Source organism: Brienomyrus brachyistius, chromosome 15 (genome assembly GCF_023856365.1).
Source record: "Brienomyrus brachyistius isolate T26 chromosome 15, BBRACH_0.4, whole genome shotgun sequence".
NCBI lineage: Eukaryota > Metazoa > Chordata > Actinopteri > Osteoglossiformes > Mormyridae > Brienomyrus > Brienomyrus brachyistius.
Genome location: NC_064547.1, coordinates 18,878,809 through 18,939,756, shown reverse-complemented (window position 1 = coordinate 18,939,756; position 60,948 = coordinate 18,878,809). Strand labels below are relative to the sequence as shown.

The window sequence follows — 60,948 nt, the reverse complement described above, 5'->3', positions numbered from 1 at the left end:
ATTGGGGGGGGGGGTCTCAGGACCTTGGCCTTCCCAAACTAAACTGCCCCCTTAGGATCCCACGGGTCGGTCCAGGGGCCTGGTCCGCAGCTGCAGGTTCTGTTGCATGTTATTTTTGGTTCTGCTTTCGGCCGGCCCCTCCCGGGACCCTCCTGATTCCAGTTACGGGCAGCATGTCTCCTTAACATTTTTGTATATTTATTAGGACGAAAGGAAAACAGTGATGGGAATAAGTGGGTCAGTGCCAGTGCGTCAGAAAGCAAATCTGAAGAAAAATGCTTCCATGTTCCCTTATATTTGTTTTTACCGTCAGTATCTGGTTTCTAAATATGACTATTCCAGTTAATCGTAAATCTCCCCATTGGTGTCAGATTTCACTTAAAGGTAGCTCTTCATCCTGCCCTCTGCTGATCGCCGGTTTAGAGCCCACGGATGTCATCGTCAACATGCTGTGATTTATATCTGCGGCCCATTTTCCTACATAAACAGGAATAAGACCAAGCATCTGACAGATGTTACACAGACAGCTCTTATGTGAGGCAGCGTGCAGCTGGGCGGGTGTCTGTGATAGGAAGGTCGCTGGTTCAAATCCCTTGCACAAGGTCGTAACAAAATACTCAACGGACGCTAAGTAAACGGCTGACCCTCCACTTAGACCCCCAGTTTCCGTCTGAGCTGCGTGTGTGTAGGTCTTACAGAAGAGACGTAATACACTCCAAGATGGGATGGGTGTAAACTAAAGCATTCCAAGGTACTTATACAAATATGACTTCATTATGAAATGAGTAAAGCTTATTGAGGAAGCTACGTGGCTTCACACGGGGAGTGAGTGTGTTTTACCCCCCGAGTAAAACCCCATCCCGTCCTACTTCTCCAGCATCCCCTGCCAAGGGGAACAAGTCCTCTGGACAGCCGGTGCCACGTGGAGGCAGGATCAGTGCAAACAGCCACACACGAGAGGACTTGGGGTCACGCCCCATCCCGTCAATTCACATCATCATCCTAAAATAACCATCAGTCTTCAAAATAATATAGTTATTTAAATGACCTTTTGGGGTCAAAATATGAGGGTAAGTCCCACAGCTAATAATCTTATATAATAAGTATAATAAGTCCTGCTGAATGAGGAACTGCCCCCTCCCCCCACCCATATCACAATGACCAACGACACTTGTTAGTGGTGCTAAACCCCACCAGTCGTGCCCCTCGCCACTGCACATGGCGCTGTCCCCTCACCCGGAGGCATACAAAGCTACAGCCCCCGACCCAGGCGGCGGTTACCGTGAACATGCCCCCTCTCCCACCCCAGGCCGGCTCTCTGAACCCCGCGTCGCCCGTTAGCGGAAATCAGAGCAGCCGCTAACGTGCTAATGTGCAACCCAGACAGGACGCCCCGGCGCCTGCCACCCGCCAACGCCCGCCACCCCAGTGTGACCCGAGAATGACACTCTCAGCGTCAGCGGCGGATCTCTTACCCCCCCACCATCTGAGCAATGCCCCCCACACTGAGACATACATTCCTATTATTGAGCATATACAATTACATTTGGTCTGAATTTTGTGCTATTTTTATATAGATCAAAGCACAGCAAACAATTACATTTTAGGGGAGCATTTGGTTTCTTCTCTGTGGTGGAAGGAGGATGTCGTTACTAAAACGGTCTGTGATGCTGCACCTGTAGTGGTGGCTACTGTAAGAAGAATGCAGTAAATGCAGCAAATGCAGTCAAGAGAATGCAGTGAATGCAGTGTACAAATACTTAGCGACCTGGACATCTATATGTCAGTTATATATACACACACACAAACACACACACACACACACGGGCGCGAACGCATTTGTATCAATACCTTTGTGGGGACTGTCCATTTATTTCTATGGAAAAAAATCCTAATCCCAGCAATGTCATCTTCAGTCCCTCCCCAGCCCTAACCTTAACCATAAGTAACCAAACAAAATATAAGTCTTTTGGCATTTTGACTGCATTCACAGACCTTTGTGGGGACCTGAAAAATATTCCCCACAATGTCAAAATGACATTTGGTCCCCACAATGTAATATAAACATAATCCACACATGGTGTGTATTACTACCATACGTTTGACTTATGTGGTTATGTCGCTATAAGGGGTCCTAAATAGTATGAGGGGTGAATATGACTTATATACATAAACTCTGACTTATGTCAGGCTTTGCCTGCGTATATATAGACTCTAGGAATAATCATTATGGGTGTGGGCCATGCTGCAGACGACCCGTCCTGAACTGAACCCAAACACACCCTTGGTATCTTGGTCTCCTCCCTGTTCTCTGACTAAAGGCTGGGGAAGGAGGGCAGGGGGGGGGGACGTCTTCACTTAAACATACTCATGTATCCGATCAGACGAGTCCCTCAGAGCCCCCCCCCCCCCCCCCCCCACCCCAGGAGCGGCTGTGGGAGTGTAATGCTTTCAATCAATAGGCTAAATGGAAAATATCTCTTTTATTAGATGCTGGGGCGATTACCGCAAAGGCCTGATGCTTCATTTTATTATTTTCTCCTTCCAAGACATATATCATTTGTACAGTATCCAGGCCCCTGGGGTCACATTCGCAGCAGTGTTGAGCAGCTATCATATTCCTGGAAGCTCATATATCGGAATCGCCTAAGTTCCTGGGAAACGACGATAGATAGAATACCGCATCTGCACCCAAGGTTGCTCGCAGGAATCCAGCCGTCTTTGGGGCAGAATTCTGCTGTTTAAATGTTCCTCAAAGGCGGCTCAGGTTCACACAGCCATCTCCAGCTTCTCCCATATTTCCCACAGAGAGCAGAACATGTTTTCCGGTCCTTAATATTGCATATTATGACCTGCAGCACCAAAGGTATCGAAAGAGTAGACAAGCCTAGCTGCCTGCAACGGAGAGTGATAGTGTTGCACCACATGACCTGGCCACTCGAAATAAAGACAGTAGAAATGGTTTTGAGGAGTTTGATCAGAGAGTAAAGGAAAAGCAGCCAATGAGAGCTCAGCATATATGTGGAACCTCCTGCAGGACAACTGGAAAAGCATCACTGCAGGCCATCTCATGGAACTGGTGTAGAGGAGACAGCAGGGTCAGTCAGTCCCTGGAGAAGCTGGGGTTAAGGGCCTCGCTCAAGGGCCTAATGGTGGCATCACTCCACCAACCCAGGGATTTGAAACAACAACCTTCTGAGTCCCAACCCACGCAGCAGTCCCCACCCCCAAGATTTTTATTTTTTTTTGTTTTATACGTTTTTGGCCAGTGCACCATTCCATGTGTTGTTTTATAGTTTTGATGTCTTTATAAATATTTTAAAATGTACAGATTATAGAACAAATAAACCTTTCTGTGGGTGGGTGTGTCCGAACATCTGACTGGTACTGCAAGTATTTTTTATTTTGTTATTAAAAGGAAAAACCCACAAACAGCAGGGATTTCAGGTCATATCATGGGAACTATCTGGATAAATATTTGACTGATCTTCGGGGGACACATAATGGGGCTTTACAGCTTTCAGTCAGAGCTGTGGTCGTCTCCTAACACTGAAATGGTGTTAATCATTCATACTCCAAGTAACCTTCATGTGCATCAGGTAACAACTCTTTCCGATAAAAACTGCACCACCAAACCAACCCTGCGGAAAGACCCAGGGTCCCAGAACCCAACGCAGAGGTTACCCTTCTCAGCTTATCTGGGAGATACCTTCACAGCCAACAGCAACAGCTGGAATCCTCCCCCAGGAGGAGAGCCTTGTCTTTCCTGACCACTCTCCCGAGAGACGATACAGTAAAGAGGGGGGTGAATTTTAGATGCATTGTGACATTTACTGTTTATCATTTTATTTATTTATACTGCAGGGAAATTTTTAACTTACATGATTAAAGGTACCCGGGTTCGAGTCTCCGCCTGGGTCACATGTGTGTGGAGTTTGCATGTTCTCCCCATGTTGTCGTGGGGTTTCCTCCGGGTACTCCGGTTTCCCCCCACAGTCCAAAAACATGCTGAGGCTAATTGGCGTCGCTGAATTGCCCATAGGTGTGCATGTGTGAGTGACTGGTGTGTGAGTGTGCCCTGCGATGGGCTGGCCCCCCATCCTGGGTTGTTCCCTGCCTCGTGCCCATTGCTTCCGGGATAGGCTCCGGACCCCCCGCGACCCAATAGGATAAGCGGTTTGGAGAATGGATGGATGGATGGGATGATTAAAGGTACAACAGAATCACCCATGAGGATTTCTGTCACACTCCATCTCTTCATTTCTCCATTCTGAGGCATATGCTAACTTTTAGGCAACGACATGTCTGACGCAGCTTGGGTCATTCTGTGTTTTGCAAATAAGTAAAAACCACAAATAGGTTAACAGCATTTACAGTGGATCAATAGTGTAGATTTGGGTATGGACTGTAGGGTCGTGTGCCGACCAATATTTTGGGGGTGCTGTGTGTGTTTGGGGAAGCAGGGGGATTTGGGACTGATTTTAGTGCTGAAACCAAAGGTACACCCTTACAAACTTACACCAGTTGATTCCTGTTTGATCAGGTCCTTGACTGTGCTTTATGGTAGACCAATGATATACAAAACGGTGGCTATTTTGATCCTGGCTGAGAATATTCAGCATGAGCTTCCAAGAAAACCAAAGTGCAATTGAGAAAGCAGGGGTCAATCAGTTGCTGGCCTAGCTCAAGAGTCCAACAGCAAGATCAGCCAGCTGACCCTGGGAACTGAAGCAGCAACCTTCCAACCACGACCTCGAGCCCCAAACCCTCGGAGACAGCCTGCTGAAGGCACCTTATAAATGCCCTTATTAACCCAGCTACCTGCCACTCATGCCATCCTGCTTCCAGAATTTGCAGTAGCTGCACGCTTACTTGATGAAGAACATGTCTTCAGAATAGGAGAGTCTGGTACCTCACCATCGCCTACTTACCCTCACCAGAAGTGTGTTGGTCTCATACTGCTTTTTGAGGGAGGCCTTCAGTTCATAATCACAGGTTTCTGTGTTTCTTCAGTGTTTATAGGTTCCCCTTTTGGACAGTTGTACTGCCAATGTGGTCACATGACCAGAGGAAGCTCTACCGGGATGCCAAGATCCATACTGTAAATAAATTAAAGATCAACCCCAATCAAAACACCACCATTTAAAACTGAAGGCTCTGGAAAACAGGCCCAAGCTGCATCCAAAAGAAATATTTGTCTGTATTGATAAGACAGCGTCTGCTGCCTGAAGCAAAGTTTTTTTCCATGACTGTATCACCTTGATCTCAGAATGAATGACACTGGGTGATGCTGTACAGAACCACTGGCAATATTAGCTGAGTAGATGCTGCAACATCGCTTGAACGCCAACATAGCTTAGGTGTTGAGCTACCAGACTTAGTATCTGCTTAACGGCTGTCTTTTCTCTCATTGGAGTGTAAAGTGGGCGGAGCCCACACAGGGTTATGGAGGTGGGATCGGGGTGAGGTCAAGACGAAGCAGCCGTGCAACATCGAAGCGAAACGACGACACCAAGAACATGAAAGCAAAACTTGAGAGGAAATCCCGGCATTGTGACTCTGCCACTGTGGCCAGGAGCCAAGGTGCACCATGATGGATTGGTGTTGTGGGAAAAGACCGAAACACCCGTGAGAATCTGAGAAGGTTTCAGTGCTGTATCTCAACTAAACTATTAGGGCCAGAGATCATTGTCAACGTGTTTTGTTTTAACATCATCTGTATTCACACCATTGCAGAAATTCTCTTAATAGCGGTTTTGGTGTAGTGAGCTGGCTAATTGAGGCGCATCACCTCACACCTCCAGGATTTGGGCTTTGAATACCCCCCACCAAGCCCCCCCCCCCCCCCGGAGAGACTCCAGCCCCCTACCCCCTTCTCTCAAGTAGGTCCCTGGAAGATAGACGTTTGGCCAAATACTGTAGAACCAAAAATAACAAGGTCTTACTAAAATAGAGTTCAATTAATTGTTCATCTTTGGCTAATACTCGCAACCATGCAGCTTGTTGCATGACTGATTAATCATTTCAAACAACTAACTACATCACCTGGGGCCGAGGTTAGACCCGTGGACACTTGGGGAAAACATCAGTACTTTGAAGGTTTTAAACTTAAAAAACTTACAGCTGTGTGACTGGGTTTTTGGAACTTTCTGCCAAATGTAACACACGCTGGGAAAGGTTTAAGCCTTACTAAGTTAGAACGAATAGACAAGTTATAGCACTGTCTTCACAATTTTAGCAATAAATAACACGCAAATTACACGATGTAACCTTTTACTGAGAAATGTACAATATATTCGTAACACATCTTTCTACTGAGCTATTATCAACAAAAATGTGGATCATCATCAAATATGTGTTCATATTTAAATAGTTGGGTAAACATCAATTAACAACATTTAATATTGTTGACCCGCTATTTGGAAGGCCAGAGAAAATCCATCCATCCATTCATTTTCCAAACCGCATATCCTACTGGGTCGCGGGGGGTCCGGAGCCTATCCCAGAAGCAATAAGCACGAGGCAGGGAACAACCCAGGAAGGGAGGCCAGCCCATCGCAGGGCACATTCATACACCATTCACTCACACATGCACACCTACGTGCAATTTAGCAACTCCAATTAGCCTCAGCATGTTTTTGGACTGTGGGGGGAAACCAGAGTACCCAGAGGAAACCCCACAACGACATGGGGAGAACATGCAAACTCTGCACACATGTGACCCAGGCGGAGACTCGAACCCCGGTCCCAGAGGTGTGAGGCAACAGTGCTAACCACTGCACCACCATGCCGGCCCTGACAGAACAAATCTTTTTATTCAAATCATTGTATTTCTTGTGAATATATTTTTATATATAATGGATACAGACAACATAGACAGCAGCTAAATGTAAATGAATTCATCACTATTCCGGGCAGCAGAATATCGTCTTCCTGCCGTTTCTTAGAAAAGGGGGCACTTCTTTTTCATGTCGAATTTTTTGAGTCTATCCGGTAGAAGTGAAAGCCACAGAAATACTTGCTTCCTGCAGGAATCCTGAATTGCTCTTGACGCAGCATAAGAGCATTTTCGCCTTAGGGCAGTGAGCGGCTCGGCCTGAAGATCGGGAGGCGGCGCTGGAGGGTGACGTCGCTGCCAGAGTCACCGCTCACCCAGGCAGCCACCAGATAAAGGCACTTTTCATCCCAGGGCTAAGGGCCTGGGGGTGTAGGAGAGCTTTGGGAAGTAGGCCACTCGTGGCAGCCTCCCGGGGGCAGGGCCGAGGAAGCTGGTACCACCCGCGAGTTTGCACACTTGTTGGTAAAGCTGGCTGAGCCACAGCCCTCCGATTCATAGCCACATCACAGCGTCCAGGGCTCTCGAAACAAGGAAGAACTGTTTTTTTCCCCACAATGCATTGGGAGCATCCTGCAGTGTGAGTGATACGGCCCCACGTCCAATTGAAGATTTTGATTTGCGGTCGGGGGCACTGATCTCAGACTTTACGGGGGGAGGAGTGGGGGGGCATTAACAGGTACGTGGGGCCTCTCCACCAAGACAAAAAAAAATACTAAGGTGGGCCAGGGGGGAGAAAAACAAAGAGGTAGATGAATGAGCACCAGATGTTCCCCAGAAAGCACACCAAAGTCATATGTGGAATCCACTATCAAGTCAGACTTTCAGGATTAGTACATCTCTGCTTCGGAATCAGATATATCCAACCGATCTTTGCTTCAAAACGAAGCTCTCAGCCTGGTGAAGACATGCAGAAATGTCGGTGCTGAAAGGCAGCGATGTTATACCCTCAGATGCGAGCCGCCAGAATCTTATCGACCCCACACAATAAGTTGGCAAGAACTTCAATTGTGAAACTTGATTAGGAACTTCCCAGAAAGACAGCCAGTTATGTGAAGGAGGACGTGAGTGTTTACACACAGAAACCATTTTCCTAAACAAAGAAACGAAAGCTTTGTCCCTGTTAGAGAAAATGATCCCTGCCCCCTCCTCAACCAAGCAGAAGGAGCAACCTAACAGACATTTGGGGGGAACTGGGGGGCCCTGGGTGTTCGGATCACTTGTGGTCTAAAATGCATCAGTGATTCATAAGGCGTGGTGTGGTTCAAGATTCGAGGACGCTGTGGTGGCGATCGGAAGTTCGCCGGTTCAGATCCAAGCGTCCGCGCAGTGATGCCGCCATTGGGCTCTTGAGCGAATTCGTTAACCGCAATTACTCCAGGGACCCTCCTTTCACAATTGCACGGATAAAAGTATCCGCTAATTAAGTATATTAAACCAATTTAAAGGCCTGGATGAAAAGGGGAAGTGAGGAGGAGATTAATTTCAAAGCAGGACATTTTGCAGAGGAAACAGCTGGATGTGGCAGCAACTGTAGAGGAAGTACAGGCGGCGAGGAGGAAGTGACTGGCAGGTGCCACGAGGAGGCAGGGGCAGAGTGACCTGCAAGGCTCAGCACCCACATTCAGACGCATCTCGCCACCTTCATCCCCGCTTTTATGGGATGGGTTTGGTCTCACAGTTTCAATTAATTTGGCTTCAGCGATCAGCAAGCAGCTGCTGGGTGAGAGCGAGCGGGGGCCACTGCTGGAGGTTTTGGGCCCTCAACCCAGACTCATCTAATAATGTCCCAAATTTTTTAGGGTCCCTGAGTGAATTGTCTTAACTTCACCCCCCTTTATGGCCCCTTGGAGTGCAGGAGGGTAGGGGGGTACAGTGAATCCAAATTATGGCCAAAGTGGAGGGATGTCAGAAGAACAGACATCACGCTGCCTATGATGGAGGAGGACGTGCACCATGCTCAGCACGCGCACATCCGACGTTTGGGAAATTTATGGAGGCCCTGGGGGGGCCCTTTCGCTCTCGGTCGTAATCGGTGCAGTAGAGTTTCGCCGAAAGACCAAAAACGGCACCTTTGGACGGACCACTGCAGGAAAGCGACGTGTGGCTGGGTTCCTGGCCCGCTTTGGGACACACATTACTTTCATACCGTCGTCTCCTTTGAGTTTTATAACTACGACGCCGGGGGTTTCGGGGGGCCGAGAGGGGCTCACCCCCCAGTACAGCTCCAGCTGGCGCAGATGCCACACGCGAGTGCGAGGTGCTACTCGGTTTTCACGCCTGAGAGAACGACGTGACTCAAGCGAAACTCGGAGGGGCGCCGGTCTCTGCACGAAGCCGCGGCGGTTTCACTTCTCCCCAGCAGCACCGACCGCAGCGCCGCCCCTGGACCGGGTGGGCGGGGCTTTCTGACATCAGCCGCGGAACCACTCCAAGCCGCCTGTGATGTCACAGACCGCTGGCTGGCCCCGAGGCCCAGCTGGGACACTGACTGGGACCCCCACGCCGCCCCCGGTGCCCACAGTGACGTCTGTCTGCAGCCCTGGCCCACATGACGTGAGAACCTGCCCTGTCCTGGCAGCGGTGAAGAGTTCCACTCACCACTACGCTGTGGAGCAAAGCCCCAATGTCACGGATCCGTCACAGACACTCCCCCGACACGCCAGCGTGCCTTTCCACGACGTGAAGAGCGTGTGATCTGCACACAAGACTTACATCGTCTTCAACTAACTTCTGGTTTTTGAACTGATCCTATATACCAGAATCTAAATCATCGATATGCAGCTTGATTCCTAACAATGTAATAACCTAATAAATAAATGAATACACATCATATATATTTCAACTATATCCCTGCCCTTCATAAGCACAGTCAAAATTCAATTCCTTGCTGATTTAATTGCATACAAATTTGACTATAAGAAGAATTCTTGTGTACTTATTCTCCTTATACATATTGTTTCCGTCACAGCAGCTTAGAGAGCCAATATTTACTGAATTTACCCTTCAAAACTAAATGCCAACTCATGCCCTTCATAAGGCACACATAAATCACTGTGCTTTTAGAAAAATAATCTTAATAATAATTTTTTTTAATAATCCCCTTATAAGACAGACATAACAGGAAACATTGAAGGTATGCTTTGGCACCGACTTTGTGCACGGAAATATATTATAGTCATTCATAAATTATTGTATTTGTATATATTTTATTTGCAGCTGGTTAGACTGAAAACTGCATTTCATTGTCTCAGTACCTGCACAGAAAATTATGACAATAAATTGTACTCAAACTGAATCTAATGTAAAATCAGCAACAATGCTTTAGCAAAACAGCTGTGGATATCAGAGACAGACATTAAGGGTCCCTCGTTCATTTTTGGGGGTTTTCCTCTGATGCGTTCACAGGCATGAGAGGCGGGCTGCCTGAGAACCAACACGTACCCGTGGGACCCAAATGTCAAAGCGAGATGGAGAGTGCGCTGGTGGGATCGCCGAGTACTCCACCCAAAACGCGGGGCGGCTCGCAGGCAGGGCACCTGTATCGGGACCCTCACCGCACGCTGCCCTTCTCACACGTGAAAATTGGGGTGTGGGGACGTGATATTTAAACAGCAGCGAAAGGCTGAAACCAACTTCTTTAGTTTCAGTTTCACTCTCTCAGGAAACGATACCCCCATTCTGCGCACTGCATGACGGTTTCATCCTTCTCAGTCTGCCCTTTCACTTAGCTGTTCTTCTTTATTTGAACATTTTTTAACAATTCACATCTACATTGTTTATCCATCCATTTCCCGTAATGGTTTACCCGCCCCTTTTCATCTTTAGGCCACACGGGGGGCAGTGGGCAAATCCTGCTTTCCATGAGGCACACAGCAAGTTTGGGGTGCATGGGGTCACAGCACAGAGCCAACATGCAATGGCCCCTAGATCAATTGTGACCCAAGGGCCTTGCTCAAGGGCACAATATTACCGTCAGTCAGCTTGCCCAAGGATATGAACCAGTAATTTTCTGATTGCGTGACTAGTGACCTAACCCGCTGACCCACACATAACCCCCATACATTTATGGAGCAGGGACTGGGAAGTGTAAGAGACAATGTGAATTGAACTCACAACCTCATGTGGCCACAGCGCTGTCCACTAAGCCACTGCATATCTGTGTATAAAACACATATTACACGCAAGTGATACGAACAACAATTCCTCCCCTGGGAGTTCGCAGTCATGTTACCACTCTGTCCTCGAAACAACCTTGCTCTAAAACGCAGACGTCGCAGAGGACAAAGCGCTCTGTCGTGACGCGTGATAAATATTTCAGCCGTTTGTCACACAGACATATAAGTGTCATGGTGGAATAATAGACGACTGCGAGAGCATTCAAATACTGGGGGCGGTCTTGGGTCCTTTTCTCTCATTAAGGCTGTCCAAAGGATTGCCTGTCATATTTATATTAGCATCTTTGCATTTCCAGAAGTGCTGTATAAATCGAATCTATTATTATTATTATTATTATTATGTAGAGCTCCTTCAGAGACAGGAGGTGCGTAACAATATAAACTTTTTCTTAATGCCTGTTTTACGGGCGCTGTGCCCTCTAATATCGGTGTTAAGATCATAATAGCTGGCAAACACAAGGAGCAGGACCTACACTGTGAACCTGGCACCGGTTCCGGTTGGCTTGTGAAGCCAAGGTTTCGCAGAGGGCATCACGAGGGGCAGCGCCGTGCCAGCGATCCGTCTTTCAGGTTCCTGGTGGCATGGACGCCTCCGGGCATGCGCCCCCGTGACCGCCCGCCCACCTCCGCCCCGCTGCGTGCAGGAGCCATATGGCGCACAAGCACGCCTCAGAGCACGTTCAGGCCCGCCACCGGGTGGCGTGTGATAAAGGCAGCGGGTCCACCCCGGTCAGGTCCGGTCTGGCCCGGCACGCTTCAGAGACACCAGGATGTCCTGGAGAAGCAGGAGCACGAGCCGGACAGGAGCGTGGATGGATACTCCCACGCCGTTCCGTAGCTTTTCGTAAAAAAGGACCCACTCTGTTTAGCCTCAGAAAGCCACAGAGGTAAAACAGGCACTTTTAATTTAGTAGCTTCCTGCTTATAGCACTAAGAGCAGAAACATGGCTGAGTATGAAGCTGCTTTTGGAACTTCCAAAAAAGAGAAATAGTTCAGCAATAATGGCCCTTTCGCCCCCATGCACATTCAGCAGAATGATTCCTCTGTCTCAGACCTCTGTGCTCTCTTTGTCATGCCTGCCATTTTGGTAGCTTAGCCGTCATAATACACTCCTCACTGTGCTGCGTGAGCCTGCACCCGGGGGGGCATTTCACTCCAAATGGGCTGTCAGCTTTTGAGATGGCCGTATCCGCATTTGAGCTAAAACCAAAATGCGTTGAGAGCTTAAGACCTGCTCCAGGCAGGACGGCAAAGGCAGTGCCGGTCGAAGCCCTTGTAGCCCCCTAGGCAAGCTTCACCACCGGCACCCCCTGTCTAAGACAAAGTAAAACTAGCTTGCTAGACTGGTGCCTCCATCCACCCACGGACTTCCAAACAAGAAGATCCTGCTTAGTCAATTACACTGCTCCAACCTATTTTTAAACTACAGCTTTTCTGAATTACTGTGACATTTCCCGCATTTTCAGGACATACTGTGGCGAAGCATAAACATAAATATGAATATATGAGCACTTCAGTCATCTTCTTCTACAATGTCCTGCCAGAATCACGGTAGGGCTCCAGAGATTGCCAAGCACACTCAGAGAAAAACTCCAGCTAATTCAAATTGGGATTTTGAACTGGTCAGCATTTCTCAGCAACAAATGGACTGGTTTACCAGTAGCCATACTGGTAGACGTAACAGTGAGTAATACAACACAACCGCCCCAGCTCTTCTATAATCCCATCTGAAACCAGCTGATAAGCTTACTGGTATTGGCTGGAATTTCCATGATAAAGTTTAGCAGGTAGTCATAGCCCCAACTAGCATGATGAATCTCCATTGAAGTCACTACGTTCAGTCGTATTTAACATCTGTATTCTTGAGAATCACTCCGTTTAGACAGCAAATATAATCCAGCTGTTCAGCACTTAACTACTAAAACTATTATATCTGACAGCACTGCCTCTGACGTCTACATGAAATATAGCTATTTCTTATTTACCCCATGGTTGCTAACTGTTAGCCGTAATCTACTGTGACATGCTGACGGCCAAACCCACATTAATTTTCCAACTAGTATAGGTAGTGGCTGCCATGGTCAAATTGCTTTTTCAAATGAACAGAATATTCATTTAAGCCTCAAATTATGCTTCGTTAAGCCAGAGTGCCTCAATACAGCATTTTCGATTATTCCACCATAATGTTTTTATTACGTTTAACTTGAAAGTGGTTCAGTTTACCAGTAAAAAATCACAAAGTTATAAGAAGTCGTGTTTTAAACATTTAATAAAACACCATAATTACAGCCAGATGAACAAACAGTCCACAAAGAAACAGCGTTCTCATACTTCACCTGTGCTTCTCTCAGACCAGCCGGCTCTTTATACCTGGGCTTGAAAAGCTAGTCACCATTAGACATGCGTATTAAAAAAGCCTAACACAGTGTAGCGAAGCATTGAAATCAAACTGAAACAAAGCATCAAGGAGCAAAAGTAAATCATAGCAAGTAGAGGCCAACAAGATGAAATACGGTTTTTAGCGGGGAAGAGGGACACACCGGTCACGAGGCGAGCGTCTGGTGATCAGGTCAGATAAAGATCAAAATGGCCGGGAGTGAAAGCCATTACCTGTTCCGCTGGGTCCTTGGGAAACCTGCCGCTTATTCATTAATGAATTCACCCCCGTACGGTAATTCCTTCCCTCCGAGATGATTCGAAACCACCCGCTTTAGCATGAAGGGAATGTTGAACAGTGTTTTTAAACAGGACTCAGGTTTGGCGTGGGCTTGTTCTGCGTTTCGGACAGTTTGCTGGAGCTGGGAGCTCAGGCCTCGTTTGCGGCGCACATGTGCGTACCCAAAGACACGTGTGCCGTGGACACAAAACAAAAACAAACACCTCGCTGAGCGAAAGGAATTCCATGCACATTTTTCATGCCGTCAATAAAAAACAGAGCATACAGAAAGGCAGCATTTGTGTGTGGGTGTGTATGTGCAGATGGCCGCATGCCGATCTTTCACAGGTGCTAATCAAGCACAGGGATACAGCCAACATGGCACAAACACACAGTACTTTTCTCTAATTCAAAATAGAATTTTACTAGTGCATGTTAAATAAAAACACACCTTATCTTCAGTATTTTATGCATCTTATAGCAGAAGTAAAGAATATCGCTTTAATCTCAGTGGCAAACTTTACCTGATATGTGCACATTACACCGAGATAAATCATCATCGCCCAAGAGGCCAGTATATAGGAAGTGGGTCAGCTCCGTATGGTCCAGGGCAGGTCAGCAATTCAGGGAACCGCTGCTGACCATGCTGCCCCCTATGTGTGTGAAAGGACAGAACCGCTGTTGGGGTTAGCCCTGCACTGAGGTCCATTTCCAGGGGATAAAGAAACCAGTGAACCAGCAGGAGAGGGATCTGGGAGGGCACGGAGCAGCTTCTGAAACATTTCAGCCTGGAATTTCGGGGGAAGGTGTTACATAGCTCTAAATATTTGTTGTCCTGTAACCATGGTAACCACGCCGAACCGGTTCAATAGCGAAACTGGCCGTCGATACTGCGGCAGACTTTGCAAACTGGTCCGATGGCCTGACTGACAGTCTTCCTCCCTCGCGGCTGATGACCGCCGGAGGTGTTTTCCTGGCAGACATGGACACGGTAGAGTCGATCAGGCGAGCGAAAACCGTGTAATGATTAACCCCCGCTGACGTCCGGTCACCCTTGACCTAAATACGTGGATGCGTACTCGCGGGCGCATATCCCGCCTTGTGCCCAGGAGAGGCCAGGCCGATGCACGCGGTGTCACTGACCTGCATGCGGGCGAACTGGGGGGCTCACGCTGCCCTTACTGCTTGGTATTCCGATGTCCTGGCATGTGGTCCCGGCCTTCCCCGATACCACAGAAACATGTGGGGGGGGGGGGGGAGATACACTGACAGTGAACTGAAATTTATTACATGCAGAATGGTTAATATACTTGCCATTGCTTATCATTATTAGAAAAACAATTATTATTATTGTTATTATTATTATTCTATTATTTATTATATTGAGTTCACTTGACACTAACACAGTTTCAGTGCCATCCTGCCAGTCTCAGCAGTTTCAAAACAAAGACTCAAGGTTACAAAAATATTGTTTGAAATGCGTCCAATGTGCCGAAATATGGAGCGAATGTGACGCACCCGGATCGAGCCGCTTCTCAGATGTCAGCCAGAGAGTCCGATTAGCCCAAGAGGCTGCTGAAGAAACACAATCCCAGATCGATGCCTGAATGTCGTAGAGCGAATCCCGGCCTTTGAGGGGCGGTGATCCCTACCATCCCCCACGTCAGCATCGCTGATCCTGCCTGGGCCACCCTTTCTCCGCGATGCCAGTTAGAGACCGCACACTCATGGGGGCCCCAGAAGGGCTGTAGGGAACTGCAGACCCTGACTGAATTCCCAACTGTAAAGCGATGGTGTGTGACTTAGTGAGTTAGAATGCTGTAGCTGTGATCGGTAGGTTGTTGGTTCCAGAGCCCGGATGTCGAAGTCACTTTTGGGCCCATGAACCCTTAACCATCACTTTAAAGACTGTCTGACGATAATTTCTCAGAAATGTATGTTGCTTTGGACAAATGTGCGATAAATGAACGCCTGCCAGTTCTTTCCACACGTTATATACTTTTTACGATAAATTTGCGTTTAGCTTGCAAATGTGTAGCTTGTCTGCTTTGATAAAATCCTTACATAAAAATGTTCTGAGGGCTAACCAATCAGATTGGAGATGAGGTGGGTCCAAGCAATAGAGGAGGCGGGAACCAAGATATTTGATTGGCTGGTCCGACCTCCCCTAGTTGCCTGGACCAGCCTCCTCTATAATCTATAATGTATAATTTGAACCAATCATTTTTCCTTCTGTCCTCAGAACACTTTTGTGTAAGTAAATCTCCCATGAGCAAAAAGCACCTTCACCCACCTGTATAACCACTGATATTTGTTGTTGGTCAGAAGGTGCCGGGGGGGGGGGGCAGACACCCACAGCCCACAGGTGTCACTATGGAGACAAGCGAGGCCCAAACCCATGATGCTGACGGAGACCCCTGAACGCCATCTTTCCTATTCCGGCGGGGAGGGGGGCTGCCTCGTCTGCGCATTCCTGTAAACCCACTTCTGTACCCATGGCCTCCTACACAAAAGGGGGCTGGGGGGGGCAGGGAACGGAACATAAAGTAGAGCGAGGTGGGAGGTGTCGCCCCAGTCATGAGAGAGGGTGGGTCCAGCACAAGCAGCGACAGGACAGGAAGGCCTTGGTGAAGGCAAACAGAGGGATCTCACGGCAGACCGATGGAAATCACGTCACGGGCAAAAGTGCTAAAAACAGCCGGGTCCCCTGTGTACTGAGAAGAAAAGCAGAATTTCCTACTCATCAACTATTCCAGGAGAAGCAAAATCACACTTCCATCCATTCATGTTACAGCTGCCAACCTTGAACAGGTGAGCCTTCACAGGGCTCAAGGCTGTGGTACAGGGCAGCTTAACAATATAAAATGGAATAAAAGTGCAAGTCCTCCCCCCTTAAAAACTTCAATATAACATCCCACCCCCAGCATCTGCATGTAATGACATTCCAATTCAATCATGATATAACTGTCTTGTTTATGTTCTGCAACTTTTGTTTAACAGGGGATATATAACCTGAGAGTACAAGTGCAGTAAATGCCACAAGAGCTGTCCAGCCCCCCCACCCCCCACCCCGCACCCCGCAGCTGGCACATGTGTGTGCGTGTATGTGGAGGGGTTGGGGGTTTCCTGCTCTAGCTGAGGCTCCGTCCAGTGGTGCATTGTACACAAGGTCACAGCCCAGAGGCCCCTGGGGGGGGGGGGGGGGGGGGGAGCAATCCCACGTGCGGCCGTCTGCAAGAGAAACAGCCAAACAATGGAAAGCAGCAGATGTGACGCGGAAAGTTCCAGAGTTCCTGTTGCAGCAGGGATGCAAAAATGTTGAAGGATCCATTGCAGCAGCAAGGCATGGCAAGTTGATAAGAAAAACAGCTGAAGCCAAAGAGCTTCTATATATATCATGCCCGGCAATAACACGGTATTCTTTCAGAGCTTCTGTATAAACATGTTTACACTATAATGAATTTCTGTTTTTCATTAAGCCACTTCGGCATCAGGGGATGGTGACCCTGTAACCTCGCACCTGTGGGTGGTGGGTTCGAACCCCCCCCCCCTCCTGTTCTGGGTGTGCACAGGCTGAATGTCCCCTTTGTGTCACAGGGGCTTCCTTCTGCAGTTAGACTGACTGGCATCTAATTGCTGGCCATTTCTCTGTCCATCTTCGATTTAAAATGTAATGCTTTAAAAAAACATTACAGCGTGAAAATACATAAGAAATGTCTTATTTAGGTTTGCTAAACAAATAGGCAGAAAGTTTTTGGAACAAATTCCCACAATCCTGCTATTCAAGAACTAAATGAGAACAATGTATCAAAAAAACATATGCCGGCCATCGAAGTCATTCTCTACCTTTACTGTGTGCCTTTAAATTCATATGATCCTCGAGGGAACAGTGCGCGGGGCCCCCACCCCACCCGACACTGCAGTGAAGGGGAGGGGCAGGCTAGGTGGGACACACAGCTGGCCCAGCAGTGAGAGCCGTGAAATGTGCCATTGAGCCGAGTTGGTATTTTCTTAGCCTCTGATTTGTTGAAGTTCAACATAAAACCTCACAGACATTATAATCGGGGGGGTTTACACACTTCTGGCTGCTATACACCTGAGCTAAAAGAAACATGTGTGACTGTTCACTTCTTACCCATCAAACCAGCGACACTCTATGAAGAGCAAGTGATGAGATCCCTGTGATGTGACCCTGAATTTTATCTAATGTGACACGTATGTGATGAGAATCCCGTAGCATGATTCTGTCGTTTAGCTATCGCGACATGTGTCATGACATTCCCATGACGTGGCCCTGACACATAGCTAATGTGACATATGTGACGAAAATCCTGTAACATGATTCCGATGTTTAGCTAACATGACATATCATGCGTGATGAAGTTCCCGCAACGTGGCCCTAACGGTTAGCAAACACGACATACGTGGTGAGATTCCTGTGACACAGCCTGATGTTTAGCTAACGTGACATTTGTGCACCTGTGTTGGGACCAAATACGTGGATGCGTCACCAACAGTGGTCACTTTCACAGTCTGCCTGTTTTCGCAATCGTGATCAGCAGACTATAAGAGGTCTGCGTTTACTGTTGAGCCAGCAGACCTTCGGATGCTGTATCAAACACAGGAGCCATGACTAGACTCATCACGCAAAATGCTTCAGAACAGTACCTTGTGCCATTAGATGGAAAACCTTCAGCTTGGCCTGTGGAAGCTGCCACCCTACAGTCCAACATATAAAACCGAAACGGGATCCCATGAAACCAAACGGGATCCCAAACTGATGCCCCTGTTTTCACTGGGATGCAGAGGCTGGAATCTCAGGGCTGGAAACAGCAGTACACGTGCAGAGAATTATCTTTAATTGAGCAAAACCGCCAATTTTGGTCGTTAAATGACCAAGTTGGATAGACAACCTTGAGCTTTCATTCGTTTTTTTATTTTCTGATGAATTGGGGGTTGTCACGTGTTGTGCCATTTCAGTGGCAGAAACCTTGACAGGGTAAATTTTGCCATCAAGCTAAAACGCAGCCAAGGCTTGAGATCCTGGGACCTCTGACATGTTAACACGAGAGAGTGTTTTGTTTACCAGATGGCCGAGGTGCGCTCACCTCACAGAGGCACAAACGGCAGACGTACGGAGCCTAACAAAAAGGCCCCGAGTGAATTTCACTGCCCTCCAAATATCTCCCACATCTACGTGGTTCCACAGACGGGAGAGGAAAATAGGAGCCGAAAAAGGGAACTGAGAACTCGCAAGACGAGTCACATTCAAGAAAACCGGCAAAAACATCTGCAGGATTGAAGATCACAGCCAGTTAAAATACCGGCGACTCCAGACCCACAAGTGAACCCCAGCATGGAAACCTGAGAACCAGGAGACGAAATTATTATCATTAATAGATCACTCGTTGTGATTGTTCAGACATTTTCCCTGCTTTCGCAATTAACAGTGTTATTTTTACATTTCACTTATGATTACAAGCTGTCAAAAACACAGGAACAACAAATAAAACGCTAATGAGGAAACTATGACAATAAGATCTCTGCTCGCTGTGCCTGCCAATATTTTTTTATTTTAATACTTCTAAAATGGAAATATTTATATTCCGCTTTCTTTGAGAAAAAAAATGTCCCGGTTCGCTGTTAGGTTCTCGTAGGTAAACAACACAAACTGAAATCTGTAGTACAGAGCAGCACAGAGTCATGTGTGCTAATCTAGCTTCACAGCCGATCCGGACGAGGATTGATTTAATTTATTTAGCAGATGCTTTCATCCAAAGTGACAAGAAAGCAGAGTCACACAGTCCCTGGAACAATTGGGGGCTAAGAGCCTCGCTCAAGGGCCCACTGGTGAAATACTCTGCCAACCCAGGGACTGGAACTGGTGACTTTCTGATCACAAGTACAGAACCTTAACCTGCTGAGCCACACAGCACCCCCAGGTTGCGGGACCCAAGGAAAACCTTACATAAATTTAGACACACCGAAGAAGAGCACCATGGAGGTGCAGTGCTTCAAGCCAGGCTAAACGACAAAATGCTCAACAAACAGTATACACCCGCAGAAAGAAATTAGGAGACCACTCCATATTTTTAAACAAATGTGCATTTAAATCTTGGTTTAATCGCAGTTCTGCTGGCAGAAGGCCACACTGAGAGGCCACACCTGAGCTTCCAGTTTAAGGACAGACGGACAGATGACCGCTACCTTAGCGGAGAGTTTTGCATGAATCGCAGGATGACATGAAGTGACCTTCAAAAGGAATGGGAAGCATTAAGTGCAGGTGTGAGGTGCACTGCCAGGACAGTTCATAGAAGCAGGACTGAAGTCCCACAAAGCAAGAAAGAAGCTCTTCATTAATGAGAAACAGAGAAGATCCAGGCTGCAGTTTGCAATATATATCTTAACATCCACACATTGAGAAATGAATGAAACAATAAATTGTACTTAAAATTTTCAACGGGTTTATGTGGCACTTATACTTTAAAATAATGATTTTCTTAAGTGTGAATGAGAGTAAGGGGCAGGGGGGTCGTGGGAGGAGTTTGCTCCTGGGTGCCAGAGAAGAGAAGCTTGTAGGTCTGGTACCCTGATATTTCCCAAACCTACGCAACTCAGGTCGGCACTTTTCCCGTAAACCCAGCACATCATCAGAGGTGAAGAGGTGAACCAGGCAGCCTTCCATCACCACTGTCACATCCTGTCACCGTCTGATGGGGGCGCTGTGTGTCTCAGCATGTCAACTCACTCCCTCCATCCCTGTGCTGATAGATTGATTTCGCAGTTGCTCTAGGGATCATCTGACATTGCTTTCTCTCAAAAAAATGCATGCCTCTTTAGACAAAATGTTTGCTAAATAAATTTTAAAATGAAAATAATGGAGGGAGGGTCAAGAAGCGCTTTTTGGTGTTCCCATCTGTAATTATCAGCATTGTTTTTCATTCTCCAGAGACACCGATCCACTTAGTCACAAATTTTGGGCCTACAAGAGGAGAACAGATTACCCAGAAGGAGTAGGGTCAACATGCACCACAAGGAGCACAGCAAGAGGGTATGAATCACACCACCAATGCTGGAGGCTTTGGTGCAGGGTGCTACCCACTGAGCCTCAGACTATTCCAAGAACTATTCTCTGTAAGCGAGCAAAGGACTGAAACACAAAGGACGGGGGACTTGTTTATAACTTACAATAGGATCCATGGCTAGAGACTTGGTTACAGGAAATCTGAACTAGTAACATGCTTGTAATTACTGTGACTCTGTTCCACAGCCCCTGACATAGGGATCTTGTACAGGGTGGTTAATTAGATTCCCGTTATCAGGTCATCTAAGATGCAACATGCAGACTCATTTCTCAGTTATCTATGTTACAAAACTGATACTAATGTAAGAGCTCTGCAGCCCGGGGGCCTTGGATCCTGTGACATTAAGAATCGGTCGACTGACACCTACTGATTTGCCAACAGCCGACAGCAAAGAGCCAGGCACTGTTTAGCTGTTTAGTCCTCCGTGAAAAATAACTGCTGGAATTTTTATTTCTCTTACCACAGTGCGTGCCGACAGCAGCGTGCTACGCCCGTTTCCCTTACGATTGATTGATGGGTTTTGTTTTCGCCTGAACCCGACGGCCGTGTGTTCAGGAACGGTGTGTTTACTTCAGGTTACGTTTCGTTTTACAACGTGCCTCAGAACGACAATAAATTCCATATTGCGACAGGATCGTCTGAGACCGAAGAACGCAAGAGGCATGTCTGAAGGGAAGGCACAAATTACACAAGAGAACGCGTTATTTACGGTTTAAAAGCTATTTAATGCATAAGTACAAACAGACTTAATTAAGCAGTAAATACCTAAACTCTCTTTGCTATTCTACTGGATTTTAATAAATGTCACTGCAGAGAATTTAATTAAAGAAAAAAGGAAATGCAGGACAAAGACAGATTCAAGTTATTTCAGTGGATACACTTCACTTACAGAACAAGCAGCGCAATAATTAAGCAGCACTTTTCTACTGGTACCAGCAACCGATTAACTACGGTGGTTTAGAACTTATTTGCACTTAGCCCCCCACACACAAGCTTGGACTAAAAGTCTAAGAAAATGGAGATCCTAGAGGATTTCAAGAGTAATGACAGTCCTCCAGACCTCCATTAAACAGATAACAGCATCTGAATTAATATCTATTATAATGTGTTGCTGTACGCCAGAAGTGCACAAACCTGCTTATGTTTTATTCATGCAAGAGCTTTCTTAGTCTGGTTCTTAATGTGACAAATACTCCACGTGAACGACTAACAGCAGACATGATTAAGTGTATTGTAGATAGGAAGAGCAGACTAAAAGCAGTACTTGTTATATATTCATGAAAAAAGTGAAATGACTGCATCGGTCTACTAGTAAACATCATCGAAACTGATGATGTGGGAATTTTGAAAACCACAATAAATAAATAACACGATCAATAAAATGTTATTTGAAATAACTGTTCGGATACAACTTCGTAAACATAACCGTGTTAACCCTCTATGGCATGAATTTTTATTTTAGGAGGAAAAAAATATTTGACTCTAGTTTTAGGGAGCTTGGGGGTCCTTGATAAAATATTAATCATAAAATGTGTCCCCCCCAGCCCCCCCCACCAGATTTTGGTCTGTTGTCTCAGGGCAACAAGATGCTTCAAGGGTACTAAAACGCCAAGGTTTTGTATATTATATAATAAGTTGAATGAGAAGCAAACAAGCAATAAATTAATTTAAAAAGTTTTATTTCAACGACAACAACAATTTCAACAAGTTTTATTTCAACAATCATCAGTGGATGGTTTATCAATCTGTGTGTTGGAGATTAGCTACAGTGTATGTTTGTGTTTCTGAATGTATGTTCCTGTGGGGTAAAGACTGAATCAGTGTTTCTCCAACCCTACAAAGCACAGTCTATATTATTCTGTATGGAACCTCAGGAAGCAGTTGCTGGTGGATGTGAAACACAGATGCACGCCACATTTTTGGCACTTGGCTTTAGGTCTACCTTTGCATCCGGGTACCTTGCATCTCCCTTTCTTTTCATCCATGACCATCCAGTGGGCTGTGGCATCCAGACTCACATCAGGGACTGGAATAGGTGTAGCGGGTCCTCTTCTCCTCTTTTCTTCATACTCCCCAGCAATTGTGGAACTGGGACGACCTCTCTTACGTTCCAGATTCTTGCCACTTTTGCACAAGCTTTCTGCAATATATGACTTAAACGTGTAAAGCTTCATCTGTTCGTCTTTTCTCATCCCAGCACTGCTGCAGTCTCTCTTGTAGAGCAGCCAGGCAGTCACGATGGTCATGTCGATAAGGTGGAACATCAGCCGGTGGTACCACTTCTTCGACCTGATTTTGTTGCGGTACAGTGCAATGAGAGAGTCCAGCAGATCCACCCCACCCATATTCTTATTGTACTCTCTCACCACAGCAGGACAGGGGACTTGAATGATTTTTTTTTTGCTTGCCATCCCACCTATCAACCTTGGTGACTGGGTGTGCTCCAATGTAATTACTGAGAAGACTGACTGAACGGTTATCATACCACTTCACAACATGCAAGGTGGTTTCTCCAACCTTAGCCGTCTTCTGTTTAAAAGATCCACGTCCTACATCCCACCCACGTACTACTTGCTCCTACATCTGGCAGCTCAGGGGGTTGCACAGCTCTCCCTGTATAAATCTCAAAATTGTGTGGGACACCATCAGAGCCAGCTAAGATGAGTATCTTGTAGCCCCATTTCTTTGGTTTTGATGGCAGGTATTGCTTGAGTCTATTTCTTCCCTTGAAGGGGACCATCTGCTCATCTACAGCCAGCTTCTCAGACATTGGGATTCGATCATGTTCCTTACACCCATAAAATGTCCTTGCATCCATTTCCTGTGAATAATAGTAGATAGTACATCAAAAAAATTGATTATGGTGATAACTATGCATCCCTACACATCTCCATCCATGAGCATGTTATTGTTAAAACGAAAGTGGTCTAACTGCGCAATGTTGCCCTGTGGCAACAAATGAAAGACTACCGTTTTAGTATATAAATAAAGACAAAAAGTGCCTTTAATCAATTAAATAGGCTTCTTCACATATTCATGCACATCACAGATATTATTTATACAAAATTATTTACATTTTAACATGTTAAAAAGTGAAATGTATCTTACCTTTTGCTAGCAGTGTGTCCAAGCCGGCTATGGTTGCAAAAAGGACTGTTCCACCCCCAGACGAAAGGTCAAACCCACGCCCACCTCAAATTTTATTGGTTACAGACTTGTCATCAGACTTTTACTGTGATGTTTTTTTGGAAAAAATTTAAAGGGGCAGTGTGTGGGCCAAAAAAGTGGTTTGTTGCCTGAGGGTTACACCATGCCATAGAGGGTTAAATCCTAATGTATCCAACTTCTATTGCAGCTTAAGTCTGGAAATGCGTTTTACAATTTCAGTAAAGTAAACTGAATAAATAAGCAACAAAGACCCAACGATACTATGTTTTAATGATGTTTTAAGTTGACACTTAAACCCAATTTCGCCGTTTTACTCTGACATGTCTAAGGAACCGCTGCTTTCAGCCTTTAAGAGACATTTTGCAGCGTATCAATCGGACGCGTGGTCTGGGAGAGACTCCTACGAACCTCCTGTACGGGACCTTATTCGCAGCGCCCCCCCCCACCTCCCCCCGAAAGCGGCGGTCGAGGCTCAAGCTGTTGCAACGGGCTGAAATTCCTCGGGGAATGGAGCAAAGATGCGTGACGGCAGGAAAAACGAAAAGCGCTCCACGTTCGTCTAAGCGATGTGGCTGAAAGTATAAGATCAAAGTCAAGGAATAAAATACCGCTGTTATTCCAAGTGTTTCCTAATTTACATAATTATACCAGTTAAAATGTTTCCTCTAAATACTAGTGTGGATTAATGTCATGATACAGGAACACTTTAAATGCAGTAAATTGTATTTGGTCGTTAAAGATTTCTCAGACAACACGAAGTCCTGTAAAAAAAAAAAGTATACATATAAAAAATGACAATTTATGTTCTTTTCGACTAGTTACTTTCCTGACTGTGGGTTAATGCTGGGTAAGGAGCGACATCTTTGTTCAAAAGTCTTTGCACTTTTGAGAGGATCTCTCAAAGCAAACGGCCGAAGCGCAGAATAGCATGTAACTTTAACTAGTATGTTTATGAACCAAAACATTAGGCAAACTTCATTTTACCACGGCAACAGCGCATTTACACATTTGCATTTTGAGTAGTTGCTTCGCCCAAAATTATGAATAATTAAGTCCTAATTATAGGGCTTAAAAGAGTTCCAAGAGATCAAAAATCAATTACGGGACAAAAAGAAATTAAATCAGTTGCATCAACTTATCCAAAACCACAACTAAGTCACATTAAAAGTTCCGTGACAAGAATATAAAAAGAATATTTCAATAGTTTTGTCCATTTAATAATACAACTGAAACAGAACAATTACAAAACTACTTCTACGATTTAAAAAATTGCTCGTGCAATGTAACCAGTAAACACGTTCCTGCTTATTCTTTAATACCTTGGTGAAACCCTAGACACACTCGACTGAAATCAGTGCAGCCTCTTTATTATCGCGACTTAATTCTTTTCATGCACAATATCCCGCCACTGTCCGAAGCTAAGCGGGTAACCAGATATTCAAAAACAATACGTAATCCCACAATGCACCGCTCCGGGATTTGCTGCATTACCTCATCCCATAAGGCACCACGACAAGAATCTTCTGGGTGGTTGTCTAGGAAACGCACCTTTGCGGAACGCCCAGTACGTCGCCTCCAGCCAATAAGAAGCAAGAGGCATGACATCATTGCTATTTTTAGAGTGGCAGCAGTAGCAGATAAGGTTAGCTTCCACGCTGGAGTTCAGAGTATATAGATCATTGCAGAGGAAGTGCTGGTGTCTGAGAAAGTGTGTAAACGCAGCACCAACTTCATTACTATCTTATTTTGATTCCGAGACATAGGCTTGAGGAGGTTAGAGATCGGTACACGGGAACTTTACATAAGTTTTTGTCGTGTTCCACATCTGACTCGCCTTCCTGGCCGGTTGTCCGAAACCGACATTTAAAACTGGATTAAGTGGGAGTAGCGACAGTTTTCCCGATCCGCAAGATCCCAGCAAAGGCGGCTGTTAAACTCTGAACCCTCAACGGGAGGCGCAGACTGTCCTGCAGCGGCTTGAGGAATCACTGAGCGCTACTTGTAAACTTTTGGAGAAGTTCCGAATCCCGAAGACGGCTGTCCCGCAGCATCGAGTCGTGCTGGTCACTCCTCTGTGTTTACCAAGATGGAAACTACTTTCTACGACGACTCTCTGAACAGCGCCTTCTCTCAGCACGGCAGTCCCGGCTACGGATACAACCACAGGGTGTCCAAGCAAAACATGACGCTCAACCTGACCGACCCCACGGGGAGCCTTAAACCTCACCTTCGGGCGAAAGCTAGCGACATACTGACCTCCCCAGACGTGGGGCTGCTGAAGCTGGCCTCCCCGGAGCTGGAGCGGCTCATCATCCAGTCCAGTAACGGTCTGATCACCACCACCCCGACCCCGACTCAATTCATCTGTCCGAAGAACGTGACGGACGAGCAGGAGGGCTTCGCCGAGGGCTTTGTCAGGGCACTGGCGGAGTTGCACCACCAACACATGCCCAATGTCACGTCTGCCCCACAGACCAGCGTCAACAGCGCTCTGGCACCAGTCTCCTCCGTGGCGGGCAGCACGGCTTACAGCTCCACCATGCGCTCCGACCCACCTGTGTACGCCGACCTGAACACTTTCAACCCGGCCATCAGCGCCGCGCAGGCGTCCGGCTACAGCGGCGCAAACTCGGCTCTCAGCTACTCCACAGCTGCAGCGCCCCAGCACCCCATCAGCACGCTGCCCGTCCAGCACCCGAGGCTGCCGACCCTGAAGGAGGAGCCACAGACGGTGCCCGAGATGCCGGGCGAGACCCCTCCGCTGTCCCCCATCGACATGGAGAGCCAGGAGCGCATCAAGGCGGAGAGAAAGCGCATGAGGAACAGGATCGCCGCCTCCAAGTGCCGCAAGAGGAAGCTGGAGAGGATCTCAAGGCTGGAGGACAAAGTAAAGAACCTCAAGTCGCAAAACTCGGAGCTGGCGTCCACGGCGAACATGCTGCGGGAGCAGGTCGCGCAGCTCAAGCAGAAGGTCATGAATCACGTCAACAGTGGATGCCAGCTCATGTTGACACAGCAGCTGCAGACTTTCTGAAGAAAGACGCTCAGAGGGGGAGAGAGAAAGGACTAACCCAACCAAAAAGGGGGGATCTGCAAGCTGAAGTGGCGGTATGGCATCCTGCGCCTTACTGGCCAGACCAGGATCGCCTCTCGTCCCAGCGCCCAGGAGTTTCGGCGCGACAGGATGGGTGGGGGGAGGGTTTCCGAAAGATGTCAAAAAGCTACAAACGGCACGCATTCTCACTGTTTTGTTTCATGCTGTTATGTGGTAAGATGAGACTTAACCTTCTCTTCGACCAAGTCTTGCATGGACCCAGCCTTGGACATCATTCAGTATTAAAGTGCGATAGATTAGCTGCCCGTTTCGCTGCGCCAGTTCAAAGGCGTGTCCCGTAAAAGGCTTTTGATTTTAAAAGCTGCCCAACTCGAGTTATAAATGGACAATTCTTTTCTTAATTGTAATGAATTGTTAGCTTCGAGTTTTCTTTTCTTCAAGTTGTTTAATGGGGTTTAACTCATTGTTACCTGTACATAATGCGAATCTGGGGTATTTCAGTTTACCATTTTAATACAGTAATTTTACGTTCTGAGAACCTCAAACTAATCAATATTTAAGAATTGTAATAAAGTGTAAAATTTTAACTCTTGTCTAATGGTCTTATCCCTTACTGTCTTTTCATAATGTTTTGAGGTGTGATTCCCAGAACTCTTCTGTATAGGAGCAATATAAATAGAAAAGATGGTTTCTTAGCCTAGTACATAGTTTACAAATATTGCAACAGGTCAAGTAGCATTCATATAATTCTGTTTTTCATTTAAAAAAGTATGGTCACATTTTAAAACAAGGGTTTTAAAGGCGGCCGGGGGGGTGAGACAGGATGTAGAACTAATTTTGAATTGAACAATACAAATACGGTTCAGATCCAGCAGTTTGGAAGAATAATAGTGGGTAAAAACAGTGAAAAATTACTTTGGAAATGATCCCTGTGTTACATGTTGGTTATTGCCAGTAGAGGTATTCCAGCAGATAATTATAGACAAAGTAAATCTTTGAAAAACCCCGAATCACGTGGTAAAAAATAACACCGTGACTTAAAATTAATCACCACTAGAGGGAGACGTTCCCCTACAGAAACTTTAATAATCCCGACTTTAACGTCTAAATCCATACTCAGTTAAACATTAATGTACACTTGAACGACTTCTATCCTAAGATATTCAGAGGGACGCACGTCTTGTTTTTAAATTTTTTTTTTTTTTTTTTTTTTTATCTGGTTTCCCAAACATGAGAAACAACCTCCTGGAATGTACATTCCTAACCACAAAAGGCAATGAAGCTGTGAGAGTAGTTGAGTATGTGTTGTCCTGATAGCTGATATTCATTATCAGTCCCGGAAATGCACTTTTAATCGGCACTCGACCGCTAAACCACAAGTATGCGTGTTTCACTTGTTCTTACCTCACTGTGTGTTACAGTGTTTAAATTAATGGATCTTCAATGTAGAAGACTGGTTTGGAAATCACCTACCCGCTAGAAACTGAATTGCGTAAAACTTCTAACATATTGCATCAAATGTCAATGACAACACAGAATTAAAGTTAAATAAGCAGGGTCAATTCATGCACAGGTTTCAAAGTCATCGCTCTGTTCTAATGAATATCTGGCCATTTTTCATAACTCTTTATCCCGTACGGTGATCCGTGACTCTGGAGTCTGCCCAAGTTCATTTCAGGGGACGCGTTCGTGTATTATGGACAATATGGAGACACAAATTCACCTAAGTGCATGTTTTTGGAATGTACACACACATGGGCCACACATACAGAACCGGGGGCAGCGAAACGGACCCCCGATCAGGTGTGAGCCTACCGTGCCACCAACTGCCCCCCTGCTCTGCCTCATTATCAGGGGATGGACTAGCATTAAAAATTGCCCCTGTACTTTCGGATCCTCCATAAAAAAAGATTTTGTTGGGTGAATGGGGTGTGTGTAGGACCCCATGCAATAAAATTCTTACTGGTCCAGAACACAAACCCATCAGCCCACCAGGAGAATGCCTGGCACTCCAGGTGGCCTGTCCAAACCCAAATGAATACTGAAATCGGAAAAAAAATAACCACGCGATTTTTCATTTGTAAATTCAGGTGACAGGTATAATGAATATATAAAAAATGTGTCCTTCATTTGGAAAAGCAGCTATGCATCCATTTTCTAATTTCGCGGGGGGGGGCCTGGAGCCGGTCCCAGGCAGTGCGGGGCCCCTGGCTGGGATACACACTGAACAGGATGCCAGTCCATCACAGGACACACACAGGCATAGGCTTAACTGCCTGACTTTGGACCACAGAAGTAAATTCACACAACATGGGCAAAGCTGGGATTCAAACCCTTCACCCTGGAGGTGTGAGACAACAGCGCCCCCCTTTGAAACACCATGTAAAAGTACTTAGATATTTCATATTAAGGCTAAACCCACTTTAATTTCTCATCTTCTTCTTATTTGGGTTTAACTTCTATACTGGGTTACATTGCAGACATGTGGCTGACCCTTCTCCAGTCTTCCTTGCTGAGAAGGAGAATAAAAACTAACTGTTTCTCACGCAAAATATGCAAAGTTGTGTGCTGGAATAATTGCAAACGTTACAAGATTGAAAAAAGAACAACACAAGTTAGATCCATCTATTTTCAAAACATTTATCCTCTACTGGGTTGCAGGGGACATTGAAAAACAAACATTTTCATTTGGAGGTAACAAACACAAGGAAAGGGCGTGAATGAGTTGGCATAAGTATTTACACGGTTGCTGGGGGACATTAGGTGCTTGAGGGTGTGTTTTTGCCTCAGGTGGTTTTTAAGGAAGCAGGTTCTATTCATTAGCACAGCTATAGAGACGGTAACCTGTGTTACAGACAAGTGTGCGCATATTTGTATGCAGATTAGGAAAGGTATACGATACTAATCATTTTGCCACTGAAAGACGTGAAACATTTTCTTCGAAGCTACCAGCATGCATGCAGGTAACATTTTTCCTAATCCCTATGCTATCGAAGTTGTTCAGATGATGAAGAAGGACCTGATCGAGGGGATTTCCAACACAGAAGTGCTGATTAACCTACTGATTGACCGCGGCGTGATTCCGTCAGAGAAAAAAATCATGGTGCTTCGCTATGGGACGAGAGAAGAGAGAAACTCACAGGTGCTGGACATGCTGGTGTCCCAAGGTGAGCGAGCATGTAGGTGCTTCTTCTACCCTTGTCTGAAGCAGGCTGAGCCCGACCTGTACCTCAACATCAGGACTTACGTGGGCCAAATTAATGAGAACATCAGGGATGGCCGCAGGCAGCTGATTGGATACCTGCTTGAGCGGGACAAGGAAAATCCCACGGCGAAGACGAGGGAGGCGAGCCTTCAGAAACGCGCACAGGCAGCACCGTCAATTCAAAAAGCAACGTTACAAGTGGAGAGGCAGAAAGCTGCTGACATGGAGCCGGAAGAAGCTGCCATGAGACAGGATAAAAATGTCAACTTATTTGATGCAGCCGCAACAGGAACGCTGTCCCTGTTGGAGGAAAACTTAAGGTACAGGGATGTCAACAATGCCAGGTCATCGGAGGAGACATTACTGCACGTAGCTGCCCGGCACGGCCAAGTCGCCATCGTGAAGTTCCTCCTCAGCAAAGGGGCCAAACTCAATATGAAGGACGGCCAGGGCAGGACGGCTCTGCACAGGGCAGCTGAGGTGGGTCACACGCCAACAACACGGGCACTTTTGATGGCAGGAGCTGATATCTATGCGCTAGATGAGCACTCAGAGACGCCTCTCAAGTTGGCGGTGAGGAACGGTCATCTCAGCACAGCAAGAGCTATTGTGGAAGAGGAGGCAAAGAGCTTTAAATACCGGAGGACTTTCCTGCATGTGGCGGCCATGCAGGATGACTGCAGCTTGGTCCAGACTCTTCTGAAGAGCGGATCTGTTGTGGATGCCAAGGACAACGAGAGGAAGACTGCGCTTCTGCACGCCGTTAACCGTGGCTTCGAGAAAACTGCCAGAGTTCTTCTCGAAGCAGGTGCCAAGGTGAACTGGAACATCGTAGAGGCCGCATTTAGTCTCGGTGGCCAGTCCATGGTTAATGTTCTTCTGAAGCACACCAAGCAAGTGTCTCCGGGCACTCTCAAGGCGGCTCTTTTCAAAGCTGTGCAAAGGAACCTCGATGGTGTCGTAGATGTTCTGGTAGACAGAGGGGCCGATGTCAACGCTCTCAACAAGCTTCGGTACACACCTCTGCTTCTGGCTGCCGAGCTGGGCAACGAGGAAGCCTCCAGAGCTCTGATACGCAAGAAGGCCAGTGTTGAGGAGAAGCTACCCAATCGTAACTCTGCTCTGCACCTGGCTGTTCAGAGTGGCAGTCTGAACATAACGAAGCTCCTTCTAGAGAGGGGGCTGGATGTCAACGCAGTGGGGGCCCAGGAACACACACCCTTGCACCTGGCAGCCCGACACAACAGACATTCGCTAGTAGGGGTGCTGCTGCACGCAGGGGCCCGTGTCAACGCTGTTGGCCCAAAGGGACTCACGGCCCTACACATGGCATGCCGAGACAGCCACCCCGAGACTGTGTCCGAGCTGTTAAAGGGGAAGGTGGACATTCATGCCCAAGATGGTCAAGCGAGGACGGCACTGCACTGGGCTGCGGCCCGGGCACATCCATCGGTGATACACATGCTCCTGTCCGCAGGTGCCAACGTCAACACTGCAGATAAGGAGAAGAGGATGCCCTTACACCTAGCTACCATGGAGGGCAGAGCTGAAGTGGTTTTGGCTCTGCTGGCCACCAAGGCTCACTTCAAGGCCAAGGACATGAACGGGTGCACTCCTTTACACCACGCAGCGGCCGGAGGTTGGGTAGCTGTGGTGACCATCCTCCTGTCCTCGGGGAAAAACAAGAACGTGAACGACAGGAATGTGTGGCGGAAGACGCCTCTCCACCTGGCCTCAGAGCACGGGCAGGCTGCCACCATCGACCTGCTCCTGTCCAGCGGGGCCAACATTAACGCGCTGGATGGCAACAAGGACACACCACTGCACTGCGCCAGCCGCCGCGGGCACCTTACAGCTGCGGAAAAACTGGCCGGTTGGACACAGGGCGGCAGAGCGGATCTGCGGGCAAAGAACAGGGTGCATAAAACACCACTGCAAGTGGCCCAGTCGGAGAGCACGAGAAACCATCAGCACGTAGCTGCCCTACTGCAAAAGAAGATGTTCCTAATCTAGGACTAGTCTACCTTCAGGACCAACCTGCATGATCCAACTTAATATATTATGGTTTAATAGTTTATGATAACAAGATTTAGTTGGGAGTCACTGATATTAGATCATCTATCTATATGACTTTATATAAAAGTGTGTCTCTCTGTAGGTGAGGATTCTGTACCTGTGATTGGAAGGTCATTGGTTGAAATCCTGTAGATGTCACCAGTGGACCCTTGAGCAAAACTTCAAATGCTCCAGGGACTCAGTGATCCTGATTTCCTAATTGATTAAAGTGATGAAAATAAATACATAATTCTTGTTTGCCTGTGTGTTGGTATAAACAATGTACCCTGCTTTGGACTTTTGCTTTTCCTAAAAAAAATGAATACCAGTTATTTTAAACACTCTTATTTCAATGCCATTTGCCCAGTATTTGTGAGAAGAACATTTTAATGTTTTACAAAGTGGGAGCAAAACAGTTGCTTGAGACGCTAGATGGTTGCTAAGGAAAAAGGCGCCTTTCTACCAAATATGGGCAAAGGAATGTCACATGACAAGGGATTTCTGCTTCAGCTGGTTCCCTTCAGTGTTTGTCACATGACCGGATGTTGTGCTCTGCGCGTTTTTAGCAATTTTATCATGGCCCGGAACGAAGAGAAACAGTTCGGCAAACTTAACAGGCTTTGGCTCCAGAAGGAAAAAGAAGGTAAGTAGGTGTCGTTGTCGTGTTTGGGGGGTTTTCTGCATTATCTGTCAGGGAGAAACACATAATGACAACATGTACAGACGAACAACGTATAGAATGATGCGATGATAGTGACCATACGTCCTCTTTTTGGGTACAGAAATCGTACAGAAATCTTAACATGCTTGGAATTTCGCCTCTTCATGTTGCCATTTGCTTTTTACGGTTAGCATACTTTCGGTGTGCATACTTGAGTTTCTTTGGGTCCTGACCCCGGTGCCATCTTTTGCAAAGGACAGTTAAATTAATGGTGACATATCCACATATGTATTGGTTTCAATACTTATTTAGCTCGGTTAAAATATTTTTCAAAATTAGTGTAGGCAAGCAGATGTTATAACTAAACACACTAACGGGTTGACCGGCAAGGAGGGTCCTATCGCTGAATTGCATTTGTTCTGTTTATTACACAGAAGGCCGAATTAAGGTTCCAGATAGACCTAAGCTGGTGAGTGTAGTTAATTTGTATCGTTAACTTTCATATCCTTCGGGAAGGATTATATGGGTCGTGTTACATTGTTTTTCTGCATGCCCCTTATTACAGTTCTCCCTAAAGACAGCTGCATCTGTGAGGAAGTGGATCCCAAGTATAAAGAATGAGATGGAGTACTACTTACAGGTATGACTATTGCTCCACAGCGGGTCGGTAATTTTGTGGCGGCAGGCTGCATAACAACCGTCGCGCAAACCTCACTCTCGGCCACCGGCCTCTCATTTCTTAAGGTGTGTGGCCATCTAGCGAATGTTATGCGACTTACACCCAAATAACCCGAAATAGAAACGCACTCAAAAGCCAAGTCTGGGTCCTCATGCTCCACATTCCCCGGGTCACGTTGCGCTCCGTCTCGGAGCCGAGACTGTCCCGCATCCGCTTTTCCAGGATTAGTTGCTCTCCGGGTGGTCTTAACGTTCCCTGGTGTCCTTATTGCTCTACTCTCTTTTGCCCTTATCTGGAAATCCCGACTGGATCTAGAACTGCCTTAATTTGCCTTTTGTGTTTTCACACACAAAAATATATCAGAGATTCTTTTTAATAGCTTTATATGTAAATAAATGTGAGAATTGCACCTTTAAGATTTCGTTGGGGTTTTTTTTTCCTGACACGAATTATTTGCATTGTTTTTGTCGTCGCAGTAGTTTTTGCAGTAGCTTGACAGCTGCAGACTGCTTTTCCTGCTGCTAATGAGTCTGTATTTTTGAGTTGAAGCATATCCCATGAAGCAGAATAGAATAGAAGAACAGAATAAATCTCTGTTGTCATTGTTGATACAACGGAATTTGAATGCCCAACTTCCAGTGCAAGAAAAAAAAAATTATATTGCACGAAGTTCACGTTTTTGCTATGTTAAGTGCTATTATGGCTTTGGGGTAGAAACTGTTCTTTAGTCTATTTTTCCTTGTTTTCATCACTCTGAACTGTCTGCCTGAGGGCAGCAGTTCAAAAATAGAGGGCATGAGGAGGCTGACACACGTTCACGCTGCAAGCCACCGTGATCTAAAATAGGAGCATCCAGAATGTTCGCTGGGCCTGGCTGCAGATTTCCGATATCGGTCCTGTAATCCTGCGGTTTCAGATCTGGAAATGATTGACAGTCAATGAGCGAGCCCCAATGACCTGAGGTTTGTCCTTCAGCAATCCCAGCTGTCCCACTACCCTGAAAGGAAGATCGCGGAGTTCCACAAGCGTATCCAGGACCTTGAACGGGAGTACAAGCTTCATGTGCGCAAACTCCGCACCCTTGACCCCACCTACAGACACCATCCCTGGACGCCCCGCGCCTACACCAAGAAACGGAGCGGTGAGTCTGTCCTCCGTAAGCCTGACCAACGCCTGGTAGGTCTGCTGCCCCGAGGTCACAGATGGACATGAGCACCACCTGCAGGCTGTCTGAGGTTTACAGTGACCCCCCCACCCCCCCCTTTTTTTTTATCTCCATGCCCTCGGTGTCTTGCACTCCTAACCCCCAACCCCCTGAGCTTAGGGCTGAGTCACTTGTTAACACATTTGCACAGAATTTATCCAAAGCGGCAATCTTCAGTATAAAGTGAGATATTTTCAGTTACTTAATGTGCCTTCAGCAGTCATCCACTGTAGGAGATTCACCCACCAGTTTCTCCGTCATTAGGTCCCTCTCATTGTGTCTGTGATATGTGGGGAGGCTGTTTTTCATCACCTCTTCACTGATGTATGCATGCATACATCCACACGTATACGCAGTAGTGGAAAAAGTGTTCAGTGTTTATACTTAAGTAATAGTACGAATACCACACCAACATTCTCAAGTCAGAGTCATCCAGTAAAATACTGCTTTAGTAAAAAGTGGGGAAGAAACTGGTTACAAAAGTGTTTAATTGTTTATTTCTGTAATCTTTATTTTTTTTCCCATGTGAGTGAACCCTGTGTTATGGGGAGGGGGGGGGATTGTTAGTTGTTCACAGTGTTAAAGGGAAAAATGGGGAAATGTCTTCCAAAGGTTCATTGTACTCAATCTTTCTTTTGACATCTCCAATAAAAAAATATATAAAAAAGTGTTTAATATTCAGAAGTATTACACGTTCAAATCTATTGTTCTTACAAAACGCAACTTATCCTTTTGAGGTTAAGTGCATCACAGTAAGGAAAACCTGTTTTCTTCTTCTTATTCGGAAAAAGAGGTGAAACCTGCAGTTTACTTCTGCAGATTAGCAGAAGGACCTTTACATCTTCTTCATTCTGTGGAAAATGAAAAAATCGATTTACCAAACGGGTTTAAAAATTAATTGTAAACATGTGGCAGACTGACTGATTGAGTGAGTAACAATGGTCTCATGCGGAATGTGTTAAAGCAAAAAGTCATTAAGTGGCTCAGAATTGTAGCGAAAGTAAAAGTTGCATCAACTTAAAGTACTCAAATATATCCAGAATATTCTTAATTCCTAAGTACACGATGGAAGTATTTGAACTTCATTACTTTACCCCTCTGTATATATATTTGGGACCTGGCGAACTAGAACTTCGCCATCTTGCTCATTTGACTTCCTCTGCTGCCCCCTGGAGGATGGGCTCCCCCTTTGTGTCTGGTTAGGGTTAGGGCTTCCTCTGCTGCCCCCTGGAGGACGGGCCCCCCCTTTGAGTCTGGTCCCTCCCGAGGTTTCTTCCTTCTATGGAGTTTTTCCTTGCCACTGTCGCCTCTGGCTTGCTCACTGGGGGCTTTGGGGAGGGACAATGTAAAGCGCTTTGAGACAATGTCATGTTGTGAAAATGTGCTATATAAATAAAATTGAAAATAAGTCAAAAACTGTTACTGTGTTCTGTGCAAAGGAGTATATATGTTTATATTTTATCTTGGGTATGAATGCATGTATTTTATTTTCCATAAAACATAATATGATTGTGCAGAGCGTGTAAAGTTAGTTGAATATTGTTGTGTGGATGAATTTTACATAACGACGTCCTTTTCGTTTCTAGTGAAAATGCCATGTAATTCGGAGATCCCTGACCCCCCAAGCTTGGAGAGTATAGACACTGATGGAGTCTGGAGTACCGGTGGTGAAGACAAGCAGTCCTCAGGGACAGAGGAACCTTTACCTGCAGGCCCCCATGACCTGCCAGGCCAGGATCAGCCCTTGTCCTTCAACACAGACCGGCTGCCCCTCATTCTCGGCAGGTCACAAGCCGGGTGTGGAAGCCATGGAGCGGACGGTCTGACCCAGGCGCTGCTATCTGGCCTGCCCAACCTCCAGAGCTCTCCGTTAGCCCAAGCCCTGTCAGCACAGAGGGGGGGCGTGGCGGCGGCTACCAGTTCCAGCTGCGCTCCTCAGAACACACCACATGTCCTGGGGCTGGCCTCTTATTGGTCCTCCGATGAAGACACCTGACTTACTAGCTAGGTACTAGCTAAAGGTTCTGAACCATGAATGTGTAGGGAGTGTCATTTTTGTTATTACAGCTGGTATAGCTGGCCTCAGTGTGGTGCTATCTAACTTTGTGTTATGGTTATTGTAGCTTTTCAGCACAAAATCGAGATTAAACAGCAAAGACGCCTCCCTCGACCCCAAAGGATCTGGCTGGTTTCGTATTCATTGTTTGACTACTGATACCCATTTTATCATTATCACTCAAGCTAACGGTAGGAAACCTGCTGACTCAAAAGTCCCACATCTACCAGGTTTTATTTTTTTTGAACATGCCGATATGTGCTTTGGCACTACCCACAGCGGACCCCAGACGCGCCCTCCTGATCTGCATGCTGTTGCAGGCTTATGTTTCCGAGAACTGAGCGATATTCTGCAGGTTGGATGCAATATTCTAGTCATTCGGGGAGCTCCCCACTCACCTGGAGCCAGGAGTTCACATTCTGGAAGTTCTGGAGAACAACCCAAGCCTGTACTTTTAAGTCAGGAGTCCGTGGACAATCTGCTTTTAATCCCTTTCTCGTTTGTGGTGACCTGGATCCCTGGAGTAGTTCTCCTATGGTGTAGTGTACGTGCATGCTTTTGTTCTTAATATGCCCAGTTTGTTTCATTCTTTTGACCTTCTGTGTAGAGACTTTTTGTTTCTTGTTAAATATCTGCATCAGACATTACTGTGTTTAGAGAAGAACTTGCCATTGTTTCCAGATAGATTGGTTATTAAAGTTAAGTGGAAATATTCATTCGGATGCAGCAGGACCATAATGCAAGGAAATTGTTCAATAGCATAAACTCATAAACAAATATAAAAGCTAATCTTTTTTTTCAGAAGAAGCCACCGTGACTGATGTGGTCCATGGAAACTATTCTTTGAGTACAAAGAGTGCGCATCAAGAAAGTGCCCGATTCCGGTAAATCTCACATGACATCGTCGGGCCCTTGCAGTCCCCTTTTGCAGAGCAAGCAAAGTGACGTCAGGATAGCGAGAAGGGTTGGGGTCTGGTTAGACCACAAAGCAAATGTTCCCCCGGCTAAAACTCTCATGAATTTAATCCTGAAACTCACCAGCGAGCTATTTCGTGTGGCAGCTCGCTGAGACGTCTGTTAGATCACATGTCACAGAAGTTAATCTCACAGTTTCTCCTATGTGCTTATGGGAGGAACTCAGTCTAAGATCAAAGGCCCAGATGTTTGAGATGTCCAGGTACCTTTACACTTCGCACACCTTTGAGGCAGAGTGCACATACTTCGGTGGCATTTTTCTCTCTACACTTTTAGCGGCCACCGAATCATTTTGGTTTTTCGCCCTGCACATGAAAAGCGGGCAGCCGTTCTGAGCACCAGCTCACCTGTCTCAAGGTTTCTGTTTCTTGGAAAAGTCTTACTGTGACATGGTACCTTTCTGAGAAGCTCTGTCCAAGGTGACCTTCAAAGGCATCATCTCCCCCCTCTGCCACTTCCCTGCTGATATCATCCTGTCTGCAGCACCAACGGAGCGTACCTGCATTACCTGAAGAAGGCATATTAATCAGTAGATTATGAAATGATACGAGACTGTCTTGTGTGTAACGTGGTTAGTGTCCCTGACAGATAATCCTAATGTTGGTTGTTTATGGTAATTTTGGTCTTGCTAATGTCTCTCTGCGTTGAGTGGTTACTGAATAGTTGTGTTAGACGTTGATTTGCTGCCTTCATTAGCCAATAGTTGCTCTTTAGTGCTTGTCAGGGTTTGGCGAGTGTGTCAGAGGCGTGACAGGGGCGTGTGGGTGGCCTGTGTGGGTTTAACTTCAGAGCCGTGTTATAAAGTTGAAGTGACAGGACGCGATGCCTTCCCCTGAAGATCACAGAGTCAGCTCTCCACGCATGGCAAACCTGGACTACGACCGCCGGTGCATGTACCCTCCGGTCTTCCTGGTGGACCGAGGAGGCCTGGCACCGGCGCCAGCGATGCCCAGAGATCCCGGCCTGGTGCCGTGCTGGACGTTCCCTCCAGCCCGAGCAAAGAGCAAGAGGGGCCATGGGCAGTCGTGCTTGGTACTGATCGGGCTGCTGTCGCTGCTGCTGCTGTTTGCTGCGATCGCGCTGGGCGCCTACCAGATTCTGAGGCTGCAGTCTGAGCTGGCTCAGCTGAAACAGGTCAGCACCGTTATCTGAAAGACCACATCTGATGCCTGCTCAGTTTGGTCAGGCTATCGCTCTGATTTCTATGCTGACATAAGATCATTTTAAACCAATTCCTGTTTTCATGCTTTTCCAGTCCAATAAGATTTTCAGATATCAAGCAAAAGAAAATGACCTTATTGCACATTCTTTTATTCATAATTAGAATGCACAACACTCAAATTCTCTTTTTTTCTGTCAATACTGAACCCTGGAAAGTGTGTGGGAAGAGCTGAAGGGGTGTTATTCCAAAATCAAATATGTTTTTTTTCGCCTCCTCATTCGGGCATTTTGTGTTGTGTAGTAAGTTTCATGTGACATTTAAAGTCTCGAGACCAGAACCGCGTCCTCAGCTGTGGTCACGGCCAGACCGGTGTGACAGGAAGTGTCTGTCACAGTCCCTCATTTTGAACAAGCAAGCCAGCACTCCGCCTTTGCACATTCTAACTCTCGTTTTCTCATAATTGCAGGACTTCAATACAGAAAACAAGGGAGCAGTGTCTGAGAAATTGACCGGTGAGATGGCGTTTCCTGCGTGTGCACCTAGGGCTCTGGGTCCTTTGTAGACGACCTAAGAAGCTTTTTTTTTTTGCACTTATTGCTCTAAGAGGAATTTGCATAAATTCCGTTTGTGGTGGTTGGTTTGTGGGGGGTTCTGTGTTGCTCTCGTGTATTGCATGATGATGCCTCCTGACTCTGTTCACGCTATTGCAGGCCTTCCAGAGATTGATTCCCACGATGAGGGGCTAAAACAGGCAGCTCATCTCACATGTAAGTAGAAAACAACAGGGACGAAAGGCCAACATTCACATTATGGAAAAGGCGTCAGCAGGCAGGGCTGCGTTTGCCAAGTATGAGTACAGACATGGTGGAATTCCTCAGTTTTCCCATGTCCCATCTCCTCTTTTGAGCCATACATACACGTATATACACACGTTCGATTTGAACTGATCAAAAGTGTATTTGTTCGTGAAGCAGCCTGCATGCAAGACGGAACATTCGGTTGATTTTGCGGTACGTGTGCTTCTTCAGTTCAGCTTCCCAAGAACAACCAGGCGACACTGGAATGGGAGCCCCAGCATGGACGAGCCTTCACGCAGGGCGTGGTCTACCGGGACGGGGGCCTGCAGGTGAAGGAGGCGGCGCTGTATTTCGTCTACTCGCGGGTGGAGTACATAGCCAGGCAGTGTCCCGACAAAGATGCCCTCGTCCACGTCGTCTTCAAGAGGAGCCAGAAGGACCCGAAGCCACTGGTGCTCTTAGAGGGCCATCGCGAGGGTTACTGCCAGCTACAGCGGGCCGACTACTGGTCCACCAGCAGCTACGTGGGCGCCGTGCTCCACCTGGACCAGCATGACCAGATCTTTGTCAACGTGTCCAAGCCTGGTCTGCTCAGCCACAACTTCGATGCAAATTTCTTCGGACTCTTCAAGATCTAAGACTGCTAGTGCACCATCACCTTTCATCATTTTGCTCTGACCAAATGACAGCTGTAAGCCATCTTGATAACACAGGTTATAAATCCTTTAGCAAATATGAACAATTTGGTTTTTTTTTAGGGGACTATGATGGCTTGGTTGGTGGTTTACAAGGAAATGAAAGCTCACTGTGAGTTCACTGTGGTATTCGGTATAGATATTAATAGCAGGGTATATATGTGTAAAGATTTCAAACACTAACATGGTGCTAGATCATTATTACAAGCACCTAGATATTTATATGAGATCTGATTCTGGTGAAACCGGGTTTAGATTTGAATGTATGTTCTTTTGAACAAAGAAATTAATTTAATGCTTTTTCAACCAACAAATGCTTTCGCAACCAATATATTTTTTGCTATTTGGAATAAAATGCATACTTTGTAATATTTATGAATGGCGAGGACTGAATACTGTGAATGAATAACTAATATTTGTTCACGATTATGCTGTACAAATAAGTAATTTACTTTCAGGGCCTTGTTCTAATTAAAATGCCTCCAACATGCTATTTTTGGATTCTGCAGGTTTTTTTAAGTAGATATAGTCGACCAGTCAGCTGTGCAAAAGAATGAGTCCAAGTCAGATCGAGTAAATTAGTGATGTCAGTCAAATTTCAGACTCTTCTGTTTCCCCCTGTGGCTTCTCTCCTGTGCTATAATTACTGCGTGTGTGTGTGTGTGTGTGTGTGTGTGTGTGTGTGTGTGTGTGTGTGTGTGTGTGTGTGTGTGTGTGTGTGTGTGTGTGTGTGTGTGTGTGTGTGTGTGTGTGTGGGGGGTGGGGGGGGGGGGGTGCTACCAGTTTCCTGCAGGCTGTTTCAGTTGAAGCTGCATCATCTCTATACTCGCTAGTTTTTATTTAAAGATGGCCTTTCTAGACACCCTGCCCAGAGGAAAGACTGCACACAGACTGACCACCAACCTCCATCAATTTCACTATTTAAACAGAATTTCTTTTTCATCTTCTTACCGCTATTATGACTGGTGTGCAGTCCTCCACAGTCTAAATCCACCTTTAACAACACAGTTACCTCACGGCTCTAGACCAGGGGGGCACTTTCCCTACGTCGCTTAACTCATCCGAGATCAGATGCCTCATCTTGGATGAGTTAATGCCGGTGAAACTCATCCGGGGTAAGTCGGTTTTTCAAACATAGCTGCGTAGTGGATTAGTCTAGCTGGATCCATCCTTCCGAGATGATCGCGCGTGCCCGCGTCACGTGAAAATCCCCATATATATCGAGTCTAGAAAACCTGATCGGCAAGTCTTGAGACATGAAAGGAAATCCCACGCCGCTGGCTGTTCTCAAAGCGAGCCTTGGGGACAGAGCATTTCCAAGAATGCCATTGAGTGTCACCTACATGGGAAGGCGGTCGACAGCTGGAGCTAGCCAGAAGCCTTCTCTGGATCCATGTGCTGTATCATGCTGTTTAAGTCATGCCACTGGGTCATGTTTGTAGACCTTCTGACGTCCACAGACCCGCTTATGATTTCAACAAAAAGTCTATAAATAGAAACTCTCAAAACAGGACGCAGAGATGTTTGAGCATAACATGTAAATCTTGGCTATTTTCCCCTCGTGATACTGACAGGATCATGGGGTGTCTCCATGGAGTTCACACCTCCCAGGTTGGTGGTTCTGCCCCAGCGTGTGTGTTTGCCTGTGTTTGTGTGGGTATCCTGTTGCTACTCTGCCTTCTTCCTACACTTCAAAGGTATGTGGTTTATGTAGGTGCTGTGGTGCCTCTGAATTGCCTTTCAAATGTCATCGCAGATGGATCCCCCATCCTCTAGATCAGTGTTCCCCCAACCTACAGGCTGTCAACAGCTGCAGTACGGCCTGTTCACCTGACCATCGTTTTGCAGTATGACCTAATCACCTGACCATCATTGTAGGGAGCTGGGAATTTAGACCGTCTGATAGGGAGCTCAGAGGGAGCAAAAACACGGACCGGCTGTGGGTCCCAAAGGACCGGACTGGGAAACACTGTTCTAGATCTTTCGATTTGGCTAGTCCCATTATTAACCGATGGACAAAGTCCAGGCTGGTGCTGTAGGTCTTGGACACTTCTTGCAGGTACCAATTATTTCTGCTTCGGTTTCTGGATGAGTCTTTGACAGCTGCTGTGTCAGGGTTGAGGGCCTTTCTGTCCTTGTTCTGGCTTTTCGCTAGTTACCTTGTGTGTTGTGATGTTATCAGGCCTCGTTGTGACATTTCTACATCCTGTCATCTACCATATCTGATGGCCCTATTCCTCCATCTTAACTCCCCAGCCGGCTTCATGTCGGTCACTATAGTCCTAGAGGGACGTTGTGCTTAGCCTGTGCTTGGGAGGGATCCTTATGGGTGGTGCGTGGCTTAGCTGGTTAGTGCTTGTGATTGGAAGGTCACCCGTTCAACTCCCGTGGTCGACAGAGTGATTTCACAATTGTTTTCACCTTGAGCAAGACCCTTAAGCCCTGATTACTCCTGGGACTGCCTGACCCCGCTTTCTCAAAAAAAGGTCATGATAAAAGAATCTATTAAATAGTGAAAAAATTGTAAAAAAAAGGGAAAAAATGGGCTGTGCTGTACCTGGTCATGTTCTCACTTTGCACCCTGGACCACCTCTCTCCTTCAGATTTCCCAGAGCTTAGTCCAGGGCAGTACCTAACCACTGTTATGCAGTATGGCCTGATCACCTGACCATCGTTTTGCAGTATGGCCTGATCACCTGACCATCATTTTGCAGTATGGCCTGATCACCTGACCATCGTTTTGCAGTATGGCCTGATCACCTGACCATCGTTTTGCAGTATGGCCTGATCACCTGACTACTGTTATGCAGCAGGGCCTATATCACCCTACTCAACCAACAATTATTTCCATGTTTTCATATTGACCATCAGTGGGAGGATTCCACTGCGCCTTCATCTTTCTACTCACTGTGTGGTTTCCCCAGTCTTGTCTGTAGGCAGCAGTGTATGGGTGTGGACAAATTGAGAAGTGAGGGGTCAGGTGATAATTACATGCGTTCACTTCACATGTGCCTTATTTCCCGCCTTATAAGAACACCCCCAGCCACTGACATAATTCTCCTTGGACCTAACACCCACTGAGTTGTGTTTGTCTCTCTTCTCCCCCGTCCATATGTCAAAGAGGCTGTGTTTTGTCTTTATTCCCTCCCACCCATTTTCATGACCCTGCCTCTGCTCCTGTTCTCCAGTAAAACTCTCTTCCTACAATTCTCCCCCCTTGTCCCCATGTCCCCTGGGGGTCAGTTTGCCACCTGTCCCCAAGCCAGCCACACACTAACCTTCCCCAGAATGTTCCAGGCAACTATGTCATATCGTTCCAAAGTTGTTTGGCATCTCTTGGGTTTAAGTTTTGACTGACAGGTGACACTGGGGGGGGGGGGGTGTAGCTCAGCTGGTTGGGACACTGCCCCTTTGACTGGAAGGTCACTGGATCAAATCCTAGGGTTGGCAAAGTGGTTTTGGTGTTGGGCCCTTCAGCAAGGCCCTTAACCACAATTATTCTTGAGACTGTCTGACGCTGCCCTGTCAGAAATGTACATCCCTTTGGATAAAAATGTCTGCTAAGCAAAAATGTGGCATGGCCCCCGTCTCGCATCGGTCTTAAGTTATGCTGGGTGGGGGCAGCGTTTGCTCATTTCTTCTCTGTTTTCACTTCAGATGCAGTTTCTATACGCACTTTCTGTTTCACATAGGTTCCTATATATCTTCGACAAAGAAAAAGTCATTTACATCATTCTTCTAGCCTGGTCGCTGGTATCGACAAAAGTGGCATGAATTCCTGCCGCATTCGCTTTCCCACATATAGCAGAGCAAATCTCTTTCCGTTCCTCTTTCATCGTAGTTCTGCTTGTGTGTCTGCATGTCTATTTACCAGAATAAAACAGGAAGCAATTTCTAGATACTAAATTACTGCCGATTGTAAACAAAGTTCATATCACATGCATTTATTTTTTTGTATGAGGGTCCTGACTGACATGCATTAGAAAATTCTGCCTTTCTCATAATGCAGCGGGGGTTTACCCAGGATGACAGTAATTGCGCCACATTGGGACGCTGATGGGCTTGTTTAATCGTAATCTGATAAGCACATCGGCGAGTTCCTTAGAAACGCGTGCCATGCCATCATTGCGGTGATGGGCAACGACGACATGCCAGCAGGCTGCCAACTACGAGTTTCCAAGGCAAGTCCTGGGGCTTCCTGCGTCTGCTTAGGTTTCATACCTGGGGGCGGTAAAACCTCTGCAGGGCGGGGAGGAAATTATGCAAAGGTGCAATGCGCGTGAGAGGAGTCGTTCGAGGTGTTAGACGAAGAGAGAGGGGAGCGGCTTCTAGTCTGGAGTGATTAACGGGCGTGACGCTCCTTGTCAAAGGGCCAGGGTCACAAATCTCTCATTTAAAATCGCAGCGTTTCTACATCAACGGCTGCCACATTATTCTCGCAGCTGGCATAAATTGTTAAGTAATTAGTTAGTAGTTAGCTGGTTAAACTTCTGAAAGTGGTCCCCTGGTTTTGAAATGTATGTAGGGGGAGATCAGGGACAATTGCTGAATGGGGTCAGTTATTCCAAGAGTTATTCATGTGTGACTGAGATTCCCCCAGACACTGCTGATGAGTCGCAAGCTGCTACAACTTTCCATTGACATTTTATTTTATTTCTATTCATTTTCTGAAACTGCTTGTCCTATTCAGGGCCGCGGGGGACCAGGAGCCTATCAAGGAGGTTGTGGGTGCAAAGCAGGGAACAACCCAGGATGGGGGCACCAATCCATCGCAGGGCACATTCACACCACTCACTCACACAAGCACACCTATGGGCAATTTGGCAACTTCAATTAGCCTCTGCATGTTGGAGAGAAGGAGGCGGCATGGTGGTGCAGTGGTTAGCACTGTTGCCTCACACCTCTGGGGCCTGGGTTCGAGTCTCCTCCTGGGATAAGTTCTGCAACCCAGTAGGATAAGCGGATTGGAAAATGAATGGATGGACAAAAAAAACATAAAATTAAATAACCAAACAATTAAATAATCAATCACCAATTGTCCACAGTCTCTGCTATGTTCTGTCAACTTATTCATAATTAGACTGCAGCAGAAAATGAGGTTTTCGCCATAGTTAATGTGAGACCTTGCGATAAGTTTCTCCCTCCTTGCCACTGTGCCACTGCTTCTGCCTCAGTGTAACCGGAAAACTGCTGACACTGGCAATTTCAGGTAATGCCTGGTTTCTGGTATATTTATTAACACCCCGCCCCCCCCCCCCCAACCACACCCCACCTCAGCGCACCCTCCACCCCCACATGCACAGCTTGGTGATCATCATTATTGAGAAATGACTGAGGGGAGCTAGTCTGTAACTACCAAAGGCTAATGTCATAACCTAAATTATAAAACCACAATTTGAAGCGAGCCGAATTGAATTTCAGCATTCTCTGTGCAACTAGGAAACACAGCTGACATAAAACCAGCGACGCGAGTGACTCAGCGGCTGGGAAACATCGTCTCTAGAAAACTGCTTCAGAAAGCTGTTCCATCAAATAAAAACGCAAGACTTTAAACCGATTCAATTGCAGTATCAATTGCTTACCTTGAATGGCATGTGTGACATTTCAAATATTATACTGACCTAATTTGTTCCTGTGACTTCTTAAGATCACAAACTGTTGCTTTGGAGCCCTTTGTATCACTGTCGCTGATTTATTTCATATACGCTGCAAAACACTGCAGAGGAAACTGTGGGATTCTTGCGTCTGATCACCCAAGATATTAAGCAACCATTATTAAAAATAAAAAAACTGCAGTGACCCAATTTTAAGTTACTATGAAACATCTCAGGGCTGTAGTGAGCTCTCTGATTAAATGGCGGAAATCTTTTCTCTTTCGAATACAAAAGTCCATCCAGGTCAAAATCATGTGAGCCTGGGATCTGGAACTAGTGGGAGCTTCACGTAGAAGTTAAGGGCCGGAATAAACAGGAAATAGGCAGATTTGGGATGTTGTGTGTGTGTGTGTGTGTGTTGGGGGGGGTCACTCTGAGATCCAAAGCAGAACTGATTGATCAGATATACAGGGACAGATTAATACAGAGGGAATTATAACAATGACCTGGTACCACGACCAGGCTCCCCTCCTATTGTCACACCCCCAGATCAGGTGTGGCAAACTCGGTTAATGGAACTGGGCAACGCTGTGGCCCCGCACCTCTCGGGGTGGGATCCAGGCCCTCGGCCCCTGGGGCCTGCCATGGAGTTTGCGTGCACAGCATGTAAGCATGTATCACGCAGCCCTCCGTCTGCACACGGCCAGGTGGGGGCGTAATCCTGACAGACCCTCTTCCCCGAAACTCAGCCTCCGTCTGTATCGATTTCCTCATCACTGTCGACATATTTCTTTGTGAATGGGCTGCTTCCTCTGGTGCGGCGTGTGTTGAGTAATTACCGGCATTTGTTACATCATCTCCTGCGTCTTCGGTCTTCTCAGAGGCCAGCCTTTCCCCCTCTTGTCCGATGCCTCTCATGCTGACTGTAACTCCTCGCAGTGCTCTGGACCCCAGGCATGCCGGAATCCTACACTGGATACACACTTCCTGTTTGTTCTATTCTTGATTTGATATAATACATACGCTGGAAGAGTTTATGAAGTTCCAGTTTATTTCTCCCCGTGGAGGGTATCCAGTTGTACATGTCATTTTGACCTACTTTGCTTGTCCATTAATGTGTCTATGCATGTTCTGGCCACCCATGCTGTCTCCCTTCCTTCCCACATGCCCCCTGGAGGGGGGCACCATCTGAGCTGGAGTCCTGGTTCAGTGCCATGGAAGGGTGACATCGTGGATGTGATTCCTGAACTGTAACATTGTTACAGACTTCAGTCTGCCACTGGCTCACTGGCTCGGTTCACATGGTTTTGAGTTGTGCTGACTTTTGTATTTAAAGGAGAAAGATTCGGATGACTTTAATCAGAAAGGTCAGTGCAGCTCGGTGATGTTTAATGAACAGGCTACAGCCTCGGGTCTTTGCAAACATCAGGGCCCCAACCCTACCTAGGAAAAAAACGAATGGCAAGACTTCCCCCCAACTCAGAAAGCTTTACACCTCTCCTCTCCATCACCCCACGCCCATGAGTAGTGGATTACTCTCTCATTTCTCCTTCAGACACGACAGAGCAGGGTTACTCTGCAATGGGAGGATTTTCATAAAAAACAACTGAACGCTTATGCAACTGCCAGCGGGACCCCTACTTCCTGTCTGCAGTCCGATTTGACTTCCTGTTGCTCACAGCTCCACCCCTACACTCTACCTATTCTGCTTAACGCAAACGCACATTCAGCATATTCATAAAGTGTGAAGAATGCATCACCAGTTTGTTGGTGTGACAGATGCGTGTGAGTATTATAGACACAGCAAAGCAAAGCCCGACTTTCAAGACCTCCCAGACTGTGTCCCCCCCCCCATATAATGGTCTGGTTGAAAATCCGCCGTTTCACTTTCATTTACGTACGTACCATTCAGTTTTTATTCAGAGTAAAGCCTCAGTCCATTTGGGGGGGGGGTGTTCCAACCAGCAGTAACAGATGCCCCTCCCAGGGCATCTGAAAGGTGGCGCTGCTCTCGCCTCGCATGGGCACCACTGGCCCCTACCCCCATAAAACATTTCGGCAGATCCAGTCAGGCGAAAGGTGACGGGGGCAGCAAAGTGCATTTTCCGTGAAAGAGGGTCAGGGCAGGCAGAGTCGCATAAAGGGATGGGGGCTTTTTTCTGAAAGAGAGAGAAAACCGATGCCTCTATCGCAACACCTTGACAATTCAGTGATTATGTATCGGACAGACGTTACCCATGTTCGGTGGACCCCAGACTCATGCCCAGTGCTGCCAGAGAGGCTCCAGACCCCCATGACCCTCAGTAGGTATCTGTAAGTCAGAAGAGCCGTCTTATGTGGAAAGCTTAGCTGAGCTGGATCTGTTCAGCCCCAAGCCAAGGAGACTAAGGGGGGAACATGATCCAGGTATATAAGATTCTAACGGGTCTGGATGCTGTTCAGCCAAATGGCTACTTCAATATCAGTTTAAATACTAGAACTCGTGGTCATAAATGGAAATTAGCGGGAGAACATTTTTAAATGAATTTGAGGACGTACTTCTTTACACAGCATGTAGTTAGAGTATGGAATAGTCTTCCTGTTAGTGTAGCACAAGCTAAAACCCTGGGATCCTTTAAATCAGAGCTAGATAAGATTTTAACAACTCGGAGCTGTTAGTTAACTTCTCCCCAAACGAGCTTGATGGGCCGAATGGCCTCCTCTCGTTTGTAGATCTCAGCTGGATTTCAGAGAACCGAAATACTGCTCCAGATAACAGGGTCAACATTACTCTTCAGAGACGCTCTTGAGAAACGTTGAAGCTACATGGTTCACTCATAGTACTACCCACTAACTTCGAAAGGTACCTTCTCAGCACCCAGGAGACACTGAAGGATAAAACATCTGAGCACATTTTGCGCAGCTGGACACCTGAATCTGCCCAGACTCTAAAGTTACTAACATGCGCAAATAACATATTTAGTATTTTAATTATGTCTGTTTTCAGTCTTAAAATCATTCCACTTTATTCTCTGAGTCATCCTGTTTTCCTCTACCTGCTGCATGTCTGCTGCCATTCTCAGCTATATCTTCCAGTGCTGGCTCTGGTCCAGTTCTGTTCACTGGACCGCTGTCCAGTGGTGGTTTTAAAAGCCTTGTGTTTGGAAAATAATACTATTTCAAAAGAAATAAACAGCAGGGCGGTCCATCTGGCCATCCATCCATCCACCCATTTTCTGAAATGACTTAATCCTAGTCAGGGTCACGGAGGGGGAGGAGCCTATTCCAGAGGCTACGGGAGCACGGCAGAGAAAAACCCAGGATGGGGCACCAACCAGAGATCCTCGAGATTCTGTGGGAGGACCTTCGGAGTTCGAAATTCGGGCTTGGCCTTGAGACCGGTCTCGAGGTGTGACATGTTTTTACTATTTCACTAGCTGCTTTTTTATAATGTTGAGCCATATTTGCATAATCCCCATCCCTAATGAAGGCTAATTAATTCACTGCAAGATGACTGCAAGAGTGATAGTCATTAAAAGCGCAGTGCTCCTTTCATTATTATTGACAAGATTGTAGGAGTCGATAGCGACCAATGCATTACGACACAGCGTGCCCATCAGAGCCGGATGCATAGACTCTTCGTGCCTGAAGAGCTGAACATCATATTGACATCAACCATCTGCAGCATCTCACATCACAACCGGTCACAGACTGGGAGTCATGTCGGAGAGACACCTACATAGAACCACATATAAGGTCATCGTCATTTTTTCATACTTATTGGCAGTCATTCTGTCTCCAGGTCATGAATAAGCCAGTATGTGTGAGTGTCGTTCCCATTCTTGACGAGCGGCCCCTCGATTTCAGAATAACTGTTCCAGGAAATGAGCGGTGCCTTGGTGTGGTGTTCGTCTAACCTCTGAGGAAGCCGTGCAATACAGCCGCGCCACAAAGGCACAGAAAGCCACAGAAACAGAGGCAGCCAAGCACCGAGGCTTCCGAAAGCCCAGAAGCCAGCTGACGGTGACTTGCACCTGTGATGTAATGCCAGTGCAGAGAGGCAGGCTCCTTTGCAGCACGACACTGGAGCCGGCTGCAAGAGAAGATGGAGGCGAAGGCAGCGTTTGAGAAGCCACTTCCAGTGCAACACCGCTTTCCCGCTGCTCAGTACTTGCGGTGTACTGAAGGAAGGGTACATCTCCTCGCCCCCAAAAAGACCAACCTGCCAGAGGTGACCCATTTTGCAGGAAACCAGAGCGAAGCTGCACTGTCCTCTCAGAGACACGCGGCCAGAGTCTTTAGCGGCGATGAGATGAAATTAAATGCGGTTTTGCCATTTGTACAAATTATGAGTACAGCTGCGTTGGACCGTGTCAGTTTTTACCAGACGGCCCTGCGTGAATTTTCGATCTCGTTTAACAAAGAGAGCAAAATGTTTGTTTGAGAAAAATGAAGATACAGCAATGACGTAATGGACACTGAAACCAATAATTACTCAACACTCACAATGCAGTATCGAAAACCACGCCTTCACAAAGAAACATGTTTACAATAATGAATAAATCAGTGTAGACAGAGAGTATGCGTGGCTCACTAACAGAGCAGCTGGAAAAGGTCCTGACAGGAAAACACCTGCAATAAACGCTAGGCAGAGTGCTGGATACCGGAACGTCTTCAGTCACAGCCTCGAAATCAGTGTTTTCCAACCTGGTCGTCAGAGACCCCAAATGCTCCATTTTTGCTCCTGCTGAGAGGGAGCAAAAACATGGACTATCTGGGGTCTCTGACTTTCAGGTCTCTTAATTTCTACTCATTCCATTATTTACTAAAGAATACACCTGATATACGACTAGTCTATGTAACTAGACTGTAGGATTAAGAACGAAAAGAGAAATGAACCAAGAAGTAACTTGCAGTCTGGTGGGGCTGCCATCTGGTGGACACTTATCCCAATATGTTTACAGATTCCCGATTGCTTTGGCACATTTCATGAAACATGCTTAACATTCTCAAGACTATAAGAGCATTTCTCAAAACAGTTCGTGTATATAGCACAACCCTATGATTTAGCTGCAAAGGCCTGTAATTTACCCGAAAAACAATTAACTCATGTCTCCAAAGCCAATACAGTCAAACCCCGGGTTGCGAGTAATTTGGTTTGCGAGTGTTTTGCAAGCAAAGTTTTTTAATAAATTTTAACTTGATAAACGAGTGAGGTCTTGCAATACGAGCATTATGTATACGCTTTGTCTGCCGAGCGTCATGTGATCACGACTGAGCCGATGGTTCTTCTCTCTCTCACTGCGGGATTGTGGGTAATCGTTTCGCACGCTCGGTCTCAGTCGCCGTGCCTCACTCGTATAGTCAAAATAAGGACGGTCAGTCCTTAGTAACACCCCCGCGGCAGGTTTCACAGCTTGTAAACACTTTTTGTAGCCAGCTAGCATTCTTGCTTGGGGGATTTTCACCCATTCGTTCTTGCAAAAGGCTTCTAATTCTGCAAGTTTCTTGGACCGTCTTGCAGGCATTGCTCTTTTGAGATCTATCCACAGATTATCAATGACATTTAGGTTGGCGGACTGTGAGGGCCATGGCAAAACCTTCCGCTAGCATCTCTTGAGGTATCACAATGTAGAACTGGAGGTGTGCTAAGACTTAGACACCAAATGTTGTTATACCTTTAAGAAAACCTTTCTGACTTTGAAAAGAGCACTGCGAAAATTGAAGGCCTGATGTAAGGTAAAAAGCTTTTCAGACACAAAAATGTGAAGGATTTATTCAAAGCTTTACACAATAGGTGAAAGAGAACAGCAAAATGACACGCGTGAAGCTATATGCACCATAAAGCAAAGAAAAAATATACAAACTTAGAACATAGCACCAATTACTACATAGTACAGTAAAGTTAAAATACATACATGTATATATGCATATACAAGTCTAAAATTACGATAAATTGCAAAATATGGCATGTGTTAAGGGCATCCTGCCTCTTATCTCTATCAGGCCATATCACGATGCTTCACACTCGATGTCTTCTCTTCTGAGACACAGAGCGTAAAATCATTTTGCATGCAAAAGCCTCGACAAGCCTCCGCTGTGACGTCCTCACATGCCAGCATCCATCGCTTCCAGGAAAGACATCTGATTATGGGGCTGTCGTTTATACACCTTCTACCTCCGAGCAGAGAAGAATCCCTCAATCGGGTTGAGGAATGGAGAATACAGTGGTAGGAACACCATTAGTTTATGTTGGTTGGTTGCAAACCATTCCCTCACACAGGCTGGCTCTCGCAATCACCCCTTCATTTTCGGGAATGAGGGCACTGTACAGAAGTGTGGAAATCTAGAAACTCCCGACTCAACTTCTTCTTCCCCACTGCCATCAGACTATGCGGACAGGAGTATATCATGGTATAGTATATCATACTATATCATACTACCATACTACCTCATACTGCAATTTTTGCACATTAAACTTTTTTGCACATTACACTTCAAAGTATGTATTTTCAATTTTTTCTGTGATATTGAACTTCGGCATCTTGTGTGGACAGCAAAGTACGAATTTCACTGCACAGAGAAATGCACTTTTCTACTGTACATATGACAATAAACCCTTTGAATCCTGAATTGTGGGGCCCATCTGAGAACTGAAGAAGCTGCTCTTGTGCTGCAGGACCCAATGGCTGCAGCATAGTGAATTACCCCATGTTCAACAATAGCGGCACACATTGTGATGTCACCCCCCCACGCTGGCCTGGCACATCCACTGTGACCCTCTCACCTATGATGTTCCTGCCACATCGCCATACTTTTTTCAGGTCAGTGGAAGCAATTGGGAACAACCGCAGGTAAATACCAGGAACAGGTGCGGCTCATCAGAAGCCGGGTAGGATAGAAAACCTACTGGATAGTAGCTCTGCAGGACCAGAGTTGGAGACCTCAGATCTAAACCAATCAACATACGCTACAACGTATAAAAAGAGTGGGTGGCGTAGTTTGATTTTTACAGTTTTTTACAATTGTTTAAGCACAAACAATTTGTTTTTTTGAAAACAGGTCTCATTTGCGAAAGAGATTGTCTGCAAAAAAAGAACTATTTAATTCATCAGCACAAAATTAAGAGCGGTTTTCAATTTTCAATAGTTCACAGTTTGACCAGTAAGCTTGTAGTACTAACATATCTCAGCTTATCGAAGATCTGTGTTGCTAAGGATTATTCTTGTATGGCAGGCTGAGCAGGATGCATCAAATTACTCCATAGCCTGGATAGCCCTGCACTCAGACCCCAGGCTTCGCCCTAACCTGTATGTGTGTACACCTCTCAAAAGGCGAGCAGAATGGCATGTGCAAGCAACAAAGGAATCCTTATGCATCTCTACTCGTAGGTGTACAGATGACAAACGTAGCGACATTCTGTTTCACAACTAAAGAAATTCTCCTTCCAACGATCGTATCAGAGACTCTGTAATTTGTGTGGAGGGGAAGGGTCTCACTGGCGTGTGTTTGTGCGGGACCGTTACCGACTCGTTAATGCTTTTTATTATGTTGTTATGTTTCATCTCCCATCACTGCAGACAAGTGGAAAGCAGTGGAGGTGGGAGATGAGTAAGCAACGGATGGACGGGGCTAGATGGTGTGATATGTTGAGTGTGGGTATGTAGCTAGGGTCTGGCGTGCGCTGGGCAAAGAGCAGCATTTTTTTAGAGCTTATCTGTCAGAGTGCGTTGGGACGAGGTAACAGAGAAAGCCACAAGTCAATATGAGTCAGTCTCATACGTTAAAGGGGTCCTCTTCTCCCCCCGGGTTATGAGCTTGCAATGAAGACTAATGGTGGCTTTGCATCATCACAAACACCCAGTTCCATGAAGATGCATTGGTTTAAGTTACTTATCTGTTGTTTGGTTGAAGTTGGCTTAGGTAACTAGTCTGTGTGAACAAATCAAAATAGCAAGTATATATGTTTCTTGATTGTTTTTGCACATTTCATGAAACCTACTAACATTCTCACGACCATAACACCATTTCTCAGAACAGTTTATGGATATAGCACAACCCTATGGTTTAGTTGCAAAAGCCAAAACCTACCCAAAACAATTAACTCATGTCTCAAAAGCAAATAATTCCACCAATGAATTAGTCAGTACCACCAAAATGAAAAGCACAATCAGCATCGTTTTAAACATGAGAGTCAAACTGCTTAGGGAAATTGTCAGTATGTCAGTGTGAGTATATATGTTCCTGAGCTCTACAATTCTGAAAGATCGGTTCCCACTTTCTCGTTGTCACTGACTGATCATTTTTCATTAGCAAACTGAAACTTATTTATGCCAAAGACACTAGTTTTATAGATTTTTCTCTGATTGCTTAAGTACTATCTTTCAGACTATAGGCTATTTTTGCAAAACTCTGCACTCTAACCACAAAACCTTTCTGAAGCAAGCATGTCTGAAAAAGCAAGCAGTTATTGCAAAATTCTTCAAACTTATTTTAAAAATAATTTTTGTGTCGATTTAATGCACACTATTAATTAAATTTGCACATGAGGCATCACTGAGAGTATGAATGCCACGTTAGCTTTTTAATAACAATAATCGAAAATTGTCTTTACGCCTCCCACAACTTGCTCTTTTTCATAGAAGAAGTTGTCTGCGAAGGGCTGCCACCTGTAGCGGCGCCCAGGGAGCTGGGGGTTAAGGGCCTCGCTCAAGGACCCACAGGCTGAGGCTGGGTTTGAACCTGCGATCTTCTGGTTATAGACACACAGGCTTAGCCCACAGAGCCACACACTGCCCCCTTTTCCTGTGTATAGAGCATAATAGTTTGCAAAATGCTATAATACATGTAACACACAGACAGGTATTCCAATGTGTTTTTGTGGGAAGACAAAAGCAATTGAAAATTGTGCAAAATGATGATTGTTCTGCCAGGGTTCCACATGTGTGGAGTCTTTATGTTCTCCCCATGTCATTGTGGGGTTTCCTCCAGGTACTCTGGTTTCCCCCCACAGTCCATAAACATGCTGAGGCTAATTGGAGTTGCTAAATTAACTGTAGATGTGCATATGTGAATGACTGGTGTGTGAGTGTGCCCTGTGATGGGTTGGTGTCCAATCCTAGGTTGTTCCCTGCCTTGTACCCATAGCCTCCCCGCAACCCTGAATGGGACAAGAGAATGGATAGATGTATGATAACTATTGCACAAACCATTTGCATGCGTGTACTAAAACATTTGGAAATTTTTGTTAAGCAAGAAGAAATGATGTTCTGCTTTGCAGAAGTGACATTGTGGTGTGGGGATTATACTGGTTGTTTTACAAGTGTTAATTGTCATATGAGAGAGGTTGTCCCGAGGTCTTTAAGGTGTGTCCTGATGTCTTTGAAGCCTTATGTTATTTAAGGTGTATGCTGTGGTCTTTAAGATGTGTCTTGTAGTCTTTAAGGTGTGTCCCGAGTACTGTCTGCATGTTTACAGGCCTCCTGTTTCAAACCTGTGGAAATGAATTTATATATATATATATATATATATATGGAGTGAGATTTTCGATTCGAGTTGTCTCCGCACATATGTAACAGTTCTTACCTTTTAAATAGTCTGCTTTTGTATTTAACCGCAGCTAATTTTAGGTTTATAATGGAATAATATAGATTTGCAGTAGGATTTCCTGCGTGTTTGAAGGCGTCATGTCAAATGCTTGAGATCTGGCAACCCTGAAAACGTTGATTTTTTTCGTTTCACCTGAGTTGATTTATATAACAAAAACATTACTTTATACAGCTGTTAAAAAAACGGAAATTTCAACGAACATAAAATCACCAATAAACCACACCTATTTATCCAACATGTTATATAATACATACTGTGTTTTAAAACTTTTCTGATTATGATTTCAGGACAGTTTGAGTTGCGGGTGTCAGCTTCGCTGCTGCCATTAACACTAATGGAACATAAGCGCAAACAAAGGGCTGCAAACGCCGAACTACGTCTTGCTTGGCGGTTAAAAGCGTTTGACGTTCATTCGGGTGGGAAACGGCGGTTCGACTGCTAAACCACTACTGAAAAGACTAGTTAAAATAGAAACGCCCCGTCAGGTTTTAAATCATAACTTAATAATCCGTCACAACCCATAATCCGTCCCTGGGTCAAACAACACTTAAGTTTTCTTCTCTCCTCTTTTTTAGGTCATGTCTCTGATCTGTTGTTTATGTCCTTAGGCTAGAAAAGGTAAACATCATAATGTCACTTCTGTAAAGCAGAACGTAATTTCTTATTGCTTCACGCAGATTTCCAAAAGTTTTATGACATATATGCAAATAGTTTTGTATTTCCTTTGACTATACCGAAAGACTTCATGTCTTATTTCCTACTTTGTTTTCACTGCCACTGTCCTAGTTCAACAGTTTTACAAAATATAACGAAATGTATATATTATTAGCAAACATTGCTTTTGTGATCAGTTTTCAAGTTTTGCTTAATTTTTGTGCCAGAAATCTGACTGAATCCATCCTTGTTTTGGGATCAGGATTATCCTGATTTTTTGGGGGGTCAAACGTATCCCAGATCAAATACTAACTCAAACTGAACAACCCAAACTGAAGGTCTGATCCAGATTAAAACCCGAGATTGGATTAGGTGATCCGATCTGATTTCAGAATCCCTCTTTTCCCTTTGAACAACCCATTTTCAAGATTTAATCTAATCCATTATCCTAAATACAATTGAATTACTTTTGAACAACTGGGCCCTGGATCCCACACCGACAAAGATAAAGAATAACTCTCTTTAACTAGAAAAGTCATGACGAATATTATAACAATGTGTCAGTCAGCTTGTAGCTCTAACCATACAATATGAGGTGTAACGCACACCTTTACCAATTTACATGTATATCTTAGCAGAGGTGCGCCACCCAGTGATCGACTTACAATATGACACCTTTTTTTAACAGGTAATTGTCTGGGTTCATCGTCCCCTTCCGACCCGCCGAAATGCCTCCGACCTGTCACGATCGGGTACGGGTGAAGCGGCGATCGTGCGGGCAAGCAGGCAAGCAGGAAGCAGGAATACGGGGCAAACGGGAGTTTAATACGAGGACAGGGACCGGGAAACAGCTCACGCTTACGAACATCAGACATTAATGACAGACAAAGCAAACTGGGGAGACCAGGACTTAAATACACAGAACAAGGCAGCAGGAAACAAGACACGACTGGGCAGGATCAGGAAATCACACGTGGGTAATTAGGGGGCGTGGCACACACGAGGAGCGGACGAGCCGGGCATGACAGAACCCCCCCCCAAAGGCGCGCTACACCGGGCGCGCCAAGGAAGGGGGCGACGGACGGGACGAGGCAGAACAGGACCTGGAAAACAAGAACAGAATTAACGCACGACGGGAAACAGGACCGAAGCACAAAACAAAGCCAGGGACAAGACGTGCGACAAGAGCTGACAAAGGGATGGGAAGGCAGACAGACAGATCAGGAAGGGAGAAACAGAGGGAACAGGCGGAACACAAGGAGCGGGAGTGACGGGAGGGAACGACGGGAAACCAGGAATGGAGAAAGGAGGAAAGACAGGAGGAGGAGCAAACAAAGGAGGGACCAGGGCAGGAGAGAAGGGAGAGAAGGCGGGGGAACAAAGGGGAGCCCGTGGGAGCCCCAGCGGGCGACGGGCGGCAGCCGGAGGGGCCGCAGGCGGCCGGGAGGCCGGAGCCGGAGGGGACCGAGAAGGGGCAGAGGAGACAGGGCGAGGGACCCGCGGAGGGGCCAGGGAGGGAGCAGGACGGAGCACCAGGGAAGGGGACGAGGGAGCTGGAAGGGGCCAGGGCGAAGGCACGGAGGAGGGGGGAGCCGCAGCAGGCGGCGATGTCCGGTGGAGGGCCGGAGGTAGGGGCCCCGCAGGCGACCGAGGAGCCGCCGTCGGAGAACCCCCAGGCGACCGACCAGGACCCGGAGAGGGGAGCGAGGCAGGGCGACGAGGCACCGGAGAGGGACCTGCAGGCGACAGCCGACCCGGAGGGCCAGGACCCGCAGGCGCCAACCGAGCCCCAGCGCAGGCGAGGCAGGGCGAGCCAGGGGGCAGGGCGGGCGGGACCCCAGCCCTGCGTCTGTGTCCCCTCCCTTTACGGGACACAGACATGACCCCAGGTCGGGGTCGAATTCGCCGGGGTGAGAGAGACAAAGTCACTGGAGGAGAAGGGACAGGAGCTGGAGCTGCTGCAGGCGGAGGGGGCGCCTCTGGAGCGCGGTCAGGGACTGGAGCGCGGTCAGGGACTGGAGCGCGGTCAGGGACTGGAGCGCGGTCAGCTGGCCCGGGAGCCGCTGGAGCGCGGTCAGGACTTGGAGCGCGGTCAGGGGGCGCCTGCCCTGGAGCTGCAGCAGGCGGCTGCAGAGGGGGCGCCTGCCCTGGAGCTGCAGCAGGCGGCTGCAGAGGGGGCGCCTCTGCAGGAACTGGAGCTGCAGCAGGCGGCTGCAGAGGGGGCGCCTCTGCAGGAACTGGAGCTGCAGCAGGCGGCTGCAGAGGGGGCGCCTCTGCAGGAACTGGAGCTGCAGCAGGCGGCTGCAGAGGGGGCGCCTCTGCAGGAACTGGAGCTGCAGCAGGCGGCTGCAGAGGGGTCAGGAACTGGAGCGCGGTCAGGAACTGGAGGTGGCTGCAGTGGGGGCGCCTGCCCGGGAGTTGCAGCACGGTCAGGAACTGGAGGTGGCTGCAGTGGGGGCGCCGGCCCGGGAGCTGCAGCAGGCGGCTGCAGAGGGGGCGCCTCTGCAGGAACTGGAGCGCGGTCAGGAACTGGAGCGCGGTCAGGAACTGGAGCGCGGTCAGGAACTGGAGCGCGGTCAGGAACAGGAGCTGGCTGCAGAGGGGGCGCCTGCCCGGGAGCTGCAGCAGGCGGCTGCAGAGGGGGCGCCTGCCCGGGAGCTGCAGCAGGCGGCTGCAGAGGGGGCGCCTCTGCAGGAACTGGAGCGCGGTCAGGAACTGGAACGCGGTCAGGAACAGGAGCTGGCTGCAGTGGGGGCGCCTGCCCTGGAGCTGCAGGTGGCTGCAGTGGGGGCGCCTGCCCTGGAGCTGCAGGTGGCTGCAGTGGGGGCGCCTGCCCTGGAGCTGCAGGTGGCTGCAGTGGGGGCGCCTGCCCTGGAGCTGCAGGTGGCTGCAGTGGGGGCGCCTGCCCTGGAGCTGCAGGTGGCTGCAGTGGGGGCGCCTGCCCTGGAGCTGCAGTGGGGGCAGCGAAGGCGGCTGCGCAGGCGGCGGCGGCTGCACGGGAGCGGGGTCCGCCGGCAATGGCGGCTGCACGGGAGCGGGGTCCGCCGGCAATGGCGGCTGCACGGGAGCGGGGTCCGCCGGCAATGGCGGCTGCACGGGAGCGGGGACTGCAGCCCTCTGGAGCAGTAAGAGCTGCCGCACGTCCTCTGCCATGCTCACCAGCTCCTCGGGGTCGGAAGCGGGAGTAAATGCTGCAAAGCTCCTCTGGAGTTGCTCCGCTAGCCCCGCTACCTCCGGACTTACTGGAGGGACCAGTTCCCCCCAGATCCTCCAGAACAACCCCTGGAGGGCAAAGAACTGGGAGGCGCAGTTCACCGGCTTCCCTAAGTGAGGCGCGGGTAGCGCCTCCGGGGTGGTTACTGCAGGGGGAGAGAGCTGTGTGTCCGTGGGCGTTAACGGAGGGAGCTCCTCGGGACAGGCAATCGCCGGTCTCCTCCTCCTTCTCCGGCGCCCAGCGGCGGCGAGAGGTGGTGCGATGTCCTGAAAAACAGGCGGTGAAAGGATCGGCTCCGGCTCCGGGTAAGGGTAGAGGAAGGGCTCCTCGTCCTCATCCTCACTGGAGAGCCAGTACTTCCACACGGGATCGGGGTAGTGTGTGGTCAGCTTCCGGGCTGGAGGTAGAGCGGGTACTTCCCTCTCATTCTCCTCCGAAGCGATCCATAGCCGGGAGAGCGAACAGGCTCCCAGGCGGATCGTCTCCTCCGGTCCTCTCCTTCTTCTCCGGGGGCCTTTCCTTTTGTGGTCTGTCATTCTGTCACGATCGGGTACGGGTGAAGCGGCGATCGTGCGGGCAAGCAGGCAAGCAGGAAGCAGGAATACGGGGCAAACGGGAGTTTAATACGAGGACAGGGACCGGGAAACAGCTCACGCTTACGAACATCAGACATTAATGACAGACAAAGCAAACTGGGGAGACCAGGACTTAAATACACAGAACAAGGCAGCAGGAAACAAGACACGACTGGGCAGGATCAGGAAATCACACGTGGGTAATTAGGGGGCGTGGCACACACGAGGAGCGGACGAGCCGGGCATGACACGACCCGAATTATTTTTTATTTTTTATTTCGTAAAAATCGCATGGAAATTTGAATTTCCCGCGCATTCCACATCAACGATTGATCCACATTGTGTAATCCTAGTCTTGGAATGGTTTCATGAACCTAAATTTGTCTCTACCTGAGATGGGCTGGTGCAAAGATTTAAATCTGGGGAAGTTATGTGGTACATGTTCTTAAGTACTTGTTTGTAGAGTTGCATTTCCTTGTTCAACCATTCAGGTTCCTGTATTTTGTAAATTCCTCGTGTTTTAACATGTTTTAATACACTTTCTTTCTAGATATATATTTTAAAATCTTGGTTGTTCATTTAGAATGGGAATGACAAACAGAATATTGGTTTCAAATAGTATCATTTTTATATTCACGAATGAAACATCAGCATAAAGTATCCAAATCCTTAGTTGGGAAGGCATTTATGAGATACACATGGATTAAGGAATTTACATTCTTGTATTTTCTTACATTTAATATATTTGAAACGCAACAAACTGGAAGAACTGAGGAGGCGTACTAAGTAGGTCTGCTCTCTTCGGTATGTATTTTCAAATATGTATTTTCTTACATATTTGAAAGTCCAAACAGTC

General features: G+C 46.9%; 4 protein-coding genes and 1 long non-coding RNA gene across 7 annotated transcripts; 4 read left to right on the top strand and 1 right to left on the bottom strand.

Moving 5' to 3' along the window:
- Nucleotides 1–22,417: 22,417 nt before the first annotated feature.
- On the bottom strand, nucleotides 22,418–23,980 carry LOC125709073 (uncharacterized). The gene is made up of 2 exons (XR_007382597.1): nucleotides 23,864–23,980; nucleotides 22,418–23,576 (listed from the first exon to the last, which is right to left on the bottom strand). It is a non-coding gene; the product is annotated as an uncharacterized LOC125709073 (long non-coding RNA).
- A 1,575-nt stretch (nucleotides 23,981–25,555) lies between these two features.
- jun (Jun proto-oncogene, AP-1 transcription factor subunit) lies at nucleotides 25,556–27,565 on the top strand. Its single transcript, XM_048977131.1, has one exon. The coding sequence runs from the start codon at nucleotides 26,010–26,012 to the stop codon at nucleotides 26,955–26,957; it is 948 nt and encodes a 315-aa protein (XP_048833088.1). The 5' UTR covers nucleotides 25,556–26,009; the 3' UTR covers nucleotides 26,958–27,565.
- A 142-nt stretch (nucleotides 27,566–27,707) lies between these two features.
- LOC125709057 (CARD- and ANK-containing Inflammasome Adaptor Protein) lies at nucleotides 27,708–32,561 on the top strand. The gene has a single exon (XM_048977095.1). It carries the CDS (start codon nucleotides 29,932–29,934, stop codon nucleotides 32,194–32,196), a length of 2,265 nt encoding a protein of 754 aa, XP_048833052.1. The 5' UTR covers nucleotides 27,708–29,931; the 3' UTR covers nucleotides 32,197–32,561.
- A 179-nt stretch (nucleotides 32,562–32,740) lies between these two features.
- si:dkey-86e18.1 (uncharacterized protein LOC557342 homolog) lies at nucleotides 32,741–36,959 on the top strand. Its single transcript, XM_048977136.1, has 5 exons — nucleotides 32,741–32,881; nucleotides 33,334–33,368; nucleotides 33,465–33,539; nucleotides 34,554–34,719; nucleotides 36,369–36,959. Exons 1-5 carry the CDS (start codon nucleotides 32,773–32,775, stop codon nucleotides 36,776–36,778), a joined length of 795 nt encoding a protein of 264 aa, XP_048833093.1. The 5' UTR covers nucleotides 32,741–32,772; the 3' UTR covers nucleotides 36,779–36,959.
- Nucleotides 36,960–37,251: 292 nt separating this feature from the next.
- faslg (Fas ligand (TNF superfamily, member 6)) lies at nucleotides 37,252–40,960 on the top strand. 3 transcript variants are annotated; one of them, XM_048977135.1, is made up of 6 exons: nucleotides 37,252–37,382; nucleotides 37,641–37,722; nucleotides 38,652–38,947; nucleotides 39,442–39,487; nucleotides 39,686–39,742; nucleotides 40,004–40,960. In XM_048977135.1, exons 3-6 carry the CDS (start codon nucleotides 38,675–38,677, stop codon nucleotides 40,408–40,410), a joined length of 783 nt encoding a protein of 260 aa, XP_048833092.1. In that variant the 5' UTR covers nucleotides 37,252–37,382; nucleotides 37,641–37,722; nucleotides 38,652–38,674; the 3' UTR covers nucleotides 40,411–40,960. The 3 variants fall into 3 exon arrangements, with proteins under 3 accessions (XP_048833092.1, XP_048833090.1, XP_048833091.1); XM_048977133.1 differs by having other exon boundaries at nucleotides 37,641–38,947; XM_048977134.1 differs by lacking the exon at nucleotides 37,252–37,382 and having other exon boundaries at nucleotides 37,593–37,722.
- The last annotated feature ends 19,988 nt before the right edge of the window (nucleotides 40,961–60,948 follow it).

What these genes read in the sequence shown, in the direction of transcription:
- jun (XM_048977131.1), top strand. Translation starts at nt 26,010, where the DNA reads ATGGAAACTACTTTCTACGACGACTCTCTGAACAGCGCCTTCTCTCAG.
- faslg (XM_048977133.1), top strand. Translation starts at nt 38,636, where the DNA reads ATGCCTTCCCCTGAAGATCACAGAGTCAGCTCTCCACGCATGGCAAAC. An exon ending in AGCTGGCTCAGCTGAAACAG is followed by an intron (nt 38,948 to 39,441) that starts GTCAGCACCGTT and finishes TCATAATTGCAG; the next exon opens with GACTTCAATACAGAAAACAA. An exon ending in AGTGTCTGAGAAATTGACCG is followed by an intron (nt 39,488 to 39,685) that starts GTGAGATGGCGT and finishes ACGCTATTGCAG; the next exon opens with GCCTTCCAGAGATTGATTCC.
- LOC125709057 (XM_048977095.1), top strand. Translation starts at nt 29,932, where the DNA reads ATGCATGCAGGTAACATTTTTCCTAATCCCTATGCTATCGAAGTTGTT.
- si:dkey-86e18.1 (XM_048977136.1), top strand. Translation starts at nt 32,773, where the DNA reads ATGACCGGATGTTGTGCTCTGCGCGTTTTTAGCAATTTTATCATGGCC. An exon ending in AGATGGAGTACTACTTACAG is followed by an intron (nt 33,540 to 34,553) that starts GTATGACTATTG and finishes TTTGTCCTTCAG; the next exon opens with CAATCCCAGCTGTCCCACTA. An exon ending in CTACACCAAGAAACGGAGCG is followed by an intron (nt 34,720 to 36,368) that starts GTGAGTCTGTCC and finishes TTTCGTTTCTAG; the next exon opens with TGAAAATGCCATGTAATTCG.